The sequence below is a fragment of the Malania oleifera genome, chromosome 4 (genome assembly GCF_029873635.1).
Source record: "Malania oleifera isolate guangnan ecotype guangnan chromosome 4, ASM2987363v1, whole genome shotgun sequence".
Lineage (NCBI taxonomy): Eukaryota > Viridiplantae > Streptophyta > Magnoliopsida > Santalales > Ximeniaceae > Malania > Malania oleifera.
This window is the reverse complement of record NC_080420.1, coordinates 4,461,013-4,533,101: the sequence shown is the minus strand read 5'-3', so window position 1 is coordinate 4,533,101 and position 72,089 is coordinate 4,461,013. Positions and strand designations below refer to the sequence as shown.

Below are 72,089 nucleotides of genomic sequence, written 5' to 3'. Positions count from 1 at the left end.
GTAGAAACTTTAGTAAGTATGTGAGTAAGAGAGCTTTTTGAAGATTGTAAGCAAAGAGAGCTTGATTGCTGATTTTAATTCTTGGTATATTGAATCCTTTGTCTTGGGGGGGTATTTATATATGTTTAGAAAATAGTATTTCGTGTTCCCCAAGTGACTCGGAGTGTTTTTCAAGTTTTCATAATGTTTAGAATTCAAAAACTCAATTTTGGAAACTTCCCGTTAAGTTTAAAATTTGAATTTTCAAAAAATCAGTCGACTGGGTCCGAAGAGTCAGTCGCCTGGGTCATTAAAAATACTAAAAATTCAAAGGCAACAAGGTGTCAGTTGACTAGGTTGACAAAAGTCAGTCGCTTGGAAGCTTCTGTCTGCTATTCAGTCACCTTGACAGATATAGTCAGTCGCCTAACAACTTCAACCACCCTTCAGTATTTTGGTCATAACTTTTTCTATACAACTTCAAATTAACGTTCTTGGTATCAACAAAAAGTTAAGAAAAAATCCTACAACTTTCATATTGATCATTTTTGAAGATAAAAATCTGTTGATAAAGACAATTGCACATCAATGTGGATATAGAAAAAAAAAAAACAAAACAAAACAAAATTTGGAAAATCCTATTTTGGTGTTTTTCATTCCAAAAATAATATTAACTTTTTTAAAATAACTTTTGACCTTATAAAAATATTTTCCAAGTATTTTAAAAGATATCTAGGTCCAAGAAATTAACCTAAGAGTTTCATGTATCCATATTGAAATCGCTTGAAGTACATACATGAGACTTCTTAAGACTTATACATTCTAACCATTTAAGTCTTCATGCTTTCCCATCTCTTGGGTTTATCTTGACTTCTAACTTCAATTCACTTTAAGTTTCATCAAATCATCTTTGAATCCATGCTTTAATATTATAAGTTTTATAAGATCTTCTTTCTTTGGAGTATAAGCTTTCCATAATCCTTATGTGCACTTGACCTTGTATTCACATACTTGAGTCCTAAAATATCATCATTTAACCAAATATGTTAAGTTCCTATGATTTGTTATCATCAAAACAAAATTTTAAGCCTTGTAAGGCCAATATTTTGTTTGAACTCATTTATTAAGATAAATGAGCCAAACTTGAGCCTACAATATTTGTCGCAAGTTGAATCATTTAATGACTTATTTGACTTGCTCAAGAGATGACTCGTTAATAGCTTACTATACTCATTTAGAAAAATAGGTCCATAAACTCATTCAGTAAATTAAACTCATGAACATGTCCATATACAATGTCAATATTTGACTCGTTTGTTATCTTATTTAAAGGTTTATTCTAAAAATCAACTTAGCATTCATTTAAATTGGTATCGTTTTAAGTATTTAATTATATTTTTCTCACAAATTACCACTTATCGATTTGAACTATGCTCAAGCTTGACTTATTTACTAAATATCATATAATTGTTAAATGAGCTAAATTTTGAAGGAATCTGTTGGCCTTACAAGGTTTAAAATCTTGTTATCTTATTTTGATACTAACAAACAAGTGAAACTTAACATATTTGTGTGAGTAATGTTATTTCAGGGCTCATATATGAGAAAGTAAGGTCAAAGTGTCACAAGGATCAAATGAAACTTAAAAGAGTCAAAACATGGATTTAAAGATGATATTTTAAAGTTTGAAGAAAATGAGGACATGGATGATTTGTTAAAAGCCAAAGAAAAGTTAGAAGTCAAAAGAGCCAAAGAAAAGCAAAGTGAGAGAGCTCAAAGAAAGACAAAGCATGAAGACTCAAGTACCTAGAATGTGAAAAGTCTTAGGAGTCTTTATGTAAGTACTGTTGGCCTTACAAGGTTTAAAATCTAGTTATCTTGTTTTGATGCTAACAAACAAGTGAAATTTAATGTACTTGTGTGAGTAATGATATTTCAAGGCTCATATATGAGAAAGTAAGGTCAAAGTGCTCACAAGGATCAAATGAAGCTTAAATGAATCAAAGCATGGATTTAAAAATGATATATTAAACCTTAAAGAATATGAGGACATGAATGAGTTGTTGAAAGCCAAGGAATATTAAAGTAAAAAGAGTCAAAGAAAGGCAAAGTGAGAAAGCTCAAAGAATATGGAAGCTTGAAGAAAAGATGGACTCAACCCAAGGACAAAGCATGAAGACTCAAGAACCTAGAATGTTAATATCTTAGAAGTCTCATATAAGTGCTTTAATATTTAAAATATCGTTTGAAATATTATGAAACTCTTAGGTTAACTTCTTGGACCTAGATACTTTTTAAAATATTTGAAAAATATTTTTATAAGGTCAAAAATTATTTTAAAAGGGTTAGAATCATTTTTGGAATGAAAAGCACCAATAAGAGTTTTTCCAAATGCTGTCAGTTTTTATACATATGTATTGAGGTGAATTTTTATCTATCAAAATCACCTTATTTTAAAATGTATTCAACATAAAAGTTGTAGGATTTTCCCTTAGCTTTCTTTTGACACCAATAATACCTAATTTGAAGTTATACAGAAAAAGTTATGAGCAAAAAATTGAAACAGGGTCACAGTTGTTAGCCATCTGAACACTGTTCACGGGAGGCACTTCAGCTGTCTGAACAGCACACAAAACCACTTTAGACGTCTGAAGATTTTTTGTACAAAACTAAAACAGTTAGTAGCTGTTCAGATGACTAAACGAGACACTTCATACATCTGAACTTGACACTTCTGACGTCTGAACCCTCTCTTCAGACATCTGACCCTATGTCCAGTTCATTTTTTAAGGGGTTTCAGGAACTTCAGATGACTGAACTCGACTCTTCAAACATTCAATAGGCAAATTTTTAAATTCTAATATTTTAAAATATAGTCATTTTGAGCTCCAAATTTTCTAACAACTTGGGAAACTCTCTAAGAAAACTTTTGCAATAAGGAAACTTGTTTGGAAGTCTATAAATGGTTTTGCAAATCAAAACTCATCCAAGAATTGAAAAATCTATTTTGAGAAGCTGAAAGCACTCTTGTTCTTACAAGTTCTCTTGCTCACTCATTGAAAATCTCTTTTACTGAGATATTCTGAAGTGCTAATCTTTCCTTCTCTGAATTTCTACTGCTAATCCTCATCTAAGAAGGATATTGGTGAATTCTACACTTGAGTATCATTCTACTTCATATTGATATTTTACATTGACGCAGATCTTGCTCTTTGAGAGAGTATATAGTGCTGAAATTGTACTGACTTACTCTTTGAGAGAGTATACTTGTACGCAAATCTTATCTTGTGTTTCTTGTAGTTCTTTGACGTTCCAAGGATTGTTTGGATCGTTGGCTAAGTAAGGGGATATTGCTTAGAGAGGCAGGCTCTAGCCTAAAGGAGTGACCAAACGAGGGAATATCGTTTGGAGAGGCAGGTTCTAGCCTAAGTGAAGGAGTGTTTGAGCGTGGGGTATCGCTTGTAAAGGTTTTGTTCCACCCGTCAACGGAACAGGTTTAGTGAAACCTTTGGTGGTTTGCCAAAGGCGAGGACGTAGGCTGGGTATAAGCCAAACCTCGTAAAAATATCTGTCTCACTCTCTTTTTCCCTATTCTTTATTTTTAGTGCATATTTAAATTGCGTGGATGGTTTAAATTTGAAAATCATATAAATTACGTATATTTGGAAATCAAACAAACTTAAGGTTTAATTTTGATTTGGGTTGCAGAAATCGAAAGGGAGTACGTTGGTTACATCATATCTTGCAGAAACCATATCGGAGTACGTTACTTGGTTAACATCCCAAAGATAAATTTACCAAGAGTTTATTTGAGTTCTAAATATTTGGAAAGAGTGATTGGATTCGTCTATACAGGGATTTACATCAGTAAACATAAATTCTCATTCACTACAGGGCTTGGTTCAAATTTGGGTAATATAAACAAACAACCATCTTGAGTTTTTATATTACATAAGTGTTGTGTATTGGCTTGTTTATTTACTTTCTAATTATGGTTGATTGGTTTGGTTGAATGATTGGATGTTTGTGTGGTTAAAGATTAAATAAAGAAACTAAGTTCTTGAGTGCTTAACAAATTAAAAAAATAAGTCACGAATTAGTTAAAAAAAATAAAATAAGTTTAAGAATTCTAAAAGGAACTAAAAAAAAAGTTTTAAAAGCCAATTCACCCCCCCCCCCCTTTTTCTTGGGAAGCTATTCCTAATTTCAAGTACTTTAATGTTTAAATATCGTTTGAAATATTTTGAAGCTCTTTAAGGGATTATATGGACTTAGAGACCTATTTAAAAACCCTGTAAAATGTTTTATAAAATAATAAATAAAGAGAGCAAACCATGTTTTGAATTGGAAATGAAAAATCAGAAAACAAGTATTTCAACAGACTGAAGTTTCTATTGAGAAGCCTGAAGTGGCAACTTCAAAAGACTGAACTCTAAGTTCGGTCATCTGAAGAATTACTTCAGACGTTTGAAGAATAAGTTCAGTCGTCTGAAGAATTTGTGGTGAAAGACAGAAACTGACAGAAGCACCTTAGAAGACTGAAGTCTAAGTTCAGTCGTCTAAACTCGACACCTCAGTCGTCTAACCCTTGACCTCGGTCGTCTGACCCTGTATCCAGTTCAAATTTTTCAAAGGCTAAGGAAGGTTCAGTTGTCTAAACACTATTAACAGGCAAATTTTATAAAAAGTTTTGATTTTTAAATATCTGTTGCTTGTGCCCCAAATTTTCTAAAAACTTGGGAAATACTCCAAGTAAACTTGGGCAACACAAAAACTCTTTTGAAAGCCTATAAATACATGGTTTTGCAAATTGACTCACTTGAAAAATTAGTAGGTCAGAAGCTATCCAAAGTATAGGAGTTACGTCGTGTAATACTCAGCCCAAGGGCTAGATCGTCTCCCTAGGGAATGCGTTTTAATCTCAAATTTTACATTCGTCCAATCGAAATTAAAAAGGTACTTAACTCAATTTAGATTCGGGATTTCAAGATTGTTTCAGATTTACTTTTGACAAATTAAACGACACACAATTTAAAGTCCTAAAACTAACGTGCATTGAATTAAAGAACACTAATGGAAACTCTAATCTACTCAAGGAAACATCGGAACACACATTAATTAAATATGGTAACCTAAAACATAGAATTAAAAACACCCAATGGAAACTTGATAGGATTCAAACGCACACACAAAAAACAAACTTTTAATCAAATCACAACCTTAAATTAGAACACAAGCACAAACACAAACCTAATACTTGAACGATAACGAAACACAAAAAAAATAGGAACCTTGATAAAACCGACCCTAATTAAACTGAGCTTCGACAAAAAAAAGTTAAATCTTGGGAAAAACTTCAAAACAAAAACACTTTCTTCCTTTTTTATATTTTATTATTTTTTTTCTTTATTTAAAATAAAACAGAATTTAAATTAAAAGGACTATAAATAAAGAGTCACTAATTTAAATCTAATAGTAACTTGAACTAAGAGAAGGATAAAATAAAAATATATAAACTTCAAATTCTAAAATTTCCAATAAACTATAATAAATATAAAAACAGAACATATTCAGTTGCAACAATGAAAAGGAAAATGAGAGAGAGAGAGAGAGAGAGAGTGAGTTGCTGCCATGGGAGCTGTGTTGGTGGAGTTTTGGAGCTGCTGGAGATGCTTCGGGAGGCTGCTGGTGTCGTGGAGTGGGGCTGGGCAGGAGAGGCTGGTGCTGTGTTCTGCTCGTTCGTGGAGAAAATGTTGGTGGCTGCTGTGGAAGGGCTGTGCAGTAGAGGAGTTAAGCCTCGGGTTGCTGGGGAAACTGCTGGAGTGGCTTGGCGGCTATGCAGGAAACAGAGGGAGCTGAGGGACGGAGCTAAGACAAGAAGGAAGAGAAGGGTATAAGGGAAGGAGAAGAAAGGTTGCCGAAAGAAACAGAGAGGAGAGGAAAGAGAAAACAGAGTGAGAGAGGAAAAAAAAAAAAAACAAAGCCAAAAGAGAGAGAGAGAGAGAGAGAGAGAGAGATGAGAGGCTAAGAGGGAGAGGGTGTACGCAAGGAAGAAGAAGAAGAAGAAGAGGAGGTTAAATAAGGGGAGGGGGAATCACAGCCCTAGTCCCGGATCCATCAACTTGACCCGGCCATGCACTTGACCCAGCCATGCATGGCCAGGTCACATCAAAGCTTATGTTTTTTTTTTTTTTTCTTTTTTTCTTCATTTTTTGCTTTCTGTGTTCACGGTCAATTTTGACCCTCTTGGAGCCCATTTCACTCAAAACTCAAAATACAAAAGTTTTAGATAATCATTTCGTATTTTTCTAAAAATTTGAATCATCTCGATCGGAGTTTAAACGGAAAAGTTATACTCAATTTACGAACAGGTGCTGATTTTGGTTCCCGAAAATTTTTCTACGATAAAAAATTACAAAAAACTCATAAATTGTCCAATAAAACTCAAAAATAATAAATAGGGCACTTTGTTAAAATATTGGATGTAATTAGATATTTAATTAAAAATAGAAGTCATAATGCCCGAATTAAGAAGTCTAATTACGCAGTTTTGGCGCGTAATCACACCTCCCAACTAACATTTTGCTAGTCTTTAGCAAATGAGGTGAATGAATTTCAGGATAGTGCCCACAATTATGAACTCCAATGAATATGAAATTAATGCACATGCGATATAACCATACCGTTTCACATACAAGAATATAACTGAATTTCACACAGGTTTATTCATATTCAATGCACACAACTCCGAAACACGTCACTCATCCAAGTTTCATCGTTTATGTGTCATTTAAGAGCAATATACTCACATGAAGTTAACCAGCGACACAATTCAGAGTTAATGCAGTCATATAACTCCGAGTATAAATAGGCAAACTCTCGAGGTGTGTGTGATGTGTGTGGCTCAGTACACCTAGGATGCTAGTGGACACCTAGAGAACGGTCGCTTTGACTCGGCCTAACCGGTATACCCTCAAGAACACTCAAAGAAAATGGATTCACTCATCATATATGAGGAGGAGTGTCGCGATCAAACATCCCACATATTGAAAGGAACAAACGCTAGGTATGTGGAGTTGACTAGTCTGGAAAGTATCTAGCCTATCTATGAGGTGTCGGGTCCTTTACCCTAACATCTTCTCACCTACTCACCATATCCAACCGAGACCACCCTAGATCAACTTATTCACAAACTTGTCGTGATTACATCTGAGACATTAATCGGTTGAAGAATCTTTATATGTAGAGAATATGTGTCGTGTCCTTGACTTTTTATGATATTTCTATGGAGCCGACACTAGCATTTCATTTCATGCGCATGTTTATTGCTTATTCTTTCTTCTGCTCATTCTTCATTTTCTGTCTTTTCTTAAATAATTAGGACAATCTTTACAATTCTTTTGTAATCTTCATACCTTCAATGGGAATTGAACTCAAATAGTGGTCTATGAATTAAGTCTATCTCTAGGGGTGGTTTAGCCTTCACATCTTGAGTAGGCTACAAGACTTAAGTTTCTATCTCCCCACCAGGTGTCACCTCTAGGTTAGCAAATCAAAAACAGAGACTAGTGTTCAAAAAATCATCCAGAAAAATAGAATTGAGTTCTGTGAACTCTCATTTGATGTTAACGCTCAAAAGGACGATAATTAGCTCAAGGATATCTCACAAGGTGTCATAGTCGCCACGAGTGTTCTCTCAGTGCTCACAGGAAATCCTAAGTGTAGTGAATCACGTGAATGTGTTTATTTAGTCTCATGAGATGCCATGTAAATACAAGAAATTATATAGTCAGATTAACATGAATGTACTACCAATCAATTCTTCATGGAGTCACAAAACCATATAAAGAGAAACTACGCATGATTGACTCAAGTGTGTCATTCTTAAGTTATACGCAAGTATGTGAAGGGTATGAGTCAGTATTAAGCATGGCATAATGCAGTATAATTCCTCAGTGCTCTTCCATTCTTCTCTCTTTCTTTTTGATTTTTTTTTATTTTTGCTAATATAAAACCCAGTACATATATATGCACAGTGTCACATGCGAATGCTCACCCCCCACCCCCTAACTAAAGTGAAACATTGTCCTCAATGTGAAAGCATAGGGGAAATAGAAAGGATTGTGCACAGAAAAAGTAGGGTGTACCTGAGTGGCGAAGTAATGGAAAAGAAAAACTGAACTACGGGAAAATGGGCCTGAAAACTAACTAAAAATAAAATAATATAAAATAAAAGGAAAAGAAGGAAAATAAAAACATCACAATTGTTTTTTGTAGAGGCTCAGGAAGAATTTCGTCTGGTGGCCGCAGGTCTATAAATTGTACCAGTGAATTTCTAAATTTAAGCTGCCACAGTGGATCAGTTTTCATACCTGCACAAAAATCAGCCTCAAATTAATTTATACTCGTCAAAATACCAAACAATATGTGTGCAAATGGACCGTTTTGTGTTAACAAGAAAGGGTCTTGATTCAACATTGTGTCTAGGAAATTTTCTTTTTTACGAACTAACGTTTAAGGAAGAGTTATTAGAACAAGTACCTATAGTTCTTTAGAAGCATTAACATTACAAGTTTTACCTGATTCCTTGAAAATTAGATTCTCACCAAACTGGTCACCCTCTTTATCGAGTGTACATATTATCTCACCACTGCAAGGGTCTGCCTCCACATTGGGCACTTTTACATTTGATTCAGTCGGGAGTGACGGTTCAACAATTTCTGAGCTCTAAGTATGAGGTACCACAGGTTGGTACTCCTGATTAGTATTAGCCTCCTCATTATTTGACTGCTCTGCTTCTAGGCATATTTCCTCTGATTTTTCTTTGAATTCATCTATTTCAGCAGGAACTTTCGATGCTGGGACAACTAGTTGTCCGGCGATGAGCATCTCAGGTTAGGGAACTTCTTTCTCTCTTCTCAAGGTAGTGGTGGTCTCTACTGTCTCAAGAGAAACATCGTGTATTTGTTGTTGTGGCTGTTGGTACTCTTAAGGACTAGGCTAAAGTTCCACGAGCAATCCCTCTTCTTCTAAGGTGTCCAACTACATGCTTATCACATTAATAGTATCCCGAAATTCATTATTATGATTGACTTGAGTTTGCATAAACTACTGGAGCATGTTCTCCATCTGTGTCATATTATCCTCAAGAAGTTCTGATGGCGTACAGCTCTGAGGGATCTATTGTGGCTGATATTGAGGTGGAGGGTTGTCTAGGTAATATGTTGCCTCATATGCCTCTCCACCACTAATTGTACTGATAGGGTGTGCAGTCATGGGTGCCTGATTGTATCGTGTATTCAACTGTGGGACATTTTCAGCTAAGTAATCAAAGAATGATAGTATCTGATTTGGATCCTCGCTGACAAACTCTCCATTAGACATGGTCTGGACAAAGTACTTGCCATCAGGGGTAAGAGCAGTATAAAAACAATCAGCTAACCTCCATGAGTTAAACCCGTGATGTGGACAAGTACTTAGCAGATCCTTGAATCGCTCCCAGCAAGCCCAAAATGTCTTGTCATCCTGTTGCACAAAATTGAGAATTTGTTCCTGCAAAAATTGAGTTTTCTATGAGGGACAAAACGCATGCAGAAATTCACGATCCATATCAGCCCAATTAGTGATAGAGTGAGGTCTCAAAGAATGAAACCACATCTTTGCCCCATCTAGCAAGGCAGTAACAAATAATTGCAGTCTAATAAATTCATCAGTTCTAGTATGAGAGAAAAACATGTTGCAAGTTAATAGAAACTCTGCTAAGTGCTGATAGGGGCACTTAAATTCCGTCCTGTAGAACTCAGGTAACAATGACATCCTCCCGCGCTGCATCATGAAATTAAGTTCTTCATTAGGCAAAATAGTGGAAGAGGATGTAGTGGCATATTCAAGCTGCAAAAAGTCCATTATCGTGCGCGATGCAAGTGCAGCCATTTGTATTTATTTTTTTTCAAAACTCAATTTTTTTTTCTGTCTTTTTGTTTTCTTCTTTTTTTATTTTTTTAATAAAATGATTAAAATGACAGGAAAAACGCTAATTTGAGACTAAAATCGACATTCCTCGGCAACGGGGTCAAAAACTTAACTCACTCGAAAAATGAGTAGCTCGGAAGCTATCCCAAGTATAGGAGTTACGTCGTGTAATACTTAGCCCAAGGGCTAGATCGTCTCCTCAGAGAATGCGTTTTAATATCAAATTTTACGTTTGTCCAATCAAAATTAAAAAGGTACTAAACTCAGTTCAGATTCGGGATTTCAAGATTATTTCAGATTTATTTTTGACAAATTAAACGACTCGCAATTTAAAGTCCTGAAACTAACATGCATTGAATTAAAAAATACTAACGGAAACCCTAATCTACTCAAGGAAACATCAGAACACGCATTAATTAAGGATGGTAACCTAAAACATGGAATTAAAAACACCTAATGGAAACTCGATAGGATTCAAACGCACACACAAAAAACAAACTTTTAATCAAATCACAACCTTAAATTAGAACACAAACACAAACACAAACCTAATACTTGAACGATAACGAAACACGAAAAAAATAGGAACCTTGATAAACCGACTCTAATTAAACTGAGCTTCAACAAAAAAAAAAAAAAAAGTTAAATCTTGGGAAAAACTTCAAAACAAAAACACTTTCTTCCTTTTTTATATTTTTTTATTTTTTTATTTATTTAAAATAAAAAAAATTAAATTAAAAGGACTATAAATAAAGAGTCACTAATTTAAATCTAATAGTAACTTGAACTAAGAGAAGGATAAAATAAAAAAATAAAATTCAAAAATAAAATCCCTTAAACAATTATTCAAATTCTAAAATTTCCAATAAACTATAATAAATATAAAAACAGAACATATTCAGTTGCAACAACGAAAAGGAAAAGGAGAGAGAGAGAGAGAGAGTTGCTGCCATGGGAGCTGTGTTGGTGGAGTTTTGGAGCTGCTGGAGATGCTTCGGGAGGCTGCTGGTGTCGTGGAGTGGGGCTGGACAGGGGAGGCTGGTGCTCTGTTCTGCTCTTCCGTGGAGAAGATTTTGGCGACTGCTGTGGAAGGGCTGTGCAGTAGAGGAGTTAAGCCTCGGGTTGCTGGGGAAACTTCTGGAGTAGCTTGGCGGCTGTGCAGGAAACAGAGGGAGCTGAGGGACGGAGCTAAGACAAGAAGGAAGAGAAGGGTATAAGGGAAGGAGAAGAAAGGTTTCCGGAAGAAACAGAGAGGAGAGAAAAGAGAAAACAGGGTGAGAAAGGAAGAAAGAAAAGAAAAAAAAAAAAAAAAACAAAGCCAAAAGAGAGAGAGAGATGAGAGGCTAAGAGGGAGAGGGTGCGGAGGTACCCGTGCGCAGGGAAGAAGAAGAAGAAGAAGAGGTTAAATAAGGGGAGGGGGAATCACAGCCCTAGACCAGGATCCATCAACTTGACCCGGCCATGCATAGCCGGGTCACATCAAAGCTTATGTTATTATTTATTTTTCTTCTTTTTTTCTTCATTTTTTGCTCTCCGCATTCACAGTCAATTTTGACCCTCTTGGAGCCCGTTTCGCTCAAAACTCAAAGCATTAAAGTTTTAGATAATCCTTTCCTACTTTTTCCGAAATTTGAATCATCTTGATTGGAGTTCAGAAGGAAAAGTTATGCGTGATTTACGAACAGGTGCCGATTTTGGTTCTTGGGAATTTTTCTGTGATAAAAAATTATCAAAAATTCATAAATTGTCCAATAAAACTCAAAAATAATAAATAGTGCACGTTGTTAAAATATTGGATCTAATTAGACATTTAATTAAAAATAGAAATCATAATGTCCGGATTAAGATGCCTAATTACGCAGTTTTGGCGCGTAATCACAAATCAAAATACACCAAGAATTGAAAAATCTGATTAAAAAGTTGAAAGTACTCTTGTTCTTACAAAGTTCTCTTATTCACTTATTACAAACTCTTTTGCTGAGATATTCTGAAGTGCTGATCCTTCCTCATCTAAATTCCTACTACTAATCTTTATCTAAGAAAAATATTGGTGAATTCTACACTTGAGCTTCATTCTATTTCATATTTGATAGTTTTACATTTAAGTATATTGTGCTGAAGTTGTACTAACCGGCTCTTTGTGAGAGCATTCTTTGTACATCTATTTGAATTGTATCTTGTAGATTGACAATTCCAAGGATTGTTTGAATCGTTGACTAAGCAAGGGGATATTACTTAGATATGTGGGCTCTAGCCTATTTGAAGGAGTGACCGAACGAGGGTACATAGTTTGGAGATATGGGTTCTAGCCTACTGAAAGAGTGTGTAAAGGTGTTGTTCCGCCTGGTAAAGGAACTGATTGTAGTGAATCCTTTGGTGGTTTGCCAAATGCGAGGACGTAGGCTGGGTATAAGTCGAACCTCGTAAAAATACCGGTCTCGCTCTCTCTTTCCCTTACTCTTTATTTTCAGAACATTTAAATTGCGTGGATGGTTTAATTGATAATCATACAAACTACGTATTTTGGAAGTTAAATAAACTTAAGGTTCAATTTTGATTTGGGATTGTGGAAACCGAAAGGGAGTACGTTGGTTGATCAAACTTTTGTGGAAACCTCAAAAGGAAGTACATTGGTTGGTTAGCACCCAAAGAAAAACTAAGAGATTATTTAAATTCTGAGTTGTTTGGGATTTGAGTTGTGGATTGCATTGAAGAAACAATTTCATATATACAGGGCTTGATTCAAATTTATACCCAGGGCTAACAACAAAAGCTGAAAGTTGAATCTAATATATTGATTGAATATATTATGGTTGAATGGTTTAAAGTTTGATATTGATTAAAGTGTGTTTATATTTCAAAGTTGTGGTTAAAGCTTACATTCTAATTCTTTGCTTAAAAAGTGCTGAATCTTGCAAGCATTCATCAATCTAAATAGTCCCGATCTCTTGCCTCCGATCTCTATAGTAGTCACCTCTCTTCCACAAACCAAGTCCAATCCCCTGCTAGGAACTAGAAGGTATGGATATCTTCTTTTGTCTCTACTCCTCAGCCTCTAATCGCTCTTCAATATCTGATATAGTGGCCCTATCAACTAGCTCGGCAAAATCCTATAACTTCATAATCGACACTTGCTTATATATTTCCCTCCTCAGACCTCTTTCAAACTGTCATACCTTCTTCACCTCATTTGGAATGATGTACGGGGCAAAACGAGATAGCTCGATGAACCTCGCCGCATACTGCTGCACTGGCAGCTATCCCTGCTTCAAATTCAGGAACTCCTCAATCTTAACCTCCCTAGACGAGGCTGGAAAATACCTGTCGAAGAATATTTCTTTAAACCGCTCCCACGTTATCTCCACAGGTACAATCCTCTGCTGTTCTAATAATCTTACCGCCGACCACCATCTCTCGGCCTCGCCAATTAGTTTACATGTGGCAAATAGTACCCTCTGCTCTTCCTAACACTGCAGTATTGCAAACACTTTCTCTATCTCATGCACCCATTTTTCAGCGATTGCAGGATTTGTCCCTCCTGAGAAAGCAAGAGGACTCATCTTAATAAACTTCTCGATCGAGTTACTGTAGCCTGCCGATGGACCACCTTGTTCCTTCAAACTCCTAGCAATTTTCGCCATAACCTGTTGTGCCACGTTGCGTAAGACGGCATCTGAATCACTACCTATAGCGCCTGAGGGTCCAACACCCTCACTCCCACTGGCGTGGGCACTATTGCCACCAGGGTCCATCCTGAAAACAAATAACTTAACTCAAAACCCCTTCACTATACATATCATTCAACTCATATAGTATATTCTCCTAATTAATTCATCTCTTTTGATCTTAATTCAAGGTTTGATCCTCCAACCTAGATACCCAACTCGACGATAGTTTACAATGACTTTCCTGAAATCGTCACTCAAGGAAAATCACACAAACCACCATGGAAGTCCTGCATCTATACTTCAGAACCAGACCTCAAATTCCCTTATCCTATACTCTGGTATTATTATTGCTGCATTCTAGAGTCTACAGAACCTAGTATCCTAGGCTCTGATACCAAACTGTAACGTCCTGCTTAACTTATCACATAATAAATATAAATAATAATAACATCAACCCGAACTCGTGAGTAGCGGGGATAGCCTTACATAAACAATGGAAACTTAAGCAGTAGTAAAAATAAATTACATCCATCAAACCATTAATTACATAATACCAGAGTCTACTTACATTCCTAAAATACAGTATTTGAATACAATCTCCAAAATATCAAAATAGACCTTAGGATCTTACAACAAAAATCTCCTGATCCTAGATTAAAGCTTACCTTTCTAGTAAGGAAGCTCAACTCACTCAACGGTGGCCACGACCCACAGGTCTTTCAAGGTCTCTTGAAAAATTAATTAAGTTCGGGGGTGAGACACATTTCAGTAAGGGAAAATAAACTAAATGCAGCTGTGTGGCAACATGAATATACTATGCAGTTATACATATACAATACATTCCATATATCTATAAACATTCGTCATAACATACTGAATTATCATATACTTTCATATTTTTCTAGTAACTCATATCATTCATAAATTGTCTATTATATCTGATATAATACTGAAAATATACCCAAGATGAATAGCTAACTGATGTAATATATTACCCCCCATGACAGGTTGTGCAGTCCGAAAGCGGGACCCGACAATGGCTGGCCAACCATTGCCAAGTAAAAAATATTTGTAAGTACGATGGGCCCGCCACACTCTGTTCCGGACTGCCAAGTGGACGTCTACAACTCTACATTGAAAGCCACGTCGACTATCCATCTCCCACCCCTTCATGGGATGGTTAGCACAAGTCTAAACATAGATATCTTATCTATATAGTTACGGTACCGTGCTCCTAAATTGAACTAAACTAATATCCGGTTTCTGATAACATATAATACATGATATTATAGAATTTTTCATCATTTCATAAATACGGCCTCGTGCCGAACATTTCATATATAGTCGGCCTCGCGCCGGAATCATTTCAGGTATATACAGCCTCTCGCTAAAATCATTTCATATATACACAACCTTGTGCCGAAATCATTTCAGGTTTATACGGCCTCGCGCCGAAATCATTTCATATATATACATTCTGAAAATAAATCAATTATCATGTATTTGTCAAAATCATCATAACATACTGTATATTTTCATAATACCTAAAAACATGCTTTACTCGTAAAATCTTCCATATCATAATACTTTTCATGAAAAATAACAATCATGCCACACAAAGCTGGGTAAATCATACATTTCATTCTAAAATTATAATTCTCGTACAACATCAGTATTTTCCCAAATATGCATTTATTCCATAATATTCAAATATCATACATATTTTTCAAAAAATCAATTTGTTCATAAATAATAGTAATTTGCGTGAAAAATAACTGTTTTAGTTTATTCCCTTACCGGACTACTAAGAAAGCCCCTAAAAATCTTGGTCTAATACCCGTAGGGTTTCCTGATCAATGCCTTAAAAACGACAACCCCTAGAATTAAACATCAGTATTTCTTCGTAAATATCATTTCCTATAACTATGGTAAGACCAAATTCGGCATAAAAAGTCTTACCTCAACTCAGGGACAAATTTCAACTCAGCTCTACTAACGATCCGCTCCGACAGATATGGAGAGAACTTCTCCAGGAGCATCATAGTGACTTCAGATTGTCGAACCGGCATAAATCCGGCACGAAATCAAAGAAAGAATGAGAGGGAGCCAAAGGGAGGAGAGAGAGGGAGTTCTTGCGCTGAATTTCATCAAAAATTTGAGTTTTTCACTATTTATAGGGCTGGATTCGTTGACGAGCCACGTCATCTCGTCGACGAGTCCTTTAATAATTTCGTCGACGAAACCCACTCCTCATCGACGAAATTCAAACTGCCCAAATGTGATATCCCATGGATGAAAGACTTAAAAGGATTAGATGTTACTACCCATATCAACAAGGTGCACCATTCTTTTCGGGAGCTTTCCTATAAGAACTTCATAGTTAAGCGTGCTTGGCTTGGAGCAATCTTAGGATGGGTAACCACCTGAAAATTTTTCTCATGAAGTGTGTGAGTGAGGAAAAAACACACTGAAAAGGACAAGTGTTGGTTTGTGGGGCCAGTCATTAGTCTAATAAGACCCGCCCCCAGTTGTCTGGTCTAGGTGGAGGAGGAGAGACGCAGTGCTCCCTGGCAGACCTAGGTTGGGGAGTTAAAAAATGGTATCAAAGCCAACACCCAGCCGAAAGTGTGATGAGATTCACATCACCTGGATTTGAAAATGTGGGTTCGCAATAAGGACGTTGCGTTTTATAAGTGGGGGAGAATGTGATACCCCATGGATGAAAGACTTAAAAGGATTAGATGTTACTACTCGTATCAACAAGTTGCACCCTTCTTTTCGGGAGCTTTCCCATAAGAACTCTATAATTAAGCGTGCTTGGCTTGAAGCAATCTTGGGATGGGTAACCACCTGGGAAGTTTTCTCAGGAAGTGTGTGAGTGAGAATAAAACACACTAAAAATGACACGTGTTGGTTTGTGGGACATTAGTCTGATAAGGCCTGCCCCCTATTGTCTGGTCCAAGTGGACAAGGAGAGTCGCAGTGCTCCCTGGCAGACCCAAGTTGGGGCGTTATACCAAAACCTCTCTCGGTATTTCCTCGTCGACAAGACATGTCACCTCGTCGACAAGCCCAATTACAATTTCGTCGACGAACACTCACGTTCGTTGACGAGGCCTACTGCCTCCTTCTCTTCTTGTTTCCATTTTTCACCCTCTTAATCATTATTTAAATATTATTACTCTTCGGGTCATTACAATATGTCCAGATGATTAATCCCTAATTTTTGTCACATCTTGGCATTCCTACATGGACAATATTTACATTTACCTATCCATTTGTTAGACGAATCCAACTTAGAATTTGACTTTATCTACGCAATATTTTAATTAAGGGCTAATGGAGATGTCAATCCAATTGTTATTACTTTAACATTCATTTTGTCATAATTATCAGTGTACATGATTTTATTTTATTTTTTGAAGAAAATTTTAACGAAAATTCGGTAGCATGCCATATGTAAATTAGACATTTTCTTATAAAACCTGCACCTGATAGGTTCAAATAGATCATTTATAAGAAGTTCAAGACACACAAGAACATATATCCACTACCAACATGCAATACACATCAACTGCATCATCTGCCATGCAGGAGGCATTCTATACTAGCATGCAATCATGTAGCGTTTAACAATTCATGACAATAATACATGTATCCATTAAATTCAGAATATAAATAGCAGAGAACAGTAGATAGTATTGAGTTCAGTGTAGTATTGTTATTCATCTAGGCATTTGGACATGAACATTATGAGATGATGAGAGCATTTAATTTAAATAATTATGAAAATGATGCTCCCTCTGCCTTATGTATATATTCAACTTATGCCTTTTTCAAAACTTCAAATCCTTAGCCAAGTGCTTATAATATTTTCAATGATTTCGGCTTGGCAATGAATGCTTTAGGCTTACTAGACCAAAAACATATAAATGAATGCTTATTTAAATGAACTAAGCTTATATTGCTTCATTTCTTATGATTCCTAACTTTCACTCATCCTTTCAAAAATATTTAACATTGAAGCTTATCATAATTATCGGTGTACATGATTTTCTTTTTTTTTTTTGGAAAAATTTTAACGAAAATTCGGTAGCATGTCGTCTATAAATTAGACATTTTCTCATAAAACCTGCACCTGATAGGTTCAAATAGATCATTTATAAGAAGTTCAAGGCACATGAGAACCTATATCCACTACCAAAGTCTAATAAATGTGAATGGACCAAATCAATGTGTTTGAATGTTATGTTCTGCCATTTCTTGCAAGGACACCTTATTCTACTGGCTTTGTCTACACAAGGACGCACGAACTCTATGAAATCATGTACCCCTTTCACGTATTCTGAAAAAAACCTACCCCGAGCGTTCATCCAACTCTTATCCATGTTCATTAATTACCCTATAACATGTTCAAGTAAATTGTGTTCATTACATTCTCATAATGTTTATAACGCATGCATTGTGAATCCTATAATCAACCATCATACTCTAAAGGGTACGGATCCTATCCTATTCAGGAATGTTGCATTTACATTGTGATCAATCACTCAAATTCCTTCGTCGTAATCGTTATAAATTTCGGCAGCATCTCCCCATGTCTCTCCAAGTACACGAGATGGGGGAAGTGAATATGTTGCTAGTTTTCCATCATTAATAAATTGTCACGACACCCCACTATGCACCCAGAGAACACAATTAGAGACGCGCTTGAAATATATAATGACAATTGACAAAGCATGAACGACGACAACAATGTAAAAACAACTTCCTGAATTGTCCATATTGGACAATCCAAGAATATTTGAAATACAAACATCACTAATCGTAAGTGAAACAAATAATTAACATGTTCAAGTGATTATTAGTCAACATAGTATGACTAATAATCAATTGAAATATAAAAATTGATTTGTCTCACTTGTACGATTAGGTATGAATGTATAATAACCATTCTTGGACGGGTCTAAGCTTCAATGAATACATGAAATGGCAGTAATTAATTTGGCATTTTACTTTATATTCCATTTCGTTCTTGACCTTTCACTGTACACTTACGATTTTTGTTCTTAGCCAAATCTTTTTTATTTTCAATTATAGGCCTAAATAGATATACAATGGCAAAATATAAACATTCCTGATTTAAACAAATCCAATAATGTTCACACTTACAAAAAAATAAACCTCTAAAGTCCAAAAAACATCTCTAATGGTATAAATCAGAGGTTAGGAAATTCAAAAGCGTCCATAGAAGTCCAATAAAATTTATTTAACCATCCTTAGTAGACAAACCCATAAAATCCAGATCACTAAATGGGGCAGATGGATGCCTGAAGTTTCATTAGATTTCAAACATGTGTACATGCACATAGACAAATTTCATGCATGCAACTTGTGGATATGGGATGACCAAGTGGTGAATGGAGATGCAATAAAAGGTAGAAATAAAAATAGCCAGATTCTAAAAATAAGTAAAAGTAACTCCAATTTAAAAAAAAAAAAATGAGCAATTTAAGATGTTGAGACTTGTAAGATAATAATCAATAACTAAATGTCAATAATTATCAATCTAATTTAAGGGGTGACAAGTGAAGATGAAGAAAAATGTGATTTTTTTTGTCAGAAGAGATGATTGCCTCTGTTTTCAAAGGACATGGTTTTATAGAGAGGCTAATTTTTCAAACCAGGATTTGAGCATCTAACCTCAATGTATATGCATTTATGAAATTGCAGAAAAGATAAATCAAGTCCTAACAGCAGAAGCAATACAGTTCCAGTATCTCCCAAAATACAGGTAGAAATCAAATGCTCCATGTATTTTCATTAATTTTAGAGGCAATACAATGTAGATAGACACATCGAAACACGTGTACAGCCATTCAAAAGCATTGTAAAACATAATGCAATAAAAAAAATAATAGAAAGAAGAAATAAAATAAAAGCACAAGGGTGCATGAGCACAATACATAAGCAAAAAAGAAAGCACATAAAAATATATCAAGCATCTAGTCTATCCTAATCAGAGTCGAAATCAGAATCGGAACTGCACGAGCAACAAGATGAGGCTACTGCTTTAGCGGCATCTTGGTCCTGTACCATTTCCCCCAGAAGACGACGCATTTTAGCGATAAGAGGGGAGGGTGGTAGTTCCCTTTATGGTCGTGGCTTGAGGGCCTGAGGCAGCAAATGGTCAGGAATGTCCACTGGAGGTGGATTATCGTAATCATACGGCATGGTCGGCCTAATCGTACGAAACAACAATGGATGAGCGGGCATGTCCTCTATAAGCCCTGGGGTAACAGTCGAGGACTACTCTCTACTGGGTGGTGCAGCAGAACATGACGGGGGCAACTGCACATCCTCAAGAGGCACCCTTGGTGCTCCCGTCTCATCCAAAATCCTTTCGTGCTCACTCAGTACAGCTCGACCCTTGGAAGAAGACTCTCCCCTAGGTGGGTCCTGAACCCTCTGCAACTTTGAGGCTACCCGAGGCTCCCTTTGCGAAGGCATTAGCAAGTAAAAAGGAAATCCTACGATTTAAGTTCAAAACAAAAAAAATTTTAGAGGGTCATACTTAAGAAAAAAATTACTTCTTCATATTCACACCTACTTATTAAAAAAGATCAACATAAATTTAATTTTAAAACTCATTTACTAAACCAAGTAAAATTATTAGTTATTTGTTCATGTGAGCGCTTCATTTAAGTTGTTTAGGGTGAGTTTGATGCCCCTCTTTTGTCTTGTCCTTTTTAAAAGACAAAGGTAGGTCAAATTTTGGTATAATTTTTTTAGTTTATAAAAATCAACTTTTAGTTTTTTAGAAGTTAAAAAGTTAAAAATTGAAAATCTAAAGGCTTATTTTTTCACGAACAAATTATTTTTTTCTATTGTTGTCCTTAATTTTTTTCTAACACTATAACATGACTATGTCCTACATGCCTCCATATCTTTCATTCGCCCCCAACTATGTCGGTCGAAATTTTAACATACTATAATGATAATGCAGAAAATGAAAATGGATGATATGGATTGTTGGACCATTCTGCATTTATTATTTATACATATAAACTGAAAGTAGTGAGAAAAGGGAAGGAAAATATTAAGAATTCATATTTTCATGTTTAGTTTTTTTTAAAAAGTATATGTGTATATATATATATATATATATATATATATATATATTCTAAATTTATGAGTGAAATATTTTGAGTTTGAAATTTTTATATTCAGATTTTGATTTCATTTCATTTTTAATGAGAATTAGTTTTGTGTTGCAATGAAGCAAGATTAATGTTAGTGCCACCATCTCCATTCATGTGAATTGTTCAATACACAATTAAATTAAATTAGTAATGGGACTGACGTGCTAAAATGGTAATAACAAAATTTAATGAACATCACCAGTGATGCTTCTCCAGCAAGCATGAAACATAAAAGGAGAAAAAATCAATATAAGTCAATCAATTCTCTTACTTCTCCTTCTTGTGTATCAAACAATAGTATTCAGGAGTATAGATTTTAGGCTATTGATTTAAAATTTATATAAATTTGTAAGAACATTATTCTAATTTTTTTATTATATTTTATTCAAATTCATACAAATCTAAATCTAGGGTCTCAATTTCATACTCCAAATATACATAAAATAATCACATATATTCTTACCCAATATTTAGTATAAAGAATAGAATAAAATATAAAACTAGACAATTTTTCCAATATGCTTTGGCCCAAACTGAAATTTAAGCATATACAAAAATGACATCAAATTCTTCAAAATAAACATACCTGCTTGAAGGCTAGAAGGATTCCGGCGGTTGTTCAGCGGGGCGAAGGCGACGAGGACAGACCCGAAGCCTCAGCGGGGGCGATGAAGAGATGGCGAGTGGCGGGTAGCGACGGTGGGCTTCTGGTGGTTGTTCGGTGGGGCGAAGGAGACGGGGACAGACTCGGAGCCTCAGCGGTGGCGACGAAGAGATGGCGAGTGGTGGGTAGCAATGGCGGCGGCTGCGATTGTAACGACCTCAAATTCTCAATATATAATGTAACAAATTAAATGAAAAAGTCAACCCGAACCCGTGGATAACGGGGACACCTGTCAATCACAGCGGAAACCAAAGCAGCAGCAAGCATGAAATCTCGAACATCCAACCGTAAAACATAATACCAAAGTTTACTATATCATCAAAATTCTGTTACTATATACAACTTCCAAAAAGTCAAAATAACACTAGGACCATATAACAAAAATCTCCCGATCTTAGTTCAACGCTTACCCTTCTAGTAGGGAAGCTCAAATAACTCAATGGCGGCCTTGACCCCCCGGTCTATCTGGGTTTCCTAAAAATCATTTAATGTTTGGAGGTGAGACACTTCTCAGTAAAGGAAAATAAACTAAATATAACTGTGTGACAACATGCATATTTAATGTAATTATACATATATAGTATATTTCATATATATGTAGACATTTATCATCACATACTAAATAATCATATACTTTCATAATTGCTGATAAATCATATCGTATGTAAACATCTGTTATACTGATACTACTGAAAACATACCCAGGATGAATAACTAGCTAATGTCATGTATTACCCCCCATGACGGGTTGTGCAGCCTGAATGCGGGACCCGCCAATCGTTGGCCGACCACTGCCGAGTCAAAAATGTCTGTAAGTACGATGGGCCCGCCACACCCTGGTCCGGACTACTAGGTGAACGTCCACACTCTACTGAAAGTCACATCGACTATCCATCTTCCACCCCCTTGTGGGGTTGTTAGCACTAATATGATCATAAACATCTGATCTATAAGCTACAGTACCGAGCTCCTGAACTAAACTAAACTAACATCCAGGTTCTGATAACATATAGTACATGATTATATAGCATCTTTCATAATTACGGTCTCGTGCCGAACATATCATAATATCGTTCTGAAATTACATCAATTACCATGCATTTCAAAATCATCATAATATACTGTACTCTTTCATAATTTCACAAAACATATTTCATTCGTATCATCGTCGTATCATGATATTCTTACATGGAAAATAATATTCATGCCACACATTTTCTGTATAAAACCATATATTATATTATAAAAATCATAATTTTTGGTATCTCATACATATATATACATTGCATCACATTGGCAGTATTTTTCTCAAACATACATTTATTCCATAATATTCAAATATCGTAAATATTTTCAGGAAATCAAGTTATTTGTAAATAATAATAATTTGCATAAAAAGTAACTGTTTTAATTTATTCTCTTACCTGACTATTGAGAAAGCCCGTAAAATATCATAGTCTACCTTTCGTAGGATTTCCTGATCAATACCCTGAAACTGAAAACTCTCAGTATTAAACTTCAGTATTTCTATGTGTACATTATTTCTTATAACTACCATAAGATCAAATTTGACTTAAAAAGTCTTATCTCAACTTAGGGATGATTTCCAACTTACTTTCACCAATGATCCGCTCCAGCAGATTTGGAGAGAACTTCCCCAGGAGTGTCGTGGTGACTTCGGATTGTTGAACCAGTGTAAATCCGGCCTAAAATCAATGAAAGAGAGAGAGAAAGAGAGAGAGAGGAAGAGAGAGGGCCGAAGGGGTGGAGAGAGAGGAGTGAGTTAGCTTAATGGGGAAGTTAAAATCCAGATTTTTCATATTTATAGAACTGGATTCGTCGACGAGCCACGTCATTCGTCGACGAATCCTTCAATAATTTCGTCGACGAAATTTAGTCCTCGTTGACGAAATTCAGTCGGTTCAAACCTCTCTCGGTATCTCTTCGTCGACGATTCCCTTGTATTCATTGACGAATTTTCTAAAACCCTCGTCGACGAAGCCTTGATGTTTCCCCTCGATTATTCCTTCCAAAGTACAATGTCGTCGACGAAGTTGACTTCCTCCTTCTATTACTATTTCCATTTCTCTTCCTCTTTATTATTTAAATCTCATTATTATTTAGGTTGTCACAGCGATACCTGCTGAAGGCAGTCGGAGGAGGATAGTTGAGCGGGAAAGGAAAGGGAAAGGAGGGAAAGGAAGGAAGATTAGGGCAAAGTTAATAAAAAGACTAGTAGTGACGAATCAACAACCATCACTACTATAAGGGCAATAGTGACGAATTAATAAATTTGTCACTAATACTCTGTAACCAAAATTCTTTTTTTAAATATGTGAAGTATTAGTGACGGTCCTTAAATCCATTACTAATACAAGGGAAATAGTGACGAAAATCAAAATTTGTTACTAATACTCTGAAATAAAAAAAATTAAAATTATTTTAGAATACGGGAAGCATTAGTGATAGTTCTAAAATCCGTTACTAATACTGTTGCAATAGTAACGAATAAAAAACTTCGTCACTAATACTCTCAAGTATTAGTGACAGTTCTCAAATCTATCACAAATACTAGGCAATAGTGACAAATATTTTAAGTCCTTACTAATATTTTGAAACAAAAAATTCTTATTTATTTTTCAATACATGAAGTATTAGTGATGGTTTCTAGATCCGTCACTAATAACAGGCTAATAGTGACGAATCTGTATATTCATCACTAATACTATACAAATTGTCGCAAATATTTTCCCGAGATAATTTTTGTGCGAAAAACTATTTCCCGTAATTTTTTTTTGGCTTTTAGTGACGAAATTAGTAGTGACGGATTCAATTCTATTACTAATAGTTCTGTATTTGTCACTAATAGTTCCGTAATAGAGACGGATCTAAAATTTGTCACTAATATCCCACTTTAGTGACGCACTTTAGTGACGAAATTGAATCCGTCACTAATAATTTCATCACTAAAAATCAATTTTGTAATAATATATATAGGGAAGCAAAGTTTAATATTCTAATGTTTATTTAACATCAATAATTATTACTTTTTAAAAAATAATAATAAATCTTTCCCAAATTATCCACAACATTGTTCTAATAATTCTCATTTTCTGATTTTCTTTAACGCAGAAAATTTCTGTAGTAAAAGATTACCCCTCGCCGGCACCTCCCCTTTTAACTCCCAACTGCCGCGCGTGGCGCTCACATCCCCCAACCGAAAAACAAAAAACGAAAAAGAAAAATGCAACTGCCCCCGGCGCCCCGCATGCAAAACTCCCCCTCAACTGTCACAGCGGGCGTACCCCACCAAGTGAAAGTGACTAATTCTTCGAATATTTGCATTTTTATATATATAAAATTTTCCATCTTCCCAAACTAGTTTTTCCTTTTCTTTTCTATTTTAAATCTCCGTTCTAACTTTCGAGTTTCCCGAATTTTCCCTGGGAAAAGGAAAGTATGAGCTTTTTGTATGGAACCTTACAAAAATAAATAAAAAATAGGATGTTCGTGTATATATTGTTGATTTTTCTTTTGATTTTTATCTTTATTTATATTATTATAAAGGAGATTTTCCTATTTGATTTTCTCTTGTAAAAATGTAAAATTTATCCTTATAATTATCAATGATTATTTCAAAATATTCTTTTACTACCTCTAACTTTTTTCAAAATACCCTTATAATTATTTCAAATTTATTCCTATAACTATCTACCACCATCCCAAAATGTCTTTATGCTATTTAATTTTTTATAATTTTTTAAATATTTTAAAAAATAGAAAATCATAGATATGTGCATGCCCAACACTAATTATTAATCAAAGGAATAAACTAATTTTGATTTTTTTAAAAATATTTTTTGACATTGCCCTTTTAATGTGTTTTTTGTTAAATCTAAAAACAAAAAGTGAAAGATAACTATAATTTTTTATTATCCCAAAACATTTTTTGTTTTCTCTTTTTAAGGAAATATCTATCCAAGATATTTAAATATTTGTAGGATAATAATATTGTGCTGAATATAGAAATACGATACGAATCTTCGAGGATAAAAAAAATAGGTGTAGTATCCGGAAAAAAAAATAATAATAAAATTTAATTTAAAAATATATATATGTATATATAATAATAATAAAATAATAAAATAAAATTAATTAATGAAATTAAATAGTAAAATGAATAGTATGATAAGGAAAATATATATATATATATATATATTGAAGCATGTATATATATGTGTGTGTGTGTGTGTGTGTATATATATATATATATATATATATAAGTAAGTTATTATGATATGTATTTAACATAAAGGTTAAAGGTGTATATATATATATAAAGTGGGAAGCTTCTTCAAGAAGCTAAATTGGATATTTGTGGAAGTTCTCTCTCTCTCCTACGACTCTCTCTCTTCGATTCCGGGCTAGTTTTACGCCGGATCAACAAACCGAAACCACCACGACGCTCCTGGCGAAGTTCTCTACAAGTCTGCCGGAACGGATTGTCAGGAAAACGAAGTTGGATTTCATCCCAAATCCAAGATAAGGTTTTATATTCAATATTTGGATTTTTGACAGTTGAAGAAAGTAATATACGCGTAAAAATATTGAATTTTAATACTGAAAATTTTCAGTTCCAGGGTATTGATTGGGAACGTTGTGAATCATCCCTAAGTTGAGGTAAGATTTTTTAAGTCGAATTTGACTTAGTGGTAGTTATAGAAAATATTGTACGTACGAAAATACTAAACTTTAATTCTGCGAGTTTTCATTTTCAGGGTATTGAGTTGATAACCTTGTGGGTACGGGAAAGATTTTCTTAGGGGCTTTTCAGGAATCAGGTAAGGGGATAAACTAAGCTAGTTTTGTTTTGAGAAAATGTATGTATATATATGTAGCATCTGGTTTCAGGAAAAATAAATATATTTATATATATGATTTATATTTGGAAAATACTGTTTAAATGATGATATGTTGAATACGTAGAAAATTTGTTTAGTGTGGCATGAGTATAAAAATATTGTGAAATACTGTTTCTTTTGGAATGGGGACGATATGGATTTCTATGATAGAAAATCGGCGTACGGGTCGAGATATTTTTATATGTATATGTGATTTGCTGGCGTATGGGCCGTGCTATGTGGATGAGATTTGCCGGCGTATGGGCCGTGCTATGTGATTTGCCAGCGTACGGGCTGTGCTATGTGATTTGCCGGCGTACGGGCCGATGATTTTTATGATACACATATATATGTGAAATGATATGATTGATGTGAAAATAAATGATATAAGATATTTATGTATCACGGTTTTAGTATATGTATATAATATCAGAACCTGATTGGCTTGGTCTAGGCTAGCACTTGCACGGTACCGTTGCTATGTGTCCATGGTCCTCGTGATCATGATATCTGTGTTAATGCCGCTGTACGGAGTGGTGTGAGATTGGATGGTCGATGTGGTTATTTTCAAGAAGTGTGCTGTTATCGCCCCTGGTGTACGGACTAGTCTGGGTAGACCCATCGGACCTACAGACTACTGTTTGACTTGGCAGTAGTCGGCCAACCATTGTCAGGTCCCGCCTTCGGGCCACACAACCCAGTCATGTGGGGGTAATACATGACAACAGTCAGCTAACCTACCAAGATTGTTTTATGTTATTATTAGTGTATGAGATGAGATATGTTTATGAAAATGCAGTATATTCTGCTATGTGTTGATATGCATATGTTTTCCCATATTTGATAAACAGTATTGAATATGTTATGTATGGTATATGTAGAACACAGAATACTCATGTTGCCACACACTGGTACTAGTTTATTTCCCTTACTGAGAGGTGTCTCACCCCTAAATCTTATACATTTTTCAGGAGCCCCTGATAGGAGAGCGGAAAAAGCCCCGCTGATCTAGATCAGTTGTTTGCCCTCTTTGGAAGGGTAAGTTTTGGTAGGGACAATTAAGTTTTGTGGGGGATTGTCCCTAAATTTCATTTTTGAGATGTATATACTGTGAGATAGTAATTGTAGTGACTCTGGTATGTGTTATGCACATTATGATGAGATGTATATGATTTTATACTTTCTGCTGCGTAGGCTTCTGCTGTATGTTTTGTTATATCCCTGGTGCCCATGGGTCCAGGTGGATTGTGACCTGCTGAGCTGAGATGTATGATGTGATGATAATTTATTTATATTTAAAAAAAATGTATGTGAAAAAGGAGCAAGTCGTTACAATAGAACTTCACAAAAATAAATGAAAATTAGAACAATTGTTGTTACGATGAATTTAATTGCTATGATTTTTCATAATTTAAATTACTACTCCACACTTGGAAACAATAGAAATAATAATTAAAAATATAAATAAAAAATATAAATTTATCGAAAAAAATGGCATGGTCACCTCACACCGCGTGATATTATCATTAAGATCTCATCTATAAAACAAACTCGACAACTTCCTTAACTTAGACGAACTCTTTTATATTATTTTAGTAACCGCACAAAATTTCATATTTATACATTTCACACCTCCCCCACCCATGCGATATAATACTCAAATATTATTCATAAATAGAAATGAAATAATATCAGATTTTGTGGAAGTTAAAAATCAAGTCTTGCATTTTGTTAAGTGCAAATATATTTTATGAGTATTTTTTTAAAAAAGTAAAATTATTAATTAGAATAAAAGCACTATCTTTATCTTATCTCAAAAGAAATGATATGCTTGTAAAAATAAAAATTATAATTTGTGAATAAAATATAAAGAAAAGATTACATTTAAAGTATTCAAATGTAGAGTTTATGTGATTTAATATTCTTTCAACTTTTGAAAATATTTCAGATAATAAAAATATAAAAAATCATCAATAATTTTTTTTTGTTAAAAGTTAAAATAGGAATAATAGAAAAATCAAAAGTGATCTTTTAATATCATATCATAGCTTTTAATCTTTTATCACTCTCATATTTTTCATAAACCCACTTTCCCATTCATCATTTGAAGGAAAGATTTGATTCCGTATGTTTTTCCACCACATTTATGAGCTATTGAACCCCATTTAATTAATTAACTAATTTATATTTGCCTTCTTTCAATTTTCATTCTGCAAAAAAGCACAATAAAAACATTTTATATAATTATTTTATAAAATATAAAATATATAAAAACGCATTTTGGGGCGTCGTGTGTCCTTTGGAAGAGGAATGCTTGTCACCTACTCCTCTTTAAGTTCCCAATCTCTGTGAACACTTCTTGGGCACCAGAACAGAGGAAATACAGAGGCACGCAGCCCACAAGTTTCGATCTGGCTTGCTCTGTTGCTATACTGTTGAGTACTTCTCTTCTCTGCTCTGCTCTGCTCATGGACACGCACAAATGCAAGCTCTGTTCCAGGCGTTTCGCCAGCGGCAGGGCTCTCGGCGGCCACATGAGGTCTCACATGGCCACCCTCCCGATTCCTCCCAAGCCCCCCCAATTCGGCGACCGTACTGACTCAGTTTCTTCTTCATCTTCTTCGGAGGAGGAAGATGAGAGAAAAAGCGAAGAAGCAGAGGAGAAGATCAGAGAAGGAGAGGAGAAAGCTTTGGGTTATGGGCTGAGGGAGAACCCCAAGCGGAGTTTCAGGTTCGCAGATCCCGAGTTCTCTTTTGCGGCGGATACTGGGTCAGTGGTTCAGGACAGAGAGAGCGAGGCCGAATCGCCGAGGAACCCGGCTCGGCAGCGATCGAAGAGGAAGCGGAGGACGGCTGAGTCAACCCCGGAGTTGGAACCGGTGAGCTCGGTGTCGGATACATCTCCGGAAGAGGGTGTGGCTCTGTGCCTGATGATGCTGTCGAGAGATAAATGGAGGGGAGAGGAGGTGGAAGAGAGCGACTCGGGCGAGTCGAAGCTGAGGCGGACTCGGGGGAAGTTCAGGTGCGAAACGTGCAATAAGACGTTTGGATCGTACAAGGCGCTGGGTGGGCACAAAGCGAGTCACCGGAAGACGAAAGGGTGCGCCGGAGATGAAACAGAGACGGCTAATGTGGTTTCTGGTGATCTGAAAATCCATGAATGCCCATTTTGCTATAAGGTATTCGGGTCAGGGCAAGCACTGGGAGGGCACAAGAGATCACACATCTTGGCTTCGTCTACTGCTTCAAATTGTTCTAAATTAGGAGTCAATTTGATAGATCTCAACGTGCCAGCTCCGGTGGAAGATGACCAGTTCGAGAGCTCTGCAGTCTCTGATGCAGAGTTCATCAAATCTCATTGATGGTCAACTGAAACGTTCATAGCCGCCATTGGCAGAGTTGGTAAGTTCCAAAAAAACAAAAACGTATTTTCGTGGCATATTGTTGGGATCTGAGACTGCGTTTATTTTCGTTTTGGGCATTTGGGTCAAATGGGTATTCTTTAGTTTTACAGGTATCTTCTTCTATGTCATGGATCAGGTACCAATGCTCTGTAGTTCTGAACTGTTTTTCTAAAAGCTTCTTGCTGATTTTTCTTTTTGGATATTACCTTCACAAGTTCAAGTGCTGTTTCTTGCTGTGAACATTGATTTGATGAACTGTGTTACTGACTAATAATGCGTTCTGAATTCACTCCATGTGCAAAGTTGCAAACTCATTTTTTAGTGATAAAATAGTAGTGGGGTTTGCTTGTGGAAGAGGAACTCTGAAAGTACCCAGGTGTTCGATTCTGTTAACATGCTCTGTTTCTGTTTCCAGCTGTTTTTGCGAACTGTTCTTTAGTCTCCATTCTCTTCTATAATTTTAAAAATCACTAAAAAGTATCAAAATTATATCCTTTTCCCCTCATCATTGCCTTTGTCTAGTTGGGCTCTGGACTCTCTCTCTCTCTCTCTCAGCATGAAGTGGGCAAGGTTGCTGTTTATTTACTTTTATGAGATTGATAGAAGATGATCCATGAAGATCCAAATCCCTTCATCTTATGAATTTAAAATTCAAACAAAAGATTGCTGTTTATTTACTTCTATGAGATTGATAGAAGATGATCCATGAAGATCCAAATCCCTTCATTTTTGAATTTAAAAATCAAACAAAAGATTTATTGCCGTGAAGTGAACCAAGGATCTAAATTATACAAATCTTTTTTTTTTAAAGAATAGTTAAGTTTGTTAAAAAAAAATTTTGGTTCCTTATAAATTACTCCACATGTTACTATTTCATCCCAGAGTTTCATATTTTAATTATTTCAAGTCCAACCTCATCAAATATAAAAATTTGAGGGTAAAATTTTATTAATTTGGGAAAAAAATATGTGATCAAATAAAATAATGCCGTGTAAGTTTTGATACAAATGCTATCTATGCGACCTTATTGTATTAGATTTGAAATTGAGAGCGTAACTTTTGGTGTGCTTTACTCTCTTTTTAGGGTTAAAATCTATTAAATTTACAAATGAATGCATGAAATAAAATAAATGTTTGTGCACTTATTGATTATATATATATATATATATATAGAAAAGTGTAGATTATAGTGGCTAATTATCAAAAAGTTTAATTTAATTTTTTTTTCTTTGTTTGAACATTGTTGTTGCTTGCTAGGAAATGATTTTGTGAAATTAAGATAGTGATTAGGACGTTCTTGGTTTGATTTTGAATTTCGAAGAGGTGGGTCGTGTGTCTTATATGGTAAGAGTCGTGCCATGCGCTGAAGCACACTGTATTTTCTAGTTGGTCCTTTCTTTTTTCTTTTTAACGTGGGTCAGTGTCATCACAAGCTCATTGCTTTAAGCATTTTTCAATATGGTAAAAATAGACCTGTGTTAAGGTAGGCCAAATAGTTTTTTGGGTAAAACCTAGACTTTGGCTCGATGACTCATTACCTAGCCTCCCTATGAGGAGGTTCAGGATTCATTCATTCAGGTGTTTAGAAGGGAGGAGGAGGGATTTGGATCTACCTTGTACCTTGTAAAAATAAATAAAGAAATAAATAAAAGGATAAAAGACATGACCTCCATTGATATTTGGTGAAAAAAAATACTAATCAAGTTTCAAAAATTCTATTGATCCCTTGAAGTTTCGAAAATGTCAGGTTTCTGGAATTCTTGAAACTTAAAAGGAAGATTTTTGAAATTTTTGAAATCTTTCTTGTCTTTTTACCAAATTTTAAAAGAAGCCAATATCTTAAAAAAAAAATAAAAAATTGAGAAACTTTTTCTATGTATGATAGTCCATGGTCCTAGCTTCTAAGCACCCAATTCTTGCTCTAGGCCGCAACCTAGGGTTCTTCCAATTTTTAGAGTTCATTTTTCTAGTTGTACATTTAAAATGATCTTGACTTCTTGTTCTATGATGAGAAGAAATATTTTTTTTGGTCAATAGGAAACATCTTATTTAATTCTTGAAAACCATTAGAAAAAAGAAAATGAAAGAAAATAAAATTTATTCTTTCAAATTTAATTGTAATAGAAAGTAAGAAAAAAGTATAAATTATATGTTATTGATTAATAAAAAACTTGGATTTTTGATTTTAAAATTTTTGATAGTATTTGAAATGAAGAAAATACAATGAAAATAGATTTTTTATTTTCTTTTTCTTCACTTTTCTCCCAAAAAAAAAATCTTTAAGAAAATATAAACCTATTTTGCGAGTTTAGAATTTGAATTTTGAATTTAAGTTTTTGTGAAGTATATTGTATTTTGCTAAAATTCAAATAAAAAAAAATATAAATTTAACCTTTAAAACATGTCCTTTCAAGCACAACCATGCCTTTACACCCATAATATTCAATTCAAAGTATTAACAAGTAACTTGTTCAAGACATTATTTAAAAAAATAATAATGAAATATTAATAAATTTTAGATAGTAGTGTAGCAACAACATGTGGCAAAAAAATCTTAAAAATGCTTAGCACATTTTACATTTTCATTTGATGGTTAAGTTATTTAGAAGTTTGATATATAATTTTAAGGGGTGTGTTTTAGTTTAATTGAGTTAATACATAAGGATATATACAACTTATTGACTAATTGATCACGCTTAAATTCATGTCTAGTTGTAAAATTAGCTATCTTTAAAGTTGGGGTGAACAAACGGTTGGTTAGGCCAAATTCGGTTAATTAACCGAATTAAACAAAATTTTTGGTTAATGAAAACTGTTAATCGACCCAATCGAATAGAGGGGCCTCACCGAACCGAACCCGACCGAATTACCTTTTTGGGTAATTCCATTAACCAAATTAATTAATAAAAACAGAATATAATTGTAGATTTTTTTTACCAATTCTAACTTAATTAAGCACCTCATCTATTAATTTTATTAATAAAAAGGATTAAACAAGTGTGTTTTTTCTTAAAGACTCTCCCACCCAAACAGGATATCATTGTTTTTATTCAATCTCTCATGAACAATATATGTTCATGCTAAATGGCTTGATATACATTTGCTAATTCACTGCCAAGCAACTTAAACTTTTAAATCAAGTGATAAAACAAGACATCAAATATTTAATTTTTACACATCCTGGATTAATTTCATGTTATCTGTGTCTTCTCTTATGATTTCTATTACAGGGTCTCTTTTTTCTATTTGTGTCCATGCACATGCTCAAGTTCCCATTTCAAATTTGAAATGGAAACATTGATAGTTATGTACTCCCTCCATCTATCATTCACATAAAAAATTACTGCTCTTTTTTTTTTTTTCAATTACAGAGAGAGAGAGAGAGAGAGAGAGAGAGAGAGAGAGAGAGAGAGAGAGTATAGCGATTGTGCAATGAAGATTTCAAGTGATAAAAAAGGAGCAGTAGCACTGCTAGCGGTCGTCTTAAACCTCTGTCTCCTACCCACATTGGTTCTTGGAGCATTTTTCAGGAAAACATGTAAGGAGATTATATTATGTCAGCTAATCTTACGAATTTTACCGATTTAAAATTTTATAAATGTTTATGTGTAAAATTACGGATTTTCTAGGGTTTTCGAGCCTAGGGTTCGATTAACCGACTTTATTACCAAAACCAACTGATTAAATTCAAATATGATATTTTTAGATTAAAGTACTCAACTTTCTGAACGTTTTCACCAATTGGAAATTTGGGATTTGAAACCATAGGGGTATTTTACAATGAACCAAAGGCGGTAGAGTTGATTATCTCTGTTTTTCCTGTATTTAGCTTTATATATATATTGTTAATAAAAATAACAACTTGGAGATACTCATACCCCAATTTTCCGTACAGTATTTGTTTTCCCAAATAGTATGTATTTACGAATTACCTGATGAAAAGTTGTATGGCAAGAGTACAGTTTTAATTGGTATAAATGAGCAGGTTATGTGTAATACTGATATGATATGATAGCTATATGCCGAGATATGATACGACGGCTATATATGTCGATATGTGAAATGACGGCTAGATGCCGAGTTTATGATATGTCGATTTTTACCTAGACAATATACAACAGATAGTTTTACCGAACTACAAACAGCTTATGTTTTATGTGGCTTCATGGAAATGAGGTATGATTTCAGTTTTATACAATGTAAATTGTCATATATGACTGTAGAACCCTGTTGATATGATGTTATACTATGAGCATAGTACCGTTGCTATATATATCTACATATATTGTAGGGGTGCAACCACACGTCTTCGGTAGAGTACATGTGGATATGGGAAGGTGACTGGTGGCCTGGGTAAAGTACTCCTCGATGCAGAAATTATGGGGCTCCATTCAATGCAGTAATTCTAGGTGACTCTGCCTTCGGGCATAGAGTAGGCACCATCGTACTACTTTATGTTTGACTTAACTATAGCCGGCCGACTATATGCTAGGTCCAACCTCCGGGCCGCACAACCCGTCATAGGGGAAACATGTTGTATGTTATATTTAGCGTGACGATGCTAATTCAACAGTACAGGTTGTATCTTCTAGGCATATATGGGCATATTTACTATAGAAATGGCTATATTGAGTCAGCAGTATGTATTTTTAGATTTACAATTCAGTATAGTTTTAAAATACTAGTTAAATGATTTGAAAGTTATCAGTAATATGTACACACGAAATCTCATGTTGACCATACACCGATGATAATATAATCTATTTTACTGACAGGTGTCTCACCCTATCATACAAATCTTGTTTTAGGTCCTTTGAGGGATCGAGTTTAGCGTACTACTGGTCTGGTTTTTGATTGTTGTTTGTTTTTTCAGAGCTGGTGAGTCATAGACAATAGCTATATTCATTTTGAGGATTGTGTGTTTTTTTGTTGTGTATATTTATACAGATTAGTATGGAACACTCGTTTCCCTTATTTGGACGGGTTGTATATGTATGGTGTGATACCTCATGGATGAAAGACTTAAAAGATTAGATGTTACTACCCATATCAATAAGGTGCACCTTTCTTTGCAGGAGTCTTCCCATAAGAACTCCATAGTTAAGCGTGCTTGGTTTGGAGCAATCGTAGGATGGGTAACCACCTAGGGAGTTTTCTCAGAAAGTGTGTGAGTGAGGACAAAGCACGTTGAAAAGGACACGTGTTGGTTTGTGGAGCCAGTCACTAGTCTGATAAGACCCACCCCCCTGTTGTCTTGTCCAGGTGGAGGAGAAGAGACGCAGTGCTCCCTGGAAGACCCAGGTTGGGACGTTACAAATGGTATCAGAGCCAACACCCAACCGAAAGTGTGATGAGATTCACATCGCCTGGGTTTGGAAATGTGGGTTCGCGACGAGGATGTTGCATTCTATAAGTGGGGGAGAATGTGATACCCCATAGATGAAAGACTTAAAAGATTAGATGTTACTACCTATATCAATAAGGTGCACCTTTCTTTTCAAGAGCCTTCCTATAAGAATTTCATAGTTAAGCGTGCTTGATTTGGAGCAATCTTGGGATGGGTGACCATCTGGGAAGTTTTCTCAGGAAGTGTGTGAATGAGGACAAAACACACTGAAAAGGACACGTGTTGGTTTGTGGGGCCAGTCACTAGTCTGATAAGACCCGCCCCCCTATTGTCTTGTCCAGGTGGAGGAGGAGAGACGCAGTGCTCCCTAGCAGACCCAGGTTAGGACATTACATATGGTATCAGAGAAATGTATGTTATGTATGTTTAGTAGCACTCCAGGCCACCCAGAGGGTCAGGGCGTTACAAGAGTGGTATCAGAGCATTAGGTTGTGAGGTTCTGTAGGCTCTAGGACGGATTAATACCAAAGTATAGGATCGAGTTAGGACGAGGATAGGAATTGGTAGATGAAGATACTGTTAGGAATTCTAAGTTGTTTTCCATAACTTGAAGGCAGAAATCCCTTGACGGACTTTTGTGATTTTCTGATTTAATCGCAAGTTTCAGAAAACCACAGTAAATCCATTGATGGTGATGTTTTTGAGCACTGGCTCCGGTTTCAATGTTTATTGATTTTCTAGTTTAATATTTGTATCTCGATTAGTGCGGACATTGCACGTGGTGCAGGAGTAGGTAATAAGTTTATGTTATAAGATAAGCAATAGTTATTTCTGGTTTTAGATCAATGTAGTTAGTTATAGTTATGAAGTATATTGGAATATGTGGTATGAGGTGGTCCGTTAATAATAGAATCTAAATAGAATTATCGGTTCATAAATTTCGAGGATGAAATTTTTATAAGAATGGGAGAATGTAACTCTCCAGAAAAATAATATATATGGAAGTGTAAAAAAAATTAAAATTAAAAATTAAATTAAATAATTATTATTAATTAAATTATATAATATAATATATTAATATATTAGTATAATATAATATATTATAATTACATAACAAATGTAACCTAAAGCTTCCCTTTGATTTGGAGATGCAGAGAAGTCTCTGCGCCAATTCTCACTCTCCTGCTCCATCTCTCTCCTCTGCCTTCCCTCTCTCTCTCTCTCCTTATTTTCTCGGCAAATATTCGGACAATTGGAAAATAGAAAATACCGCTGGATTTCATTCTACGCCACTGACTTTCTTACTGAAGTGAATTTTTCGTAGGAGCATTGTAGGTACCACTCCTAGGGTAAGGTAAACCCACTCTCTCTCCTCAATTTTTCTCAAATCTTTAGCCTAACTGACGATATGAAACCACCACGTGCTTTTAGGAGCATTTCTCTATAAGTCTAGCAGAGCAGATTTTTGAACTGGGTTTTCCAAGCACCACTCCAAGGCTAGGGCAAGATTTAGGAAATTAAGCAAATTGGTTATTTTTGGGAATTTAATTATTTATTTGGAGTTTATAAAACCTAGAAAATGTTAAAATAATATTTTATTTGGGGTTGATTTGATGAGCTAGGGTTATTGAATCAGGGTTCAGGTGAGCGCTGCAGACATCGTTTCGGGATCCCTACAGGCGTAGTTTCTGGAAACCAAGTAAGGGGAATAGATTAAGGCAGTAATTTTGTGAATTTACTGGATAAAAACGAAAAAAATAATATATGTAAGTATATGTTTATTATGCAAATTTTAGAAAAGCCAACCGTTTGAATTGTGATTTTGAGCCTAGGGCTGTGTTATTAGTTATTATTTGTGAAAATGAAATGATGAAAGTAATGGATTTTCTGGATAATTGTGGAGATAATTAAATGTGTATTTTCAGTAATGTGAATGATGAATATGGGTTGGCGTATTTTTTGTAAATGTATAAATATGTATATTATTCTAAATCGTATGACATGAGTAAAAAAAATATATTGCGATGAATTATGATATATATATATATATATATATACATTTATTTATTTATTTATGAGATGTTTGAAATACTGAAATGTGTTGAGAATATTTATTGTGTGTGATTGTTAAATCAGAGTTGAATGTGAATGTTAAATTGCAAGTTATGGTTTGAGAACTCCGATGGATTGTGCTTTCGTGTTATGCGCAGTACTGTTGCGCATGATTTCTGAAGAGTTAGTGCACCCACACGTCTCGTGTAGAGTGTGGAGACGGGATGGTCAATTGTGCTGTGTAGGGTAGAGTTCCTCTTGGAGTCCGGACTAGTGTGGGAAAGCCAATCTGACTTACAAACTGAAGATGTTGTTTTTTGATTTAACCTTGGTGGGCCGACCAAGGTTAAGTTCAACCTTCGAACCACACAACCCATAATGGGGGGAAGCATAACTATAATGACCCGAATAAAATGGTAGTTAAATAATAAAAGAAAAGGGATATGGGAATCGGTAATAGAAGGAGGTCGTTGACGACATTGAACTTTGAAAGGACTAACGAAAAAAGGGGGATCAGCAAGAATTCGTCAATGAATACAGGGGATTCATCGATGAGGGCTTAGGAGAATTCGTCGACGAACACAGGGACTCGTCGATGAGAAAATACCGAGGGGTTCTGAGGCAGCCTGAATTTCGTCGACGAAGAACGGGCTCATCGATGAAATCCTCAGTTTTATATATACGAAAATCCGGATAATTTAAGCTTCTTAAAGAAGCTAACACTCTCTCTCTTTCCCCCTTCAGTTCTCTCTCTCTCTTCGTTTTTGGGCTATTTTTACACCGGATTGACGATTTGAAGTCACCACGACGCTCCTGGCGGAGTTCTCTCCAAATTGGCTGGAACGGATCATGGGAGAAAGCTAGTTGGAAATCATCTCAGAGTTGAGGTAAGGCTTTTTAAGTCATATTTGGTTTTACGCTAGTTACAAGAAATGTTGTGCGCATGAAAATATTGAAGTTTAATACTGGGAGTTTTCAGTTTTAGGATATTGGTCTGGGAACCCCTCAGGTGTTAAACTTGAATGCTTTTGGGTAAAAAATTTCTACTCAATATTTGAGTTTTTGACAATTGAAAATATTGTATGCTTAAAAATACTGAACTTTAATTCTGGGATTTTTCATTTTCAAGATGTTGAGTTAGGAACCTTGTGGGTGTGGGGCAGTTTTATTAGGGGCTTTTCAGGAATCAGGTAAGGGGATAAACTAAACTAGTTTCTATTTTTGAGAAAATGCTTATATATATATATATATATATATATATATATAAAATATATTTACCATTTGATTTATGGAAAATGTATAAGTTTATATATATGTTATATATTTGCAAAGTACTGTGAAAATGATCGTATGTTGAATATGTGGAAAATTTGTTGTGTGGCATGAGTAAAATGTTGGGAAATACTGTTTTCTGGGAATGTGAATGGTATGAATTTTTATGATGGAAAACCAGCATACGGGTTGATATATATATATATATATATATATATATATATATATATATGTGATTTGCCGGCGTATGGGCCGTGCTATGTGGTTATGTTTGTTGGTGTACGAGCCGAGCTATGTGATTTGCCAGCGTACGAGCTGTGTTATGTGATTTGCCTGCGTACGGGCCGAGCTATGTGATTTGCCAGCGTACGAGCTGTACTATGTGATTTGCTGGCGTACGGGCCGAGCTATGTGATTTTCCAGCGTACGAGTTGTGCTATGTGATTTGCTGGCGTACAGGCCGTGCTATGATAAAATATGTAATACCGGCGTACGGGCCGATGATTTTCATGATACATGTATATATGTGAAATGATATGATTGATGTGAAAATAAATGATATGAAATATCCCTGTATCACGATTTCAGTATATGTATATGTTATCAGAACTTGGTTGGCTTGGTTTAGGCTGGCATTTGCATGGTACCGTTGCTATGTGTCCATGGTCCTCGTGATCATGATATCTGTGTTAACGCCGCTGTACGGAGTGGTGTGAGATTGGATGGTCGATGTGGTTATTTCAAGAAGTGTGTTGTTATCGCCCCTAGTGTACGGACCAGTCTGGGTAGACACATCGGACCTACAGACTAGACTATTGACTTGGCAGTGGTCGGCCAACCATTGTCAGGTCCCGCCTTCGGGCCACACAACTCAGTCATGTGGGGGTAATACATAACAACAGCTAGCTAACCTACCAGGATTGTTTTATGTTATTATTATTATGAGATGAGATAAGATATGCTTATAAAATGCAGTATTTTTTGTCGTGCTTTGATGTACACATGTTTTTTTCCCAGATTTGATGAACAGTATTGAATATGTTATGTATGGTATATATAGAACATAGAATACTCATGTTATCACACACTAGTATTAGTTTTTTTTCCTTTACTGAAAGGTGTCTCACCCCTAAATTTCATAAACTTTTCAGGAGCCCCAGATAGGAGAGCGGGAAAAGCCCCGCTGACATAGTGTGGATTATCAGCCCTTTTAGAAGGGTAAGTTTTTGGTAGGGATAGTTAAGTTTTTGTGGGAATTGTCCCTAGATTCCATTTTTGGAATATATATACAGAGAGATAGTGATTGTAGTACTCTGGTATATTGTATTGCACATTTTGATGAGATGTATATGATTTTATACTTTCTACTGTATAGGCTTCTGCTGTGTGTTCTGAAGTATCTCTGGTACCCACGGGTCCAGGTGGATTGTGACCTGCTAAACTAGAATGTAAGATGTGTGATGTTAATTTTTATTAAATATAAAAAAAATATGTGAAAATGAGCAGGACGTGACAATAACAGTGTGTTATCCATCTGGTAGTAAGTTCTAAATGCATAATTGTTAATTTAACCAGTGAATAAAATGAGAACAAAATATATGAATGCAGACGAAAATACAGAGAAAGGGAAATGTGAATGTGAAATATGGAAGTGAGATTTATATGATGTGAAATACTAAGAAGTGTGAAAACTAAGAACTTGAAAAGATGAATAATACAGAGATAATAGACACTAAGTAAAGTCATAAATGTATTATACATTGTAGTATTATATGTATTTGGGGCGAGGTAAACTCTTCGCCCGAGGGCTTGCTGAGAAAGGCAAGTGCCCTGATAGATATCAGATGTAGTCATACTGAGCCACATAACGTATTAGGACAGAGGAAAACTACTTGTATGGGCAGGTAATCTTCCCTATCCTCGGGAACCTTCGCTGATAAATAATTGTGTGAATGTGTGTGAATAGGAGACAAACTATCCACTTGAGGGCTTACTGAGTAAGGTAAGTGCCTTGATGAGCATCGGTTGTGGCAATGCCCGATTGCATAAGGTGTCAGAGCATAGGGGTGCTACTTGTATGAATGAGTAATCACCCAAATCATTGGAAAAATCTCGTCAATAAAATATGTTGCGTGTGTGTGAGTAGGTGTTGGAGTTGGTGTATTCCCAAGAGGGGGGTGAATTGGTATTTAAAAAATTATTCCTAGGTTCAACTAATCTAGCAACAGTACACCACAACCTAGGGTCTATCTAAATATTTCCCAATCATTCACAATATTTAAATCATGCACATATTCATAATTAATTAAATCTAAGCATACATGTGCTGGAAATTAAAATGCAGGAATTTAAGAAAAGACACAAGAAATGTTATCGAGGTTCGGCCAATATTGCCTACGTCCCCGCCTTAAACTAACAAGTAAGAGGATTTCACTAAGTTGCTCACTTCATGGGTGGAGCGACACCGATTACAACCAAGTCAATTAACAGGGTTGACCTCAATCTATAACTACACCTTATTAGGATAGTGCACCTAACTTTCCTAATCAGGTCTAAGCCAAACCGGGACTTTTACCGAGACAAGTCTCCCTCTTCAAGCCCACGCCTGGAATACAATGAATAATAAAATTTGAGTACAATCAATGTGTACAAATACAATGCCTCTATGCTAAGTAGATATGTACCGATGCACTCAAACAATAACCAATGCACTCACAAATAATAATATTTATGCTCAAGTGAGGTCTTGAAAATTTAATTCAAGATAATATATTCAACAAGTGAATATTCAAGGTTACCTCAAAAACCCTAATCAAGTATCACAAAAATATTTTATCAAATACAATCACAGCAAATACTTTGAGCTTGCAAAAGATTTATCAAATAAAGTATGCAAACTTTTAAATCTGGCAATAAGGATGCCAAGACTCAGAAGCCAAAAACACGATTTTCCCAAACAAATATTTATATGTGAAATATTGTGGGAAAATCACACAAGCAATTACTCTCAAAATTTTTTTCAAAACGTGTGGTATTGTGAGAGTATATTGCCAAGGAAACTGATTTGAAATATGCACACAATAAAACAATCAAATCTTCCTACACCTTACAATTGATTTGCAAGTGAGGAGAACAAGAAAAACAAACTCTTTATTTCAAAATGATATTTGCTAATAAGTATATAAGAGAGTGTGAAAAAAATATGCTTGGAATATTAAGTATATAGCAAAAGGGGTATAAAATATTTGAGAGAATTTTTTTCTAATGACTTTTGCGAATCGCTTGCTAATCAAGGCAAATGAGGGGGTACATATAGATATTTCTCAAATTTTGACCGTTTGGGACCTATTAGGTATTTTGGAAAATGTTTAAGTAGGGTTAATAAAAATTAACCACGTTTTAATCTCGGTAAATTTGAAAAACTCGAGAGGTTTGGTTAACCACTTTTGAGGTTCAGTCGACTAGGGCATATTTGAACTGAGGAGATGGTCGACCAATCTTAAGGCAATTTCAGAACCTCGAGGTTTGGTCAACCAAACTTCATATACTTCGGTCGACCAGGACATTGGGACTTCCCACGTATCTGTTCAGTAGACCAGGGCATTGCAGCACACTTTAAGGTCAGTCGACCGAAAGGGGGGGGGGGGCAAACAATTGACCCTGGGAAGGTTCGGTCTACTGAAGAGCTCTGTGCATTGGAGTTCCATCGACCGAACATGCCAACACTGTGCATTTTGGTCCTATTCCTTTTATAAAATTATCCCTAATCACATGATACTTAATTCTAAGACAATAGATGACTTTTTTCATGTAAAACCTTGGGTTTTATGGTCGATCTAAGGCCTTTGGGCTTAAAGTCCAAAACATTCGGCGTCGGTCGACCAAAGGTGCCCTAAGGTCATTTGATTCCGTATGATCAATCTATGGTCATGTTGAGCATAAATACCTATTATGCATGAGATGCAAATATTATAGACCATAAATTATTACAGACCAAATAATGAAACAAAAAATACATATACAGTTAAAGAAAAATATCTTCTTCTTTTACTCTTCTGTCTTCTGTGGAAAACTCCAGTTGATGTGAGCTTTAAGGTCTTCTGGCTTCCACTATCCTTTCCCTTATGTGTGCACTAACATATCAAGTCTTCTCAAACACTAGATACACACATAAGAAACTTGCGGTTTGTCATTATCAAAATCAGATATCGGACTTAAAATGTCAACAGCAGGGACAAAGAATGATTTCATAATTGTGGAATAATTTGTAAATGATGATTATATTTTGTACACAAATCTCATGATAGCCACACACTGGTATTAATTTATTCTGTCTTATTGAGATGTGTCTCACCCAATATGAATTTCATCTTTTTCAAGACCTCCGCGTGATCGAGGTTAGCGAGCTCGGGGTTGGGTTTGTTGGCATAGTATTTTTGTGAGACGGTACAGATTTTGATTGTATTTTTGGTTTATATTTTTTTTTTTAGTTTTCTGATATATATATATATATATATATATATATATATATATATATGTATGGATATTGAATGTTGGGAAATACTATTTTGAGATGTTTATATAGTACTATGATATATTATTAAGAATGTTTATTTATTTTTCCATTGCATAATTGAGGTTATGGTGTCAGACATGGGTGATTGGATCACATCATATCCCGAACTCACTTGGCGGGTTCGAGGCGTGACACAAATTGCAAGTGAATTTTTTTAAAATAATTTTCTATTTCACTCCTAAGTCTTTAGGGCTATCCTTTGAATGAAAAAAAATAAAATAAAATGATAAGAATCTATTAGATGAATGGATAAAAAACAATAAAATCTTTTTTCCCCACCCCTCAAGCCAACACTCATATAATATAAAATATAATTTTTTATTTGTGCCAGTTTAATCAACTCTCAATATAATTTTATATAGCATATTGTCCAAATTCACATAAATCTAAATCTGAAGTTCTAATTCTAAATTTTCGAATACAAGGTAGAATAAATTCCAATATTAAAATAACCATATAAATGATACATAGTTCAAAATATTTTTGTGTGCTAATCTCCTTTTACGTTCACCCGCATAATCTTTGTGCTTTATATGCTTAAAATTTGGCAAGTAATATCATAATAATAAACAAATTAAATAATCTGGAAACATTTAAAGTGAATTTTTAACTATTATGTGACAAACTTAAGCATGTGACTCTCATTCTCACAAGTCACAAACAATAGTACATAACAAAGAAGTTGAGAGCTTTGTTCTCAATTGACTTATATTAGACATTTGATTTTAATACTTTTTAAAAAAAAAATATGTTCCTTGTGTTTGAGGATCCGAATCTCAAGTATTAGCTTTCAATTTGTTAATGTTTATATTAAATTCAATAATTGTTTGTATTATCTTTGGTTCAAATCGAAAGACTAAAGGTCAAGCTCATAAGTCGTAAATATTAGGTTAAATTTGTATTTTGAGAACATGAATTTCTAACCTTAAATTTAAATTTATGAAAATATAAATAAAATTCATGATAATTTTATATAAGAAAAATTATAACAATTTTGTATTATATTTTATTTAAATTCAAACAATTTGAAAATCCAGGTTTAAAATTTCAATCAACTCCCTAATATATCCCCACTATAAAATGTGATCAATTTGTTTTTAACTCGCCGAACCCTTTATCATTTTCATTCAGTTACTGGATCAACGGAGCTGACACCTGAGCCCAGCCCATCAGAGCCCAGTGTCCATCTGATACAGGCCCAATAGAGGCAGAGCCCACTAGGCACTCGACCCCACGCTGGGGCTCTGCTCGGAGACTCGGGAACCTGCTTTGTAGAAGAACAGGAACTAGGGTTTTAGGAGCTCTCTGATCTCCCTCTCCCTCTTTCTCTCTCTCTCTCTCTCATACGTTCTGGTACGCGATATGGAGTTCTCTAACACTTATAGACGTGAATTTATACAATTTTTTTCTTTTCAAAGTTGTATATGTGCGCATAAATATTTCTTTCCCTACAACTTTGAAATTGAAACCTATAAGCAGCTGCTGCAGCACCGATGACGTTTCAGTGAAGAAAGCTTACAAATTTGAGTTGTCTTTTTATTTTCGTGTAGTTTGTACATCATCTGAACTGTAAATATCTCATTCTTGGTGTGGTTTTGTTTTGGTTTCTTTCTCTTAAAGGGTTTGTTTTGTATTGCCAGGATTTGAACATTTATAATTGGTGTATTTAAAATTCAATCAAGTGGGAATTATAATGGTGTCCATGCCATCAAAAAACATATGGATTCGGAGGCAGCAATGCCCATGTGGGGATTGGAAGTGTTATGTTGTTCATGAGGGTGATAGTGAGGAGACAACAATAGCCTCTCAGCTGGTAAAAAATGATCCAATGTCTTCATCGGAATCTATGGTTGCCCCTTACGTTGGAATGGTGTTTAAGAGTGACGATGAAGCATTTGAGTATTATGGGAACTTTGCCCGGAAAAATGGCTTCTCAATTAGGAAAGAGCGGTCAAGGCTGAGCCCACAATTGGGTATATATAAACGAGATTTTGTTTGTTATCGATCTGGGTTTGCCCCAACGAGAAAAAAACCGACAGGTGAGCACCACAGAGATAGGAAGTCTGTAAGGTGTGGATGTGATGCAAAAATGTACATGTCGAAGGAGGTTGTTGACGGTAAGTCTCAATGGTTTGTTGTACAATTCAGTAATGTTCATAACCATGAGCTCTTGGAAGATGACCAAGTGCGTCTCTTGCCTGCTTACCGGAAAATACACGAAGCTGATCAAGAGCGCATTCTTTTACTTTCCAAAGCAGGATTTCCAATACATCGTATAGTGAAGGTGCTTGAGCTAGAAAAAGGAATTCAAGGTGGGCAGTTGCCATTTTTGGAGAGGGACGTGAGGAATTTTGTTCAAAATCGCAAGAAACTTGTCCAGGAAAATGATGCTTTACTAACTGAAAAAAGAGAAAATGATACGATGGATCTTCTTGAGGCATGCAAGGCTACAAAAGATGCTGATGAGAACTTTGTTTATGATTTTACTGTGGATGGCAATGATAAGGTTGAGAACATTGCTTGGTCCTATGGGGACTCTGTTCGGGCATTCTCTGTATTTGGTGATGCAGTTTGTTTCGAAACTACTTATCGTTCAATCACATATGGTATGCTTTTTGGAGCATGGCTTGGTATTGACAATAATGGGAAAATCATTTGCTTTGGTTGTGCTTTGTTGCAGGATGAAACACCGCGTTCCTTTGCATGGGCTTTACAGGTTTGCTACCCCAAACTCTTCCATCATTTGACACATGCTGTTGCATTTCTTCCAGTTGTGAGGATTTCTATTTCCTGGTACAGATTTTTGTTCGGTTCATGAAAGGAAGATGTCCACAGACAATTCTAACTGATCTTGATCAAGGGCTTATTGATATTGTCAAAACAGAATTACCAAATACTAAACATGTCACTTCGATATGGAATATTCTACCCAAAGTATCCAGCTGGTTTTCTCATCCACTTGGACCACAATATGCAGAATTCAAATCAGAGTTTGATGCATTGTACCGTTTGGAGAGTCAGGAAGATTTTGAGCTTCGATGGAATCAGTTGGTTTCTCGGTTTGGAATCAGTTCAGATAGACATGTTGCTTTACTATTTTCTCATAGAGCATCTTGGGCATTATCCTATACAAGAGGTTACTTTCTAGCGCGGATGGCTACAGCAGCATATTCAAAGTCTGTGGACGCATTCCTAAGAGGGCTCTTTCATTCCCAAACCTGTTTGCGTAGCTTTTTTGAGCAGGTATGCCAATGATTTGCTCCAGTCCTTTCACCTCGTAGGTTTAACTATTAATTTGTTTGGAAACCTTGCAGGTAGGTATTTCCTCCAATTTTCAGAACCAAGCACGTGAGGAGATGCAGTATGTGCATATTAAAACTTGCATTCCCATTGAGGAGCATGCACGAAATATTCTCACTCAATTTGCCTTCAACGCATTCCAACAGGAATTGGTGTTAGCTATGCAATATGCTATGTCTGAAATGGCTAATGGATCATATCTTGCACGCCACTTCAAGAAGATGGACGGGGAGCGTCTTGTGATATGGATTCCAGAAGATGAACAAATTCACTGTTCCTGTAAGGAATTTGAGTCTTCAGGAATTATATGCAGACATGCTCTCCGTGTACTTTTAGTCAAGAACTACTTTCAACTTCCTGAAAAGTATTTTCCAAGTCGTTGGCGACGAGAAAACTCTCTAGTTCCTTTCGATGATCAAAATATTTCGTGCACTAATGATGAATGGTTCCAAGAATTCCATTCACTTACCACGATTCTGTTTTCAGAATCATCATTTACAAAGGAGCGTTCTGATTATGTCCAAAGAGAACTGGCAAAAGAACTTACAAGGCTCATTAATGAGGTTAAAAATATGCCTGCTAGTGAAGCAGTTGCCATGGATTTGACATGTTCACCCTCTGGTTGAGTCTTAAATGGCAAGTGCTGCATATGGTAGCAAATGAAGCTATTGGAAATGTTGCTCATTGGAAATAGAATGCTCTTCAAAGAATGTATTGCGGTATTAGTAGAGTTGCTGAAAGCACAAATGGCGCAACAAATGTTGTTTTGAGGATTTAGGCTTCTCAAAATAAATTTAGATGCAGACTTCAGTTCAGTGGCCAACCAGTTCTGATTTCCTGTACGAGCGGCTGGTTGAGACTGAAAAATATGGAAGATTTAATAAGGTGGTGTAATCTGTAAAATGTCAAAAGTAGATTATATTTGAAGGATGAAGAATAAAAAAGAAAGTTCATTTTATTTTTCCCTTGCGTAATTTTTATTACCTTATAAAGTTCTTTACTTCTTGATTTATGATGCATAAGAATTATTAAGGTTTTTGGCTCATGGACATCTTTCTGTCTTCATTGGTGCTCTGTTTTACATTTATCAACTTCAATGCACATACTAGGAAACTTTAAATGGTGCATTTGGAGCAGATCACTACATTGTAGTCCAAAATATGGTTTAGAAATATGAAACTGAAAATAGAAATGTTGGAGGTGGAATGGATGTTCCTTTCTGAAATTTCAAATGCCAGGTTCCCTTTTTTATTTGTTATTTTTTTTAAGATGCTTGACAAAATTTATTATTCTTATGGGATGATGGCTTGGAACTGGTCATGCTAATTCATTGAGCTCACGACCTGCTTCCTAGTGCCTTTCTTCTTCAAGTGGTTCATCTTATTATGGTTATGGACAAGGGCTTCAAGGTGGTTGTGCTCCATGATTTGTTGAAATTTTGGGTGCCTTATTTTGAAAGATTAGGTTACAAACTGCTGACTGGCAGCACAATACAAATGCTAAATATTAGTTCTACTGCTACATCAAGTGATTCATCTCACCCCAAGCTTGTGATAGGAATCGGTTACTTGCTTTTGTCTTTTCCCAACCTCTGAAGGTCATGTTGAATGCCTATCTTTTGTTTAAGCAAACAAAATTGGTCATGATTTTGTTTTTTGTATGGACATGTTGAAGTTCTTATCTAAATGAATGTGGAAGATTTTGGTAGTACTTGCATAATTGATAATTTTGGAAAACTTGGCCTTCAATTAACTTTATAATTTTCGAAGTGGCCAAAGATGTTCTGAGCAATTTAAAATATAATTAAATTCATATAATTAACTCCTTTTGCTTGGTTAGTTGCAGGGTTTTGGCTTGGCCTATTACTTATTTAGGGGTTCCCTGAAGGGTAATCCTATAGTTGATTAGTTTTGGGCCCAGTTTTTGAGAGAATTGCTTGGAGGTTGGATGGGTGGACAGGAGCATTTTTTGGGTTTAAGGGTCATATTATTCTAATTCATGCTTGTCTGTCTTTTATTCCCTTGCATTGTTTATCCCATTTTAGATTTGTGGTGAGAGTTGCGCGTAAACTATTTTCTCTGATCAGATGATGATGAGCAGAAAAGAAACCATTTAGTAGGTTGGAACATTGTGAGTGGGTCTAAAAAGGAGGGAGGCCTGGGTCTAGGAAATTTGGTTTCTAAAAACATCTCCTTGGTGGGAAAGTGGTTATGGAATTTTTTCTTGGAGCATAACTCTTTTCAGCAAAAGGTTATTCGTTGTTAATTTAGTCTTTCACAAAATTGGTGAGATGCTTTTGCAGGAGTTAATGGCACTTATTCCAGTCCTTGGAAATTTGTGTCTCAAATCTATCATCTTTCTTTCCTAACATACATTATATTGTGGGTAATGGGGGGAGAATCCATTTCTAGGAGGACAATTGGGTTGGGAATCTGCCCTTCGCTATTGGTTTCCTTTTCTTATTTCATCTTTTTAATCTTCATGGGTCTCCTGTTGTGGGCTTTCTCATTTTTCAGGTGGGCCTTCCGTGGGATTTTCACTTTGGGAGGAACCTCAACGAGAGAGAAGCTAATGAGCTTGCTTCTTTGACTATTATGCTAGACTGCTTTTGCATCCAAGTGGGGAATGATAGATGTGTTTGGAATCTTGATTCCTCTAGGGGCTTCTCATGCAAATCTTTTCTCTTATTTGGTCCATGAACCTAATGTTAGATCCTTTGGCCTCTATTCTCTAGTCTGGGAAGCTAAAGTTCCTTCAAAGACCAAGGCCTTTTAATACTATAGAAGCATAAGACCCAGAAAGGCCTTATCTCCTGATATTTGTGCTATGCTACAGGATTGGAGAAATCTGCTCTCACTTGTTTCTCCATTTTCCCTCCACTTGGGGACTTTGGAATAATTTATTTGGAATATTTGGAGAAACTTGGGTTTGCCCTGTTTTTTTGGACCTTTTTATACTGGTTTTGGTTAGAGAAAAGAGATGAAAGTTCTATGGAGATGTATGTACTCTGGCTATTATTTGGTGCGTCCGGATGGAAAGAAATACCAGAATCTTTAAAGGGGTTGCCAGTTCCAGTAAGATGCTTTGGAGCAGAGTGGTTTTCTTTGTATCTCTTTGGTGTTTGGCTAACTGATTTCTTCAGCATGTTTCTTTGGTAGACATGCAGTGGGATTGGGTGGCTCTATGGCCTTGAGTTTGTGTGTTTCGACCTTCTGTATTTACTTCCTGTTTAGTTGCTTTTTAATTAAAGGAAGAATATCTTGTCCTCCCTGCTTTTTCTTTTTTCCTTTCATCTTGATTGTATCTTTTTTTCTCTTTCTTTAATATAAATTCTCTATTTCATATTATTGACATACCTTCTTGTAAAAAACCTATTTCTCCCTTCTACCCTGAATGCAAGTACGTCAAAAATAACTTTTGTCCTGTTTCTGCTGCAAAGGGTATGAACAAGGGTAACAAGGGATTTCCCTATTTTCCAAGACTCTTGCTAGTGTTTTTATCTGAATCCATAGTTCATCTTAAATGTATCTACCATTGAAATCAATATAATTATGCTGGTCAAGTGCTAGAAATATGCCATTGAATTTAGTATCTTTGCAATGCTTGTACATTCTCTTTCAAAATATATCTTCTTTTATTATCGAAAAATAAATAATAGAAATATGCCATTGAGTGGAATCATAAATGCTTTCCTATTTAAAAGTGAAGAAACACAAGTAGTCTTGTTTTAGTTCCTTTAAAATAGACTCATTTGAATATTTCAAAATATATGGAGCTTTGCCTTTTATTGCAATGTTCTTTATTTTTTGGATAACTAAAAGTATTTGGGTGTTACTTAATACATTCATTTGTATCTTAAATTTAATTACTTAAATAGCTACAGGCTCCACAATTCCTGCAAATAGGGAAAGTTATGCCGTGTTAATTGTGTCTGAATGCAGAAAATCTTTATGCCCTAAGGTTCCTCCTCGCAACTGTGGTGGCAACAACTCCCATAGAATGTAATGCTTTATGAATGCCTATATTTTATACTTTGGCTCAATTTATTTTTGTTTGTCTGTCACCTCTGGAGTTGTTGAACGTCCAGGATGCCCTGATGTTATGTGAATTCGAGCTTGACAGCATTTGTATTTTGTGAACAGTTCTGGAGTGGCCAAGTAGAGCTTAGCTAATCTTACTATTATAGGTTTAACTTCAACAAATAGAACTGAGTTAAAAGGCCTGAGGTAGCAATGACTTGGGTAAAATGGTCTGACGCAGTTATTGCACTTAATTTACTTTTACGTGTTTGGGATTGCTCTTCATTGAAAAAGGAAAAACTCGTGGAGCGTCCTGTGCCAGAACCTCATACATGCATGAAGACTACACTTTTGAGTCAGGAAGTATACAAATAGCAGAGACGAGAAATACAGGGATCTTTGAAACTTTTACAAGTCTGTAGGGAATGTAATCTCAGTTTAAACTTTTACAAGAAGTTTAATAGATGGATCTTGTTACAGGTTTCATTCGGGTGGAACTGCAGAAAATATTAATGGGTTCATTTGCTTGATGACAGCAAAATTAAGCTTTTCCCCCATCCATTTTCTGGTTAAGATTTTTTTTTATTATGCATATATATTTTTTTGGTCCAAATTGGTTGTTAAATATTCGCATGTTTATATGAGCATTTTTTGCTGAATCAGTTTCTTCGTTTGGTTGATTTTCATGAGAAATTATTGGGCTATGTGTACTGCGCACATCACAACCATTACATGGGCGAGATGGTGATGCCCAGTATACACAAGTATCTCAATCCTCATTGGTACCAACTGATATGCAAGGCTTTATTGAAATTAATCTAAGACCAAGAGTTCTATTGTTCAAGATGTGGAATCAATGCCCCATTTGTATGACTGGGAATGGTGGCTAGGTCGTGCTGGTCGTTATACCATCACAATCTCTAATACCATTCCATGAAATATTTGTTTTCAGTGAATGATTGAAACTGATAGTTGCGACAATTATTGTAGATGGTCGGCACTTACCATCTTGTATCCATTTGCAACAAACAGAAGGAACTGGGTTTCTCAAGCTTCAGTTCTCCTCCACAATCTCTCCCTATCTGGGGTCCTTCTAGATCCCTCGCTCCAGAAGTATGCATAGTTGCAGCCTTGCAGCGTGCAGGTAACTAATGACCATCCTTATCTCTTATGAATGAAATGAACTATTTATGTCGATATAAATTCATGGAATGGAAAGAAAAGGAAAGTTGTGTTCTTCTAACCACATGAGCGTAGGAACCTCATTGAATTGTGGCTTTTTGTTCTGTACGGAGTGGTAGATAGCAAATGGGCAATATGAGCGATAATTAGTCGTCTTGTACTTGTCACAAAAATCTGAACATCAAACCATGAAGTCAGTAAATTTAAGGTTCAATCATGGTTTTAAATAATGGTAGCGGCTGCAGCCGTCGGGCAGTAACTGCATGCATGAATTCATTTTTTGCAATAAAAAAACTTCTTAAAAGGAAAAGGAAATGTAGGACGGTAAGTGCATGGTGAGTTCATTTTTTGCAATAGCAAACTTCTTAAAAACGAAAGCAAATTTAAGGTTAAACTGGGCCACCAATTGTTGAATTCAATATTTGAACCAGTGTTTTTTAATTAATTTAAAGATATATAATTTTTTTTTTAAATGTATGTATTATAGTTTTAAATATTAAACAAGTAATATGCAAACATATGAAAAATCATATGGAAACTGACATAGTTCAACACATGCATGGTTCATTGTGAACCATCTTTTTTTAAAAAACAAAAATCCTTACTGGAATCTGATTTCAGAAAAATGGGATTTCCGTTTTGATCGAAAACATGCAGATTCATACTTTTGTGCGTCTTGAACATTCAAATCATGCTATTAATAAAAAATTAATGTCCCATCAATTGTCATTGTATTTATTGTTCTACCTTGTGGTATGCTAGTGTATGCCTTCTTCTAGAAGATAATAATAGTAGTTTAGAAGACTTTGGAGTCTTCTGGTTTTTTTCTTTTTCTGTAATTGAGATATTATTTTTCTCGATATGATTTCAATTCAAATGCATGAACTTGATATTCTTGTGGATGCAAATGATTCAAGCAGTTTAGAACTCAAGTTGGTAACACTTCATTCAATTTTATTTGATAAATTAAATAAAAAATTTTAAAGATAACTTTTAGGTTCATTTCATACGTAAGTAAAATTTATACACTCCAAACCTTGACTCGGTTAAATTTGCAAATTGTAAACAATGTTTAAGAACATGCTTGTCAATGTCGTTGCTTAGAGCTCAATTAATACTGATTGTATACTTGTTTAAGATATATTTGTTGAGATATAATATTTAATTTAACTTTGATACAAATTTTTTTAATAGAATTGATTAAGTTCATTGAAATATCATACAATATTAATTTATTTTTAAAATTTTAAAAATAACGATAAAAGTTTAATACCCTTTAAATGATGGCATTATGTTTATCTTATCTTAGAATCATATCATAACATAGAAATGTGGGGCTCTTATAACATGCCCGTAGTAATATATATATGTTTTAATTCGTTCCTATTATATTTGGTAAAATTTATAAAATTAACTTGTTAAGTGAACACTATGAGTGATCTTCCAGTTTGACTGGTTAAGAAGTTAAAAAAATAAGCTTCAACATTGTTTTGTAATTTAAAAAATCAGTGTGGGCTTGCCTGGTGTCCATACTCATACCTTAAAGAGTTGTGGGTGCAAAAGATCTTGTTTGGTAAAAGCAAAATACCACCCCCTCTTGCATGCCCAACAGTAACATGGACAGCCACTAACTGCCATAACAATTTTGTAGAACAGTAATATGACGGTATATATAAACAAGCCCCAACTGTTAGGTAATCTTGTCTTGCAGGTGATGATGCATAGCCATTTGATTGAGAACTACCAAAAACAAAATCAGCTATTTGAATTTATTTATGTTACAGGGCATTCATAGACTATAGTTTTACACCAAATACTAACTTTATAGGTAATCTTTTTTCCAGTATCTTCTACAAACCCCAGGCCTGGAATCGATTAGAACTAGAGTATTCTTCTGCTGTTTAAGTAGGAGACGCTTTTTCCCCACCTCTTCTTTTCCCTCTCCCTCTTTGTTTATTTGATCCTACTCTACTTGAAAAATTGTATTTGAAGTAGAATTCATTTCAATCCAATTCATTTAAAAATCAAATTCTGCTATTCAGAATGGGTAGAATTCTAATGTGAATTATAATCAATTATTTTGTATGGTATTGCAGATATTTAAAAAATAAATGTTACTTTTCTTTTAAAAAATTATATCTCATTCTAAATCATTTTAAAGAAGATTTATAGATTAAGAACAGGGAAGTGTTATTTTATTTCTAAGCTGAAAAAATCTCACCAAATCTATGCTATAATTGGTCAAATTTGTAGCTAACTTCAGAATTGTGGTTCTAGCTAACTATGTTTTTGTATACCAAGTAGTCAAAAGTAACTTTGTCAACGATGACACGGTTTGAATCTTCATGTCTTCATAAAATTAAAAGAGAGGTGATATTGTATGCACTTTTGTCCATTTTGGATGGAACTGAAAACAGTGAAGTACTGATTTGCAAGATCAAAGCTCTACTGCATTCACAGAACTTAAGTTGAACATGCAACTGAAAGAAGAGGGAACAAAAGTCAACAGCCAAAATATAGCAGTTGTACATGAATGCATGAGGGAGAAAGCTACCTAGGAACATGAAAGGTTATCAGAATGAGAGGAAGATAGATTTCTTAGTCGTCTAAAAGGGACTAAGACAATCACAACGCTAATCACACATTTTTTTTTTTTGGTTCCATACTATGAAATAAAGATGTCTTTAGTCATGCCACCTTAAGTTGCTTCTGAGCTTCAATCCTGAGTTCTTCTCTCATCCTCCTTATGAAATCATCAAACTTCTTTTTCAGTTCATCTGTGCTCAGCAACTCTTCATTCTCCACTTCTCTCTCTTCCCTTTCTCCTATCCAAGACCCTTCTTCTCCTTTGTCTTCTTCCTCCGTAGCTGTAAAAGACTGATCAGCTTCCTCTTGTTCTTCTTGTTCTTGTTCTTCCTGTTCTTGTTCTTGTTCTTGTTCTTGATCATCATCTTCTTCAACTATAGGATTAGTCTCCAGAAACCCATTACTTCTCCAAGCAGCTTCATCCTTACCCACTACTGGATCTTCCAGCTCCATTGTTTTCCTCAAAGCATTCTCCATCTCCGAACTCATGCCATCTCCATTGTTTGTCTTTAAGAATTCTCCATCTCCACCATGTTGAGAGTTGTTCATGGGAGAATTGGAGCTGTGAAAAGAACCCGAGGACTTTGTGACAAAAGCGAGGATTCCATTGCAAATGAGGAACATGTACTTCCTCTCAAGGGTATGGGTGAAGACTGGCAACAGAAATGTCGCATAGTAAAGGTTGAAGGAGTGAACCAAGCTAGAGAAACTATACCAGTAATTGGAGAGAAGGAAAGAAACCAGAGAGAACAGGATTACAAACTGCAAAAACTTCTGCAGAAACCGATGATACTTGTTGAATTTGTAATCCAAAAGATAGCGTAGCTTGATCTTGTGCTCATCTGATACCAGTTGACCCTCCATTGATTTCACTCTCAGGGAAGCAAACAAAAGAGAGAATAAATAAAATGGAAGGGAGGGTGTGTCTCCGTGTATGGGCCACTTGGTTAGGCTTCTTGGCGAGCATAGATGGTGAAACCTCCTCTTATAGAGGTCCTTAAGGTGCAATAGTTGCCATTGTGATTTTACAGATATACCCTTTGGGATTGGGAACGTGGAGATGAAGGCGGAGCATCGAAATTTCCAAATGACTGTCGGGGGAGAAGACCCCAAGTCAGTCAATGGCCTTTTTAGAAGACGCCCTTTATGTTGAAAGAATCAGACATGAAAAATATTGGAACATTCCGTGAGACAAGGTGGTTTATGATTCTCTAGGCAGAGCTTATAATTCACTAATTTGAAGTTTCTACCTATTGCTATATATATCACCGCCTCTGTAAAACTTAAAAAAGTAAATGTGGAAGAAGGTTTTTTCACCGTATCTGTGAGTGTGGAATTCAAATTATTGATTTGAAATTGTGCAGAGCAAAATCGGCAGTCAAACTGTGTACCCAAACAATCTTAAAGGTTCTTCACTGTGTTCTCATCTGATACTTGATAATTGAATTTTATTTATTTATTTATTGAAAATTCATATAACAAGGATTTTTGGTTATATCTTCTTGCCAATTTAACTGACTGTGAGCATTAATGAGTGGAATAAGGCTACAAAAGCCCTAAATTATCCAACCTTTGTTCTCCTAATTTGTCATTTCTATTTGATTGTTCCTTTCCTCTTTTCATGCCTCACATTTCTCTTTTGTTGAGTATTCAAGCGAGTCCTAATTTGTCATTTCCATTTGATTGCTCCTTTCCTCTTTTCATGCCTCACATTTCTCTTTTGTGGAGTATCTATCAAGCGAAGCAATGGCCCTCGAGCAATTATGATTCGTTAAAAAATTAGGTATGGATCGACAATTCACCGTATACAGGTTGCAATGATCCACAAAATTTTGTGACCAAGACTGTATAATTAGGTAGGAGCTACTCTATAGTTGATATTTTGTTAATTGCAAAAGTAGTCAATTAGCTTATAATTAGAAATCATAAACAGGAGCTGTTCTTTAGTTTTGGCTAATAGTCTTTTACCTACTAAGAGTTACTTTTAATTGCAATCACTAGTCTGTTTCCTACTAAATCACTTTTTATCAAGGTCGGTAATTTCTTTCGGTGTCTATTATAAAGTATTGCGTTTGTAATTAGTATTTCTTATCCTTTAAAATCAAATTTAGATTTCATAAATTTACAAAGTAAGCCCCCATTTGATATATACATATATTCGGGTCGATTGAGAGGCTCGCTAGACTGAAAATGAAGAATTCCTAAGTAATTTTAAACATATTTGCTTTGTATATATATATTAGTGACTTCCCGTACCATAGGTGAGTCCACCCTTAATAAATTTGTTGAAAATATATGATCTTGACCTTGGCCTTACCCTTATCCTCATGTGCTACCTCATACTTTTCATGCCCTAGTCCTAATCTCATTAAGATCATGCCAAACGAACCTATCAAGCAGTTATGATGTATTAAAAGATTAGCTGTTATTGTACATAATAGGAGCCACACTCTTTAGATAACCAAATGCTATATACATATATAATAGCCATTGGTGATCTTGTGACTAGGAATCACAAAATTTTGTGGCCTATAAGTCTAAAAAGTAGGTACAGACTATGCTTTCTTTGATTTTTATGGGTTGCAATTGCCTGCATTTTTTTTCTCTTTCTCTCTCCTTTTATGGATAATCCTCATTAACAAAATCCAAAAGTTCAGACTACAACTATCATTGGATAATAGAAGGTTAAATAGAGGAGATATATCAAAATTCTTGTGTGACGAGAAAAGAACTATGCAAGCAAGAAATATCGGTGTTTCACTTACCTTAAATATTGCTTTTCATTACCTGCTATGCGTTACTTCTTCAGGTCAGTAGCTTCTATCCTCTTACCTATTAGAAACCATCAATGGTTTCTTATTTACTGCGACTCTCCTTTTGCATATAAAACTTGTTGGGGAGGCCTCTAAGGCACAATTGGTAGGTTTGAAATATTTCCAGTTGTTTCTTATTTACCATGACTCATTTTGTGTGTAGCACTTTCTCGCATATTAAACTTGTTGGAGAGGCCTCTAAGGCACAATTCTCAGGTTTGAAATATTTCCAAAAGAGCCGTTAGTAATTAGTATCTATTTTATCAAGTTTGACTAGAAGTGAAAGAATAAGGTATTATCACCTAATTATATTCCTAAATTAGTTCTAAAATTTTTGCAAATAGAGATAAGAACTGAAGTTTATTGATAAAAATTATGAAAATGACCAACACGTTTTTATATTTTCAAAGCCTAAAAATTTCGACACATTCCTGGGCAGCTAAGAAAATTTGGGAAAAAAATTAAACAAAATAAACATAACATCATAAGGCTAAAAACCATCTTCAAATATCACAGAGCTTCAAGGCATGTCTTTAAAAATAAAAAATAGAAAAGAAACCTAATATCATGCTTAAATGAAAAATTAACTTACAACAAAATTTGTAACGGGTTATTGATGATTTTATGGGCTTTAACCACATCTCCCTCAATGCGTTCTGAACCCTCTCTCAAAAGATCTTATCACAGAACTTCAAAGCATGTCTTTAAAAATAAAAATAGAAAAGAAACCTAATATCATGTTTAAATGAAAAATTAATTTACAACAAAATTTATAACAGGTTATGGATGATTTTACGGGCTTTAACCGCATCTCCCTCGATGTGTTTCGAACCCTTTCTCAAAAGATCTTAGATAATTCACTATAAAGATGTCACTACTTAAATATAATCTCATAGTACCATGTTTTCTTCTTCTTCTTCTTCTTCTTCTTCTTCTTCTTCTTTTAATAAAAGAGAGCGTCACCTCCTTTCTTCATTAGAAAACCCTTCACTTATGGTGGAGGAATGACGTGGTTCCAACAAATCAAGTTACAAACAGATAAAAACAAAATATAACAAAAATGAAATGAAGACAAAACGACGCATTAGACTCTTAAATTAGGAAGACCAATTTTGTCAAGTCGTATTATGTCTCTAACTAGACGAGGTAAAGAAGCAAACTCCAGATATCTTATAGTGATGCCTTCCTCTCCCTGACATGCCAAGAAGCTCACAACCTTATTTTCTTCTCTGAATTTGTGGCAATGGTGAAATTAATCATGAAAAGAGCCTCAAGAAGTTCTACCCAAAAATCCCACAAATACCATACCATGCATCTCCAAGAACGAACCCAATTGACCACTACATTAGAGTTGCATTCAATCTCCACATTCATATAACCCATCTCTTTGCACATCCGCACTCCCTCCATCAGGGCCCTAAGCTTAGCTTTATTATTAGTGCCATAGCCAAAGAAGGAAGAATAAGCACCTAGGAAAGCCCCTCTGCAATCTCGAATCACACCACCCCGTCCACATGACCTTGGTTTCCCACGGCAACTACCATCTACGTTCAACTTTACGGACCTAACCCGAGGGTTCAATTTCTTAGCATAATAAGTAAACCATTGTTGAACACAACAAATCCAAGAAACTGCAGTAGCACAAGGAACCCCCAAGGCTATAATGGTAAAATCCCAAACCTTCACAGCAATCTAGCTCGAACAAAGCACATGATTCAAGGTTTTTGTTTGCCCCAGCTCGCAACAGTTACATTGAGAAGCAAGAGCGATTCCCAAGGATTGAACTTTCTCATCCAACGGCTAGCTATCAAAACGAGCTTTCCAAGCACATATACTGACCTTATTTGGCAAGAGATTGTGCCACAACCAATCCATATCCCTTACATGTGGCCCTTTGACTCTAATTAAATCTCAAGTACTTGACGACATGAAACTTCCTTTTTCATTGAGTTTCCAAATTAGAATATCCTCACCTAGTCTCCCACAAGCAATATTCTGTATGACTTCTTCGGCTTTGTCATTACCAACCAACTCCACCAAGTGCTGCCTATCCTATGCACCATACACCCACATATCTTTAATATTAATCAGAGGGTTTTGAATATTGTTAAATTGCAAACAAAGTGGACCACTGGCCAACCAATTATCAAACCAAAATGAACCCTTGCCATTCTTTACCTTCAGTTGCACATTCTCCGTCACCTGAGGTAAAACCCACACGACTGATTTCCAAAATCGAGAACTCAAGTCTTTAGGAACCATCATGGAGATATGTCCTTATTTCATATATTTAGCATGGAAGAATTTTGTCCAAAGATTGTCTAAAGTCATGAGCCTCCATCCAAATTTCATATGTAGAGATTTTTTAACTTCACCAAAATCACAAACACCTAATTCACCCTCACTAGTGGGCTTGCATAGTTTAGACCACGAGCACCACTTCTTTTTTGACTTTCCATTTATCTCACCCCAAAAGAAAGTTGAGAGGATAGAATTCATCTTCTTGTGGACTGCCTTCGGAATGTCTAAAACTGCCAACAAATGAGTCGTCATACAAGAGAGAACATGCTTTAAAAGAATTAGATGACCACCTTGCAAGAGAAGCTTTAGCTTCCATCCCGTCACCTTACTTTTTATTTTTTGAACCAATGGCTCCAAGGATGTTATCGTAAAATGCCCGAAAACAAGCAGGTATCGGAAAAAACACTGTCCACATATCAAGTTAATCTTATCAGACTTCGCCTCTGCCACATTGGAATTTTCTTTGATAAGAAGATAGTTGCTTTTTCTTTGCTAATCATTTGGTCAGACCACTGCTCATAGATACCCAAAACTTTAATAAGACGACACATGGATTGTTTCTCCCCGTTAAGAAAATTAAGATGTCATCTGTACAAAGTAAATGCAAAATCAAAGGAACCCCCAAAGGGTGAGAAAAATAGCCAATACACCGCTCCTCAAAGTTTTTTTGCAGCAATCGAGATAAAACCTCCTCCATGACAATAAATAGATAAGGCGATAACGGGTCTCCCTGCCTTAAACCTCTAGTAGGCTTGAAAAATCCTTTGTAAGAGTCATTCATCATAATATAAAACCAAGGAGCCCAAATACATTCAGCCACCAACTTATAAAAATTTGAAGAGAAACCAAATCCCTCTAACATCTGAAGCAAAAAAATCCTAGTCAACCTGGTCATATGCCTTTGTCATATCAATTTTCACCATAATATTACCACTTACATTATTTTTGTTCAAGGAGTGCACCATCTCCTGAGCAAGAGTAATATTTTCAAATATACTTCGACTTGGAATGAACGCCCCTTGCGCTGGCGATATTATTTGGGTAAGTAAACTAGTCATGCTTTGTACAATAATCTTAGAAAAAATCTTGTAAGCAACATAACAAAGGCTAATAAGGCAGAACTTATCAAAACTTTTTGGATCCTACACCTTCGAAATAAGCACTATATATATACGAAGAAGAATAAAACCTTGGTAGATTAGTGCCATTAAAGAAATCCTTGGCAGCCTCTAATAAGTCTTCTTTAACCACATCCCAACACAAAATATAAAAAGCTAAGATGAAACCATTGAGACCTGGGCTACTGTTTTTAAGAATGGAAAAAAGTGCAGTTTTAACCTCTTCCTCTGAAGGATTTTGACAAACAAGCTTATTTTCCTCTTCAGTAATAACCTTCTCTAAAATGGTTGATAAGTCAGCCACTTCATAAGTTCTTGTTTGTGTTAAAAAATCCCGAAAGTAAGAAGTTGCCACTAGATGATTGCTTTCTGGTGAGTTTAACACGCTCACATCCACAAGATTCATGTTAGAAATCACAGAATTCTTCCTTCTTTGCTTTACTACCACATGAAAACATTTTGAATTTGGTCCCCTTCTTTAAGCCAAGATTTTTTTGCTCACCAATCTAGTCTCCTCCCTTTGTTTCCATATTTCCAGATCTAGCTTGGTGAGAAGAAATTTCGTTTCAATGCTCAATTCAAAATCACGTACCATTTGATTTTTTAGGACCTCCAAACGTTCCTCAAGCTCCTTAATATTCTTATTTACATGCCCAAAAACCTTCATATTCTATGCTCTAAGAGCTACCTTTGTTTTTTTTTTTTTTTTTGTTCCAATTTGGCCGCAAGCTTCAAAAGACCCTAGGCATATACCGACTCAACCCACGCTTTCGTCACACAATCAATAAAAGAATCATGTGAACACCTATCGTGTTTTCTTCTTATGGGTATAGATTTAACGTTATAATAATAGTTATTCACTTTACCAATTGTAGCAGTGTTATCACAATTAATTAGGATAGATGGTATTGACTTTTCTTAAATGAAATTTCATCTAGCATATCTCTTAACCAACTTACTTCCTCACTAATTAATGCTAAAACAATAAGTTCAGCTTCCATAGTTGAACTAGTAATTATTGTTTGCTTTTTAGGAACTTAAAATTAAACCTACAAGGTCACTCCTTGCAATTTTACTAGCTCATGAATGCTACTACAACCTTTTGTTTATAAAACAAGAAACAACAACAAACCAAGCCTTAAGTCCCATTAGGTGGGGTTGGTTACATAGATATTTTTCTACCAAATAATATGATCATGAGCAATTTCTTTCAACACTAAAGGCTGCAAAATCCTTTGTCACTATCTCATTCCAAGTTATTTTAAGTCTACTCCCGCTCTTTCTACTACCTCTCATAGCAACTAGCACAATCTCCCTTATTGGTGCACTATTTGGCCTATGTTACAGGTTCCCAAACTATCCAAGTCATTCTTCTCTTATCTTATCTTCTACAGGAGCTACGCTTAACTTATCAAAAATATGTTCATTCCAAAATTTGTCTTTTAACATCATACCACTTATCCAACTTAACATTTTCATCTTAATAGCTTTTACTTTTAGATATGTTGTTTCTTAGTCACCCAACATTTTTTTTTTTTTGGATTACGCACCGGGTATCCATGCGTCTGTTTTACGATCCACGTGACTAATCCTGCGCCCCTTGAAGTTGACCCCACAACTCCAAAGGGAGGGTAAATTTAGGAGTCCAAGGGCGGAAACGAGCCTGAGAGGGTTTGAACAGCTAACCTCATGAGAGGTACTCCCGCAGCCCGCACTACCACCTGAACCACGCCCTGGGGAGTCACCCAACATTTTGATCTATAGCATAACTAGTCTTACAGCCATCCTATAGAACTTCTCTTTTAATTTTAAGAGTATTTTGTGATCACACATCACACTAAGCATTTCTCTATTTTACCTAATCTTCTTTAACTCTATATGTTACATCTTCTTTAGTTTCTCCTTTAACTTGCATAATAGATTCAAGTTTAACTTTATCTCCTATATTTCTCCTACTATGATTAAAATTACATTTTATATATTTTGTTTTATTTCTACTTATCTTAAAGTCTCTAGGTTGTAAAGATTCTCTTCATAATTCTAACTTAGATTCTACTCCACCTCTAGTTTCATCAATCAAGATAATATCATCTACAAATAACACATTATGGAACCTCATTTTGCATACTCCTAGAAACTTCATCGATCACTAGAGCAAAAAGATAAGGAATCAATGCAAATTTTTTATGTACAACTATTGTCATTGGAAATTTTTTAGTCTCTCCATCTATAGTTCTAACACTAGTCATCACTTCATTGTACATATCCTTAATAACATCAGTAGACCTACTACCTATATCAATTTTTTCCCCTAAAACTCACCATAGAACTTCCTTAGGTACCTTATCGTGCTTTCTCTAAGTCAATAAATACTATAGCAAGTTTCTCTTCTTTTTCCTAAAATTTTCTTTTAATCTTCTTAAAAAATGTATAGCTTATATAGTAGATCTCTCAAGCATATAACTAAATTGATTTTCTAAGACATCCGTTTCTAATCTTAATTTTTTTTCAACTACCCTTTCCCATAGTTTTATTGTATAACTTATAAGTTAATTTCACAATAGTTATTACAATTTTGAAATATCTACTTTTTATTTTTGTATATAGTAGTATTTTCCTTCCATTCGTCTGACATTTTCTTAATTTTTTTTATAATTGTGTTAAATAAATTAGTTAATCATATATTTCCGTTATTATTTAGACATTTTCAAACTTCGATTAGGATATTATTCGATCCTATATCTTTTCATTTTTCATTTTTTTAAGCAAATTTAACTCTGTTAGCTTTGTTTTTTTCTTTTTTCTTTTTTTTTTTTTTTTTTTTTTTTTTTGCGAATACAATTCATAGTTTTAGTCTTTTCCTCATTTGTCTCTTCTAAGTTTATTTCTTTAACTTGGTTTTCATTAAATAGCTTACCAAGTAATTTCACCATTTTTTTTGTCTTCCTCCTTAATCAAGATAATATCATCCTCACTCTTTATACAATTTACATTGCCGATATTCTTACTCTTTCTTTCTCTAGTTCTAACAAGTTTAATTGTGTTTCTTTCCCTTTCTTTTGTATTTAATTTAGCATATAAATTATTAAATGAACCATGTTTAGATTCATAATTGGCCTCTTTTGTATCTTTTCTCATTTTTTTTTTTTTTATACTTTTCATAGTTTTCCATATTTTTACATTTTTGTTATGTGTTGGAATTAGTGTGATCCCAAGAGGGGAGGGGGTGAATTGGGTTTTAAAATATTTTGTCTAAATTAAACAATTATAGCGATTCATCACATATCATATCTCATTTTCACGTGTCTATATAAATTAATAAAACGATAAATGCAGGCATACACGTGGAACATATCTAATTTAAAATAGAGGTGTGCATGCAAATGAGTATACTGATAAATAAAAGCAAACACATGCGGAAATTTAAGTGCATAAATATAAATGAGATAGAGAGAGAGCGACACAGGATTTGTTATCGAGGTTTGGCCAAATTATCCTACATCCCCACTTTAGGCATACCCCCCAAGGATTACACTAACCCTGCCCACTTAAACGAGTGGAGCAGAAGTCGTTACAACCTCTTCCTACGGGGCGAGGTAAACCCAACTCAATTACAAGGCTGAACCCAACTTGTCTCACTTACGGGGTTAAGATTCCCTTGTTCAATTTTCGTGCTAAACCGAACCAGTCTTACTTACGAGACTGAAACTCCTCAATTCAATTACGGGCTAAACCCAATCAGTACATAAAATCAGTTTTTGTGCATAATAAAATACTTCTAAATACAAGAAAAGATGTACACGTTTAAGCTCAAAATGTACTCTCTAATGACATGAAATATGCTGAGGGAGTAAGGGTGTAATGACCCGAATAAAATGATATTTAAATAATAAAAGAAAGGGAAATGGAAGCTGGAAACAGAAGGAAGCAGTTGACGACATTGAACTTTGGAAGGCCTAACGGAAAAGGGATCAGCAGGGTTTTCGTTGATGAATATAGGGGATTTGTCGATGAAGGCTTAAAAGAATTCATCGACGAATACAAGGGACTCGTCGACGAAGAAATACCGAGAGAGGGTTTGAGCCAACTGAATTTTGTCGATGAAGGACTGAATTTCGTCGACCAAATTAATAAAGAATTCGTCGACGAAGGACGGGCTCGTCGATGAAATCCCCTGTTCTATAAATATGAAAATCCAAATTTTAAGCTTCTCTAAGAAGCTAACTCTCTCTCTCTCTCTCTCTCTCCTCTTCGGTTTCCCCTTTTTCTTTCGTCTATTTCGGGCCAGATTTACCCCGGATCGACAATCCAAAGTCACCACAACGCTCCTAGGAAAGTTCTCTCCAAATCTGCCGGAGCGAATCATTGGTGAAAGTAAGGTGGAAACTATCCCAAATCCAGGGTAAGACTTTCTGCTCAATATTTGGAGTTGTGACAGTTGAGAAAAGTGTTATACATGTAGAAATATTGAAGTTTAATATTGGGAGTTTCCATTTCCAGGGGTGTTGAATTGGGAACGTAGGAAATCATCCCTAAGTTGAGGTAAGGCTTTTAAGCCAAATTTGACTTAATGGTAGTTATAAGAAATGTTATACATGTAGAAATACTAAAGTTTGATACTGAGAGTTTTCATTTTCAGGGGTGTTGAGTTGAGAACCCTGTGGGTGCGGGAAAGATTTTCTTAGGGACTTTTCAGGAATCAGGTAAAGGGATAAACTAAACTAGTTTTGTTTTGAGAAAATGCATCTATATATATATATATATATATATATATATATATATATATATATATATAGCATCTGGTTTCAGAAAAAATGAATATATTTATATATATGATTTATATTTGGAAAATACTGTGAAATGATCGTATGTTGTATATGTGAAAATCAGTTAGTGTGGCATGAGTATAAAATATATGAGATACTGTTTTCTGGGAATGTGATTATGATATGGGTTTTTATGATGGAAAATCGGCATATGGGCCAAGATTTTTATGTGATTTACCGACGTACGGGCCGAGATATATATATATATATATATATATGTGTGTGTGTGTGTGTGTGTGGATATGTTTGCCGGTGTACGGGTCATGCTATGTGGATGAGATTTGCTAGCGTATGGGCTATGCTCTGTGATTTGCCGGCGTACAGGCCGAGCTATGTGATTTGCCAGCATACGAGCTGTGCTATGATATGATTTGCCGGCTTACGAGCTGAGTTATGATAAAATGTGTAATACTAGCGTACGAGCAGATGATTTTCATGATACACGTATATATGTGAAATGATATGATTGATGTGAAAATAAATGATATGAGATATCTATGTGTCACAGTTTTAGTATATGTTATATGATATCAGAACCTGGTTGGCTTGGTTTAGGTTAGCACTTGCACGGTACCGTTGCTACGTGTCCATGGTCTTCGTGATCATGATATCTATGTTAACGCCGCTGTACGGAGTGATGTAAGATTAGATGGTCGATGTGGTTATTTTCAAGAAGTGTGTTGTTATCGCCTCTGGTGTACGGATCAGGTCTGGCAGACCCATCGGACTTACAAACTACTGTTTGACTTGGCAGTGGTCGGCCAACCATTGTCAGGTCCCATCTTCGAGCCACACAACCCAGTCATATGGGGGTAATACATGACAACAGCCAACTAACCTACCAGGGATGTTTTAATGTTATTATTATTATGATATGAGATGAGAAATGTTTATGAAAATGCGATATGTTCTGTCATGTTTTGATATACATATGTTTTCCCAAATTTGATAAACAGTACTGAACATGATATGTATGGTATATGTAGAACACGGTATACTCATGTTGCCACACACTAGTATTAGTTTATTTCCCTTACTGAGAGGTGTCTCACCCCTAAATTTTACAAACTTTTCAGGAGCCCTTGATAAGAGAGCGAGAAAAGCCCTGCTGATCTAGAGTTGTTTATCTATCCTCTGCGAAGGGTAAGTTTTTGTAGGGACAGTTAGATTTTGTGGGAAATGTCCCTAGATATGATTTTTGGGATGTATATACTGGGATACAGTGATTGTAGTGACTCTGGTATTTGTAGTCATATGATGGATGTTTTGTAATTATAATATTGTGGAATATGAAATGATCAGATGCATGTGATTGTATGTTTCCTGCTGCTACCCACGGGTCCAGGTGAATTGTGACTTGTTGAGCTGGAATGTGAGATGTGTGGTATTGATTTTATGATGATATTATTATTATAATTATTATAAAAAAAAATGTAGAAAAAAATGAGCAGGTTGTGACAAAGGGTGTTTTACTCAAAATAATATTTTCAATCTTTGAAAAAGATTTATATGATAAGCACATAAAAATTTAAATCCTAATAAGATTTTCTCAAAAAAAAAATTCAATAAAGGATATAGGAAAACCTAGAGTTTTTAGCTCAAAAAGAATTTTGTCAATAAGCACAAGTGAGCTTATGAATATTTGTAATGAGTTGTGCAAAGATTCACAATGTCATAAACAATTTCTCCACAAAAATATTTATCAAAGAAAATATGGGAGAAACCCAAAGTATACTCTCCAAATGATTTTAAAATAAAAGCTTGAGTGAGAGTATATGCAATGGATACAAAATAAATGCCCAAAATAACATACTCTCTTCTAAAAATATTTTTCAAAAGAAAGATTGAAAGAGAGTATAAGAGAGTTTAAAACTTTGACCCCAAAAAAAATTTTTGAAATAGAAATTGAAATAAGGGAACTTTGATTACAAAATATTTAAGAGAATTTTAAAACTAATCAAAGTTACAAATCTAAGTTGTGAAAGGGGTATTTATAGTTTTTTTGAAAAATATAACCGTTGGGAACCTATTTGGGATTTTGAAAAAGTTTAATTAAATTTTAATCTCAATTACCACAGTTAATTTTTGGCAACTTGAGAGATTTGGTCGTCTGATCCTTAGGGTCGGTCGCCCGAACACTAACGAGGAGTAAAAGTAAATTTTTGGGTTCGGTTGACCGTGGGCAACGACTAGTCAGCTGAGACCAAGGCGATTTCCCAACCGTTCGTGCTTTCGGTCACCTGGTGAGTGGTTCGGTTTGCCAAAACCTCACAATTTGGTCACCCGGGGTAATTTTGAACTATAAGTTCGAACGGCCGAAGAAGTTGAAAAAAGTCAAGATTAGGGTTCGGTCGACCGTAGACGATACGTTCATATATGGGTCGGTTGCCTGAGCCAAGTCAAAGAATTGACTTTTTACCTATTCGGTCGACCGGGGTATTTATAACACCCTCTGGTCGGTCTCCCGAAGCTCTTTCAAAGTTAAGTTAGGCCCTGATTTTGATTAGAAAGATGCCCCTGTTCACGTAGGTATTACTTTTAAGATATAGGGGATATTTTCATGAAGAATCTTGGGGACCTAAAGTCAGTTTATGGCCTCTTGAGCATTAAAACCCTAAATGATGAAAACCTTTCTTTGAATATTTTTAGTTGTTTTAAGAAAAAAAGTTTTTCTTTTATCATGTTGGATGCCCTAAGGTCTGTCTACGGTCAATCTGAGCATTCAATCCATATCATGCAAGATGTATGCATTTATTACCAACCAAAATATAAAAATAAATTCATATACAATTAAAAGCATGTCTTCTTATTTTTGCTCTTCTCTTCATGGAATACGCCAGTATGAATTAAGCTTGTTGGCCTTGCGAGGCTTAAAATCTTATTTTGATGATAATAAACAAGAGAAACTTAATATATTTGGTTGAGTAATGATATTTCAAGATTTAAGAATGAGAATGCAAAGTAAAATGATCACAATGAAGAGTCAAAGCATCGATGCAAAGATGATCAAATAAAGCTTGAAGAACATGAGAGCATGGATGTTGCAAAAGGACTTGCTAAAAGTTTAAAATATATCAAAGCTTGAAGACAAGCAATGGAGGCAAAGAAAAGCAAACAAAGAGAGCTCAAAGAAAAACAAGCATGAAAACTCAAGCACTTAGGATGTCAAAGTCATAAGAAGTCTTTATGTAAGTGTCGCGACGTTCCCAAGTGGAACGAAGCAAATGAAAAGCGAATTTAACGCTACAAAAAATAAGGTTATTAGTGACGGTTTTCAATTAGTCGCTATATCTGCCGTTACTAATACTTATTAGTGACGAATTTTTCAAACCGTCACTAATAAAAGAGTATTAGTGACGGATTAAAATCGTCACTAAAAACCTAAGCCCATCACTATAGATTCTACACCAGCTCGACCAAAAATCGTCACTAAAGCCATAGTATTAGTGACGGTTTTAAATTCGTCACTAATGCTCTATTATTAGTGACGATTTTAAAACCATCACTATTGCTCTCCAAAACCGTCAATAATGCTCTATTATTAGTGACGATTTTAAAACCGTCACTATTGCTCTCTAGAACCGTCACTAATCCTCTATTATTAGTGAAGGTTTTAAAACCGTCACTATTGCTCTCTAAAACCGTCACTAAAGTCATAGTATTAGTGACAGTTTGAAAATTTTCACTAAAACTTTTTAAAAAGGCAATTATTAGTGATGGTTTTGAAACCGTCACTAATATTAAAGCTTTAGTGACGAATAAAAGCGTCGCTACCATACTATTTGTGATGGTTTTGAAACATTTACTAATACCTAAATTGGACAATTAATAGTGACAGTTTTAAAATCATCACTAATAATGTTAAGTTATTTTTTTCCCCAATTATTAATTCCTGTAAAAATGTGTAATTAAATTACATTTTCTTATACATAACATTAAACCATAATTGCTAAACAATTCATAAATTATTCAAAATTTTAATTCTAATTCAAATTTAAACACAAATTCAAATATATTATACAAATTCAAATTCAAATACAAATATACTATACAAATTCAAATTTAAATACAAATACATTATACAAATTCAAATTCAAATACATTTCATCTGTTCAGATAACAAAAAAAGTCAAAAGCTGCATCCATGACATCGTGCTGTCATTGTCACAGTTGCAAACCCTACAAATTAAGAAAGTTAAAAAATTTTGTATACGCTTTTTGAAAAATTTTGGCAGCATTTCTCCTCTAAATATGACATTTTCCATAGAGATATGCTCCAAACCTAGGTAATGAATTTTACGAGTGCAAAAGAGCTTCATATAATAAGTATTAAATAATGTAACGTGTTCATGCATCCCATAAACAATATATATCAGAATATAGTTCTACGAAAAAATAGAATGTGATGTTTATGGTTTACATGGCTTCCATAGGACTCTAAAACAACTATAATAATCAAATAATGTAAATGAGTCCATGATTGATAGAATTTTCACTTAGCATATGCAAAAGTAAATTTAGAGATGAAGTTCAAAGTTCATTTGAAGTTCACTCATTCTTTCAAAAATGTTTTAACATTCAGCATAGTATAACCATATGAGCATATGGTATATGGCTATGATTATTTTGGAAAAAAGTCAACAAATTTTTGGTAGCATGCCGTTTATAAATAGAACATTTCCCAAACCTGCAAGTCACAAAAGCATGTAATTCACAATATTTTTGCATCATACAGATGTCATTTAGATTAAGACATGCAACAACCTAAAAGTATCTACCAGCGGGCAATACACATCACTGCATCAGCCATGTAGGTGGCGTTCCAATCAAGCAAGCAGTCCTAATGTCCACTACTAACATGCAATTCACAAGATATATCAATCCAAACATGCAGTCCAAAAGTGAAATCATCTATTAAACTAAAGTTCGAACTTTATGACATAATATATAATTTGCCTATACAAGACAAGCTTGATCTAATATTACAAGCAGCTGATGAGGATGCGAGTATCGGTTCATCTAATTACATAAAAGATTAAACTACATGCATTGCTATTTTTGTTCAAAGATTTCATGTTTTGGATTTAAATTTGTCTAAATTTAGATAAAAATTAATATAATTTTATATTATATTTTGTCCTAATTCAATTTAACATTGCTAGATTTGTTAAGCATGTGTACCACAAACAAAGTCTACAACAATAATAAGTTGGGTTTGTGTACTCAAAAGGCTCTTCTAAATACTAAGTTGGGTTTGTGGAAGAAAACCCTGCATCAATTCACAATAGATTTTTCTTCTCTGTTTGTCAGGTCAAAAGTTTATGTAATGTTGCATGGATCACAATGCCTCTTCCAGTTCAAATCAACCATATCCCCACCAAAATTTAGAAGAAAAGAAACATAAGTTCATAATTGAAACAGAAATTCTAGAATATTGTGTCTAGAAACTTGATTTATATTTTAAATAAATATTGCAAATGTATGTTTCTGAAATTCAAGAATCTAAAAAAAAAATGCATTTATTTTTTGTTTTATGAACCAGCTCAAGTTTTTGAAAGATGAAATTTGAATTTGGAACATGAAGGTTTTTGGTACATTCTAGGAAAAAGATATTTTACATGAACTATGTGCTATGGATGCGTTAGCTGAGGACGAGCCTCTCTTAGAACTTGCCTAAACACTGCTGCTTTAAAATTCCACTCATTTGAGGGTTGTATATTGTGTAAGCCTCTTGTCCTTTCTTACAACCATGATTAAAATCTTCATGGCCTCATGCTTTCTCCTTGCCATATAGATCATCAACTTGGACAATATCATTTCAAACTACTGCATGCATTGGTCCTTGTTTTGCACATAATTAGAAGAATCCAAATTAACCTTTTTTGAAGTTTCTATTCTTTAGGCTAGGGGGAACAAAATTTACTCAGTTCTTAAATTTTGAATTACATCTTGATTTATTTTACAAGAAAAATATTTCAACATATTTGATTTGCATAGAAAAAAGTCACCAACAATGCTAAACATATTAACAATTAAACAAAAGTCAAATGGTGAAACAGCAACTAAAAGTCCAAAAATGAATTTTTCACAGAAAAAGTTACCAACAATTCAAAAATAAGTAATGCCCACAAAAAAACCCAGCTTAAAAACCCCAATTATGGAAATATCAAATTGGAAGCATGGGTCTCGCGTACCATTAGGGTCGGGCTCGGATGAACTGATCAAGGAGGCATGGATGGAGGGAGGGTAGTATTCGGAAGGGGCCGCCACCGACCTAATCTCTTCTACGCTGACCTCAGTTCCGGCCAAAGAAGTCATCGGAATGACGGACCCTGCTCTTCCCACGTGCTGATACGAACTCCATCTCCTGCTCTCCTCCCCAATTTCATTTTTTCCTACATTCAAATTCAAATGATCATCATTGAAAGAAAGCCATAAGAAAAGAGAAAAAGATCACATAATTAAAAATCATATGCACGTGTATGAAAATTAAAATTGGAAGTGAAGAAGTGTGTACCTGAGGGCAGAGGTTCATCCATGGTTTTCTGCTCTTCCATTTTTATTTTTCAAAAGAATTGCTTCCGAGCAAGGAGCAAAGAGACAGCAAATGAGAGGAAAAGAGGGACGTACCTACATGGCAAGAGTTGACAATGGCGACAGACGGCGGCCCATGGGGCTCAATGATCAAATCGACAGTGAGGCAAGTTGTGTGTCGTCTAAGATTGAACAGGAGTTCTGTAGATTCAAAGAGAGAAAGAGAGAGAGAGAGAGAGAGAGAGAGAGAGAGAGAGAGAGAGGGGGGGGGAGAGGAGACAGAGAGTGACGGAGATGGATAGCGGGAGAGACCAGAAAGCAAATTTAAGCAGGATGTGGCCCAATTTAATGGATTTTAGATTTTAAGCATCAG

At 35.1% G+C, this 72,089-nt stretch overlaps 2 protein-coding genes across 5 annotated transcripts; both read left to right on the top strand.

The window, feature by feature from the left end:
• The first annotated feature begins 28,685 nt into the window (after window positions 1-28,685).
• On the top strand, window positions 28,686-30,030 carry LOC131153010 (zinc finger protein ZAT1-like). Its single transcript, XM_058105022.1, has one exon. The coding sequence runs from the start codon at window positions 28,855-28,857 to the stop codon at window positions 29,746-29,748; it is 894 nt and encodes a 297-aa protein (XP_057961005.1). The 5' UTR covers window positions 28,686-28,854; the 3' UTR covers window positions 29,749-30,030.
• Window positions 30,031-44,193: 14,163 nt separating this feature from the next.
• Window positions 44,194-47,297, top strand: LOC131153009 (putative protein FAR1-RELATED SEQUENCE 10). 4 transcript variants are annotated; one of them, XM_058105020.1, is made up of 4 exons: window positions 44,194-44,390; window positions 44,678-45,753; window positions 45,837-46,280; window positions 46,352-47,297. In XM_058105020.1, the coding sequence occupies exons 2-4, from the start codon at window positions 44,731-44,733 to the stop codon at window positions 46,961-46,963; spliced, it is 2,079 nt and encodes a 692-aa protein (XP_057961003.1). In that variant the 5' UTR covers window positions 44,194-44,390; window positions 44,678-44,730; the 3' UTR covers window positions 46,964-47,297. The 4 variants fall into 4 exon arrangements, with proteins under 4 accessions (XP_057961003.1, XP_057961004.1, XP_057961002.1 ...); XM_058105021.1 differs by having other exon boundaries at window positions 44,200-45,154; window positions 45,296-45,753; XM_058105019.1 differs by having other exon boundaries at window positions 44,201-44,606.
• Window positions 47,298-72,089: the final 24,792 nt, after the last annotated feature.

What these genes read in the sequence shown, in the direction of transcription:
- LOC131153009 (XM_058105020.1), top strand. Translation starts at nt 44,731, where the DNA reads ATGGTGTCCATGCCATCAAAAAACATATGGATTCGGAGGCAGCAATGC. An exon ending in CCTTTGCATGGGCTTTACAG is followed by an intron (nt 45,754 to 45,836) that starts GTTTGCTACCCC and finishes TTCCTGGTACAG; the next exon opens with ATTTTTGTTCGGTTCATGAA. An exon ending in TGCGTAGCTTTTTTGAGCAG is followed by an intron (nt 46,281 to 46,351) that starts GTATGCCAATGA and finishes GAAACCTTGCAG; the next exon opens with GTAGGTATTTCCTCCAATTT.
- LOC131153010 (XM_058105022.1), top strand. Translation starts at nt 28,855, where the DNA reads ATGGACACGCACAAATGCAAGCTCTGTTCCAGGCGTTTCGCCAGCGGC.